Genomic DNA, 72,089 nt, shown 5'->3' with positions numbered 1-72,089 from the left:
GGCTGCGGAACTTCAAACTGGTCGTCGCCTTAAGAAGCTTCGTAGTGACAATGGAGGCGAATATGTTTCTCGAGAGTTTGTGAGTTACTGTGCTGACACTGGAATTCATCATGAACACACTATTCCATATTCACCTCAACAGAATGGTGTTGTTGAACGAAAGAATCGCACTATTCTCAATGCTGTAAGATGTATGCTGATTCATTCTGGCTTATCTCGTGTTTTCTGGGCTGAAGCTACTTTCACAGCAACATTTATTCAGAATCATCTTCCTACTACTGCACCCTCTGGTAAGATACCCATCACAGCATGGACAGGTGACATTCCTTCTGTATCTCATTTTCGAACCTTTGGATGTATTGCTTATATTCATGTTCCCAAAGAAACACGAACAAAGCTTGATGCTCCTGGTCTTAAAGTTATTTTTATTGGATATTCTGACACTTCCAAAGGCTACAAATTCTATGACCCTTCCTCCAAGAAAGTAACTGTGAATCGTGATGCTACTTTTAACGAACAGCTTATGGGAGGCTCATGGTCCATGGATGATTCTGATGATACTAAATCATTGCTTCATGCTTTTCCATTTCTTTCAGAAGATGAAACACTTCCTATAGAGCAACTTTCCTCCTCACAACCATCCATTCCAAATGTTGCCAATGATGATATTGATATTTTTATTGATCTGCCTATTGATTTTGAACATGGCTCATGTCATGTTTATGATGACGATATTGCTGATAATGCTTTTTCTACTTCTGCAGATCCCGTTACTTATGATGAAGCTATCTCTTCACCACAAAAGGATCAATGGCAAGAGGATATGGAAGCAGAGTACGATTCTCTTATCTCTAAAGGTACATGGATACTAACTGAATTACCTCCTGGTCGTACAGCTATTAAATGTAAGTGGGTGTATAAAACAAAAGTAAAAGCAGATGGATCTTTTGACAAGTTCAAGGCGCATTTAGTTGCAAAAGGTTACTCCCAAGTAGCTGGTGTTGATTATCAAGAGACTTTTTCAACAGTTGTTCGCATTACAAGTGTTCGAGTTTTATTGGCATTTGCTGTTCAATTTGATTTAGAAGCTCATCAAATGGATGTGCGAACTGCTTTTCTTAATGGTGACTTGGAAGAGGAAATTTATATGGAACAACCAGAAGGGTTTGTTATTCTAGGTAAAGAAGACCTTGTTGCTCAACTCCATAAGGCACTATATGGTCTCAAACAAGCTTCGCGAGCCTGGTATACAAAATTTGATCTTTTTCTCACCTCTAAAGGATTCATCTCTTGCTCGTCAGACCCCAACTTATACATAAAACGCCAAGGTAGGAGTTTTGTGATTCTTGCTCTTTATGTGGATGATACCATCCTTGTTTCCAATGATTTGGGATTTCTTCACCAAGTGAAAAATTTATTGTCTTCTACATTCGATATGGTGGATCTTGGAGAGATTCACTCTTGTCTTGGCATTCAAATCCAACGGAACCGTACAAAAGGTATTTTATTCCTTCGACAGTCAAAGTTTATTGCAGATACTATTCAAAAATTTGGTATGGAATCTGCACATTCAGCCAACACACCTTGTCTTGCGAGCTCTACGAAGAATACTTCTGACAATGGCGGTCAACTTGTCACAAATCAACCTTATGCTAACTTGATTGGATGTCTTCAGTTTGTTGGCATGAACACTCGTCCTGATATTCTGTTCGCTGCTAACTATCTTGGACAACATCTTGCATGTCCTTCTCTTAAGCATTGGTTTGCTGCAAAGCGTGTATTGAAATACTTGAAAGGCACTACAGATTTCGGTTTAGTCTATCGACGACAACTCACATCGGATTCTATGCAATCTCTTTCTCTTTTGGGTTACACAGATGTAGACTGGGCAAGCTCACATTTATCTATGCGATCTACTAGTGGAAATTGCTTCTTTATAAATGGTTGTCTTGTTTCTTGGACCAGTAAGAAACAACGTTGTGTTGCAGTTTCTATGACTAAGTCAGAATATGTTGCAGCATCACTTGCAGCTCGTGAGTTGATTTGGCTTCGACAAATGCTGGTTGATATTGGTCACTCTCCTCTTTCTAGCACACCCTTGCGGTGTGACAACCAAAGTGCTATTAGTCTTGCAAAAGACTATGTTCAACATAATAAGTCAAAGCACATTGCTGTCCATTATCATTATGTCAGGTATGAAGTACGCAACGGAACCATTATGGTTGAACACTGTCCAAGTGACCAGATGATTGCAGACATTTTGACCAAAGGCCTCAATGAGTCACGTTTCATCCTCTTGCGCTCGGAGCTTGGAGTTGCTTCGGCCTCACTCTTTCTAGATTAGCTTCTTTTCTATTGTAATAGCTTTGTACATATGACATTGTAATCTTTTAGGTACCATGCACTATGCACACTCCACATTTCACCTTGTGATATCTAAGTCACTTGAATATTTGTACATAGATGCACAATTCACTTTCACATCATCACCACTGGTTCATATTTCACATTGTATAGGGGCTTGGGTTTTTCCCTTGAACTCCCCAAGGGTTTTTTCATCCAAAGCTAGAGACCTTTGTTTGAGTGGGGGTGTTGGAGCTATATATGGCTCACTCTACTGAACTTGGTCTCACCTATATATTTGTATCTTGTCCTCAATATGAATCAGTCTTTGGGAGCGTATATGGTGTGTCTCTTGTCTCGTCTCTCTCTCTTTCTCTCTACATCTCAACAGATATGGCTATGAATATTCTTGTCAACAGCTTTCCTTCTGGCCAGCGTTTTGTTTCTCCTTTCCAAGGTCAAGGATTTCCAGGCTGGAAAGCAAAGATGTTGTTAATTCTTGAAGGCGATGAGCTCTCCGATGTTGTTCTTGGAAATCGTGTTTGTCCGTCTCAGCCTGTTGATACGGATAATGATAACATGATTATCACTGAAGGACCTATATTTGAACATTGAAATGTTGCCTATACGGATTGGCAACGACATGATAAAGCAGCTATCGGTATATTCTTTCTGCTCTTACTAATTCCCTTTTGCTTGATATGTATGAAGTGCCTACTTCCCACGACGTATGGAAGTACCTTATTGCAAACTTTCAGAAGAAATATGTTACAGAAATACTTTATTTGAGAGAGTTGCTCAACAAGTTACAATATGAAGTTGGTACTGCCATGACGGGACATATGGAATCCTTCAAATCTATTATTAATCAACTTGCTACTGCCGGTGATCCTGTTCCACAAAAGCAACTGATTACACTTCTCCTTGATACGGTGAAGGACTCTTCTTATGATAACATTGTTACTATTCTCTCTAATAAAGATGGTCTTGATTTTGACCAAGCTTGCATGTATTTAATTGAATCTCAACATCAAGAACGTCGGAATGCTGGTCACGATACAGCTATGATTTCACAAGAGGAGACTGAGTCACAACAAATGGAACGTGCTTTTTATGCTCGAAGGCGTCCATTTCAACGAGGAAACCGCAGAGGTGGTCGTCGCGGTAATATTTTCTCTTGTCTCAAATTTCCTAATAAGCAATGTTCTCACTGCAACAGAAATGGCCATACTGAAGATGATTGTTGGGCACGTCAATATGATGAAGAACACAATATTACCACAAAACAAACACGTTTATCTAGAGACTCTTGTTCTTCTTCTTGTGAATATTGTGGACGATCTGATCATCCCACTCATATGTGCTATAAGCGTCGATTCGACACATATCAGAATAGAGCATATGCTACTGAACATCAAAACAACATTGTACCAGAAACAAGCTGCGTCCTATGTTCAGTTTCTCCCGACAGAATACTTCACGTACGTGATGGATCACTTTCTATTGTCGATTCTAGTGCTACAAGAAATATGACATATCAGTCTAAGTGGCTCCATAACTATCATCCACTGCCAGTTCAACGTGTTGTTTATCTTGGTTATGATACTACTTGTCAAGTAAAGGGTATTGGAGACTTATATCTTGGTACCTTATCTTCTTCCACTCGAATTTTGCGAGGAGTATTACATGTACCAGATCTTCAACGTAATCTTCTTTCAGTTGCTAGACTTGTTGATCTTGGTCTCTTTGTTGGATTTGATCATACCAAATGTCGAATTGAGAAAGATGGACAAACTATAGCAACTGCTCCTCGAAATGGTAATTTGTTTGAACTCTCTCTCAACGATGCTGTAGCAAATATTGTCACTGCTCCAGGTGATCATGATTGCAAAGTATGGCATCACCGTTTTGTTCATGCTGGTTTCTCAAAACTCCTTGATCTTCAACGTCGTGATCTTGTTCATGGCATGGATCTTAAAGCCCATCCACATATGGGAAGTTGTGAATTTTGTGCTCTTGGGAAACGAAATCGTAAACCCTTTCCTCTTTCAAATACTACTCATTCTCATGACATATTGGATCTTGTTCATACTAATATATGTAGACCTCTAACTTCTTCGAGATCACAATATTGCTAGTTCATTACTTTCATTGATGATTTCTCAAAGTATACGACTATATTTCTACTTAGACAAAAATCTAAAGCCTTATCTGTTTTCAAACAATTCCACAAGGCTACGGAACTTCAAACTGGTCGTCGCCTTAAGAAGCTTCGTAATGACAGTGGAGGCGAATATGTTTCTCGAGAGTTTGTGAGTTACTATGCTGACAGTGGAATTCATCATGAACACACTATTCCGTATTCGCCTCAACAGAACGGTGTTGCTGAACGAAAGAATCGCACTATTCTCAATGCTGTAAGATGTATGTTGATTCATTCTGGCTTATCTCGTGTTTTCTGGGCTGAAGCTACTTTGAGAGAAATATTTATTCAGAATCATCTTCCTACTACTGCACCCTCTGGTAAGATACCCATCACAGCATGGAAAGGTGACATTCCTTTTGTATCTCATTTTCGAACCTTTGGGTGTATTGCTTATATTCATGTTCCCAAAGAAACACGAACAAAGCTTGATGCTCCTGGTATTAAAGTTATTTTTATTGGATACTCTGACACTTCCAAATGCTAAAAATTCTATGACCCTTCCTCCAAGAAAGTAATTGTGAATCGTGATGCTACTTTTAACGAACAGCTTATGGGAGGCTCATGGTCCATGGATGATTCTGATGATACTAAATCATTGCTTCAGGCTTTTTCATTTCTTTCAGAAGATGAAAATCTTCCTATAGAGAAACTTTCCTCTTCACAACCATCCATTCCAAATGTTGCCAATGATGATATTGATATTTTTGTTGATCTGCCTATTGATTTTGAACATGGCTCATGTTGTGTTTATGATGACGATATTGCTGATAATGATTTCTTTACTTCTGAAGATCCCGTTACTTATGATGAAGCTATCTCTTCACCACAAAAGGATCAATGGCAAGAGGCTATGAAAGCATAGTACGATTCTTTTATCTCTAAAGGTACATGGATACTAATTGAATTACCTCCTGGTCGTACAGCTATTAAATGTAAGTGAGTGTATAAGACAAAAGTAAAAGCAGATGGATCGTTTGACAAGTTCAAGGCGCGTTTAGTTGCAAAAGGTTACTCCCAAGTAGCTGGTGTTGATTATCAAGAGACTTTTTCACGAGTTGTTTTCATTACAAGTGTTCGAGTTTTATTGGCATTTGCTGTTTTGATTTAGAAGCTCATCAAATGGATGTGCGAATTGGTTTTCTTAATGGTGACTTGGAAGAGGAAATTTATATGGAACAACCAGAAGGGTTTGTTATTCCAGGTAAAGAAGACCTTGTTGCTCAACTCCATAAGGCACTATATGGTCTCAAACAAGCTTCACGAGCCTGGTATACAAAATTTGATCTTTTTCTCACCTCTAAAGGATTCATCTCTTGATCGTCAGACCCCAACTTATACATAAAACGCCAAGGTAGCAGTTTTGTGATTCTTGCTCTTTATGTGGATGATACCATCCTTGTTTCCAATGATTTGGGATTTCTTCACCAAGTGAAAAATTTATTGTCTTCTACATTTGATATGGTGGATCTTGGAGAGATTCACTCTTGTCTTGGCATTCAAATCCAACGGAACCATACAAAAGGTATTTTATTCCTTCGACAGTAAAAGTTTATTGCAGATACTAGCTATTCAAAAATTTGGTATGGAATATGCACATTCAGCCAACACACCTTGTCTTGCGAGCTCTACAAAGAACACTTCTGACAATGGCGGTCAACTTGTCACAAATCAACCTTATGCTAACTTGATTGGATGTCTTCTGTTTGTTGGCATGAACACTCATCCTGATATTCTGTTTGCTGCTAATTATCTTGGACAACATCTTGTATGTCCTTCTCTTAAGCATTGGTCTGCTGCAAAGCGTGTATTGAAATACTTGAAAGGCACTACAGATTTTGGTTTAGTCTATCGACGACAACTCACATCGGATTCTATGAAATCTCTTTCTCTTTTGGGTTACACAGATGCAGACTGGGCAAGCTCACATTTATCTATGCGATCTACTACTGGAAATTGCTTCTTTATAAATGGTTGTCTTGTTTCTTGGACCAACAAGAAACAACGTGTACGACTTTGTTTTTGGAAGTAAGGTCTTTACATAGTTCACCTTGGACCTTGGACATTGGATACTACAACTAAGCCCACCACTTGTCCAAGCTATCCTCTATATACAGCCAAAGGGTTTGGGTTTCAAGATTCACCACTTTTCCAACCTTTCTTCCATTAAAGAAAGGAGGGGCATTATAACTAGGTCCACCACTTGTCCAAGTTATGCTCTGATATAGAAAGGGTATTTTCGCTTCAAGGTCCACCACATGTTCAACCTTGCAAGACTCAAGGGATACTAGGACATTGGAAATCATATTCCTATAGTAGTTGATAGGTGGTAGTGGGTATTACAACTAGGTCCAACCTATGCTCTCATATAGCAAAGAGGCTTTGGTTTCAAGGTCCACCACTTGTCCAACCTTGCTTCCATTAAAGAAATGAGGGGCTGCATAAACATTGGCAAGCAAGGTAGCAAGGTCATAAGGTATTTCACCTTGGATATTGGGCATTATAACTAGGTCCACCACTTGTCCAAGCTATGATTTGATATAGAAAGGGGGTTTTTTTTTCAAGGTCCACCACGTGTTCAACCTTGCAAAACTCAAGGTATACTTGGACAGTGGAAAGCATAGTCCTATAGTAGTTGATAGGTGGCAGTGGGTAATACAACTAGGTCCACCACTTGTCCAACCTATGCTCTAATATAGCAAGGATGCTTTGGTTTCAAGATCCACCATAATTTCCAACCTTGCTTCCATTAATATAGCAAGGAGGATTTGGTCTCAAGGTTCACCACTTGTCCAACCTATGCAAACCTTTTTCATGTTGTAGCATGATTTTTTGTTTGAAGAGTATTTTTCTATAACTACGGATTTAATAATGCAATCTTTTTTACTTACAGGATGGACTTTGAATCTGGGGAGAAAGTACATATGATACTTGACAATGAAATTGTTGGTATTGGTTGTGTGTGTAGAACAGATCCAGATTCCACTTGTGGTGGTACAAAGATAGGGCAAGGAAATGTCTCCATACTAGTGGAGGAATGCTTGAAGGATGTGGTCCTACCTTTTCCTACAATGGATACTTCATCTCTCCAAGGCTCATTATGGAGTCCTATTCGATGGTCAAAGCTTCTTTTGCAATCTTTTGTATTAAATGGGAACTTAATTGATCCACAGGAAAGCTACAATGGTGATGAAGAACATGATCATTCTGATCCTCTCGTTACAGATGCAATACCTATGACAAGCCCAGAATGTGAAGCAGTGATTCGAGAGTCTTGGAGAAATCAGAGGGTCCTTTTAAAAGATGACACAATGATGCAAACCATGAATGAAGGGATCATCTTATATGTATTTCCACATGATTATGTCAACTTTCAGGAACTTGGTCATGATTGTGTGGGTGTGGGTATTGAAAGAGAAAATGCAAGAGCATTGATGATGTGGTTGAAGTGGGTAGCATCTCTTTGCTAAAGTGGCCCATCAAGCAAACAACAATGTTGAATGGGAGTCCATTACAACGCTTTGTTCCTGTTGATGGCATGCATGCCACATATGAGGATGTATCCAACGATGACAATGTTGGAAAAAAACTTGATGGGAGTAATGTTGTCCAGTTGTCAAGGAAGAGACGATACACTTTCATGAACAGGACTCAAAAATCAAAAGCAGCACCAGCTTTGACTTTTTACCTTTCAAAAAAATCAATTCAAAGGGTATCATGCATTGATTGTTGTGCACAAAAATATTGCCAGTTTGCAGATCGTGATATGGTGACAAGGTTACGACAACAATTTTGGGGAGAGTCTCAAAAATCACGCACTAATTATGTTTATGATGTTCTTTCTATATGTTATCAGAAAGATGAGAAGTCACGATACCAATTCAGGCTAAATGGCTCTATTGTTTGTTGTAGAGCATGGTATGAGCTACATGGAATACCAAAGACATCATTTTATCGATACAAGGAGAACTTTGAAAATGGTGTGCGCCAATATGTACATGGGAACACATGTACATTGAGAAGGGGACTTCAACATACTAGTTTAGCAAGAGCACTACTAAATGAGTTTGTGGAAAACAAGTCTGAGAAGATGCCACATAGATGTAGAACACTATTAGATGGCTCAAGAGAGACTCAATTGGTGATTCCATCAACATACAAAAAAGTGGATATTTTATGTGAAATCAACATGACACTTGACCAAATGGGCTATAAGAAGAAGCTATCCCAATCTTCTTTTGGTAGAATTTGTAACAAAGAGTACCCACATGTCACTTTAACAAAGAAGAGTGAGTTCTCTAAGTGCAATATTTGTAGCTCAATCAAGGCAAGGTTAGAAGCTAAACCTTCTCTTGAAGAGAGATCTCTTCTCTTGAGGGAGAGAGAAGTTCATATGGCACAACAAAAGAGTTGCAGAAGCCTATATTATGCATGGCACAAAAATATGAAACTCAACCACAAAAATATGTATGCATAATCCATGATAAGATGGATCAAAAGAAGACTACCATTCCTAGATTACGCATTGTTCCTAAGGGTGTGGATTCAGGATATAATCTGCAGGTGGCATTGATTGGGATGATCACTCATGGACATGGAGAAGGTCATTACGGACACTTTGTCTTGAGTGGTTTGTGGCCAGCTGATCCAAATTCTACAATTGGCTCAATTGCTAATTGTTTACATAACCTACAAAGGATAGATAAGCATCCTCTTGGTGATCTAGTAACGAATGGACTTCCAAGGAGCAATATTTCACTACTACATGCTTTGAACTCAAGGGATGTTTTGGACTACCATAACTTGAGTGATGGAAAAGAGCACATTGTGCAGTCCTCATAAATTGCAGAAGAGGAATTGGGGTCAACATTTCGCAGGTTGCCAGAGAACTTGTTGCTACAATTGGATAATTGTGCACGGGATAACAAAAATCGATACTTACTTGACTATTTGTCAATGCATGTTGCAAGGGGTGTTTTCAAAACCATCCAGTTGGGATTTTTAATGGTTGGGCATACACATGAGGACATAGACGCCATGTTTAGTAGGTTTTCAGAGAAGTTGAGAGTTACACAAACCTATACTTTGCCACATTTGATGGATACATTACGAAACAGCTCATCTTCATCTCCAGCTCCGTTTTTTCTCACAAAGATCCCCAATTTCAAGCAATATTGTTATGGCTATCTATGTGATGGACAAGACATACTTGTTGGACATTCCAAACCGCTTCAGTTCAGGTTCTTTATGCAGGATGAGACACCAATGATGCAATATAAGGCACATATAGGTGTATCAAGTTGGAGTGGAAGTATTCGCCTTTGGAAAACAGACACAGAAGGCAAGCCAATGTTACCACATGGAGATCCACCTTTAGTACAAATGGAAAAGTATGTCAAGGCCCACAAAGAAGTCATTTTGGGGCTAAAGAACTATATAAAATTTTGGAAAATTTTTGGGAATGGTTCAAGTATTCCGCGATATTATAAACCCGTGATAGATTATTGGAGTAATGTAATTGAAGAGATTGGAAAAGCAATCATATCAGAGGGAGTCTTGTATGAAATGTTTTGGCCAAAAACTCAAGAATATTCTCACCTACAAAGCACTACAATGAATTTGCAACAAGGAGCAAAAAGATTCCTAGGCCTTGAAGAGTTAAACGATCATTTTTGTGGGCCTCAACGAGATAGGCCAAGGGAAGAGTTTGACCCTATGTCTGATGTGCACCAAGGTGACTTTCTTATGCTTGTTCCGAGTGACACAGAAATCTATCCAGTGTGGCTTGCAATGGCTTTATCTGACATTGATAATGAGCCTACATCACCAAACTACAGAAAATTCTTGATTCAATATTGGGCACCTTGCACGAGAAAAAGTGGGATGACAGATACTCAAGCTTACAGTAATTGTTGGAAGGGTTATTGGGCTATCAACTATAAGGACCCACAAGTGTGGGAAACTGTAGATGCAATTGTTTGGTCCTAGAGAACCAACAAAGAAGGAACATTTTCTAGAATAAATATTCCATAAAGGCATGCTCTAAAAGCCAAAGAAGGCCTCACTCGTGCACATCAACCACACTTGGATCAAAGTTTAGATATGGTATCAAATGTGGAGTAGAATTATGTGGAGCTTCTATTGTGACTATTCTAGTCAATTTGTAAACAAAATCTTTTTTGTATCTTCCTTTGTTTTATGTAATTCGTAGTTATTATTCAAATCCATGTGTTGTACATCCTCTTGACTTTTGGTGTTTATCAACACCACAATCCTATGAGATTTTCACTTTATTTACTAACCACACACCTCAATTTTTCCCACTTTAAGTGGAAAATTCCCAAATTACATGAATTTAGTCAATTTGGAGATTCCCATAATGTGAGATTTTTACCAAAATACCTAGTATGGTCTTATATGAAACCTGCTTCACGGAGCTTGTCTACCTCTTCCTTTCAAGCATTAAGTTGTACCTGTCCCATTTTACTTAGCTTTTGGCGTACGGGCTTAGATACTTCCTTGATTGGAATGTTAATTTACTCTCCCTTAAAACCTCTAATTTACTCATAAAAAGTGATGAACAAATGGGGAAATTGTTGTATCATATGTAGGTACTCACCCTTCTCATGACTAGTCAAGTTAGGAGACAACATACCTTGTATCAGCTCTCGTTTGACATTATGTTGAACTTTGGGTTGCATCAGCTCTTCAATTTTCTCATAAGGACCAAAGATATCCTCATTCTCCATAAGGCCAAGAAACCTTTGTTTCTCATCATGCTCTTCTTCAAGAAACAAGGAGGAAACATCTAGATCACTATCACTACTATCTTCCACTTCACTGTCATCATCCCCATTGTCTTCTTCTTCACTTGAGTACTCTTCTTCATCACTTTTCTCATCAAAATCAGCGTCCAAATATTTCTTGCTAGCCATGTCAAACCTCTTCTTATCACCTCTTCTATTGTAGAGAGTGATGGTACCATGTCCTCAATCCTGTACAGCTTTGGTTGCCTGCAACCATGGTCTTCCAAGGATGAGAGGGAAAGCACCAATACATGCGGGCATAACATGGAAATTGACCAGCACTTTAACATCAAATACATACACCTCCAAGTTCTTTATAACTCCCAATCACCTCCCACTTAATTGGTTGGCAATCTTTATGCAAAACCCTGAATTCTTCACCATGTTGAGTCCCAATTTTGATACACAAGCTTGATTAACACATACCTGTTCACTCCATCGATATAATCCTCTCCAATGCACTTCCTCTTATCCCATGCATCCATAGTAGGGTATATATCAAGTGGCTCATTCAAAGATAGGACTCTCACTGGCCCCCTTGTAGGCTCCTTCTTCATGGGGTTGATACATGCTTCCATTTCTTCTTTAACATAGGACACATCTCCATGAGTTTCCCAAAGGTAACATCAGACTTTATACTCACAGAATCAGCCCATAGACTATAATTTGGTTTCCCTTCTCCCAAAGGAAAGTTGGATGCATTGTAATGTTTCCTGGGTTTTCTCTTCTTCTTCTCTTTACCTGTACCTGTTTCAACTTGTTTCCCTATTTTATGGATGGGACTTGCATCACTCATGTCATGATCTCTTGTAGCCCTCTTACCTACAGGCATGGAAATAGCTCCCAAATCATCCTCTTTCTTCTACAAATGGATTATGCTTACCACTCTTGTTTTTCACTTCTCTGTAGCTGTCAAACCACTTGGTCCTGCTTCCCCTTTAATCTCAATACCATAATCTTGAGCTCGAGAAGGAACTTGTGGAGGAAGAGTAAACATGTCACCACCCATTCTCTTTGGCTTGTCACATTGAGGGCTTTTATGACCCCATTCACCACAATCATAACACTAAAACATATCCCCTCTTCCAGCCATGCCTCTTCCTCTACCACCTATAAACCCCTCATTGCTTCCATATCCACATCCATATCCATAGTTTTCACCTCTTCCACCTTCCATCATATACACATTGAGATTCTTCATAATACCTACAACCTCTTGCATCTCCTTGCAAAAAGAATTCACATCATGAGAATCTTGTTGATCATAACCCGGCTCCCCGATGAGGACCCTTGGTTGCTCTACCGCTTTCATTTGAACCTTTGGCTCGACATTGATTCCAAGTTGATGGAGACGCTTTGCTTTCCACTCTTCATTATTTGCAATTTCAACTGCCTCCTCAAAGGTTCTTGTCTGCGTAATCTCTACCTTCAAGCGTAGGCTACTCTTCAAAATTGCAAGAAACATGTACTCCTTCAACATGGCTAGAGGAATTTCAGCCCCCAAAGATGCACACCACTTTTTCCATAATGCATTGAATGCCTTCACAAAGTCTTCTATGGTCTAACCTTCACCCTGTACCAAGCCTTGAATAGACTGCCATACCTTTTGTGGGCCTTCCAACCTGTTGAAAGTGTGTAAGAAAATCATGCTTTACCATTTCATAAGTCATAAATTGAGGAGTTTGGGCTGATTGAAGCTCCTTTTTGTAGCCTTCCAACCATTCCCTAGCATCTCCCTTCAAACAGAAGTAGAAGATTTGTAGCACCAACGCTGGGTCTTACTTGTCAGCAAGAAGGCAAGCAAACTCCATACGCTCAATGAAACCTTTGGAACTTTCATTTTAGTTTCCACTAAACTCAAAATATTTAAACGCCATGCCTTCCAAAACCTATAAACAGAAGGTAACTTAAAGAGATTTCTCGGTGGCGGGCACCAAAACACTGTTGGGAAACAAGCAAACTGGAACACCTCTATAGTGATGTCACCGAAGAGCGTTGAAAGAGAACTACAAGAACACAAAAAGATTTGGAAAATCCCTTTGAAACACCACAAGTCCAAAAAGAGTAGTCCCCTTGGGAATTTACTGGCCGTCGCCCACCCAAGAGACTATGTCACATAGGAGCAAAACCCTACCAAAGCATGGATTTACAGCACACGTCGACCAATGCATATGAAGACAAGGGACTCCCCTTTCACCATTGAGCATCACAAACCCACAAATTCAACATCAATTCCACAATTCATAGATACATGCCCTCCCAATCTGCCTTTATACAATTTGCCACTAGGCTGCCATAGCCATAACCCTGCAGAGAACTAGTCTAGGAGCAAGGAAAACCAACAAAATATGATAAACAAAAATTTGTGATAGGCTCGGATCAACGTAAAGTGATATTTGAGATCATAAAGGCGTGAATTCCATCCCACTTACTGAGAAAGATATTCACTACATGCTTATTGTGATCTCGGTCTTCTCCCTAAAAAGTCTATGGTTTGGTGTTTTTCAACAACTCATCCACCTCTTTTGCAGTGAGAGTGTGAAAAGCATTGGTAGATGGACCCTATCCATGATCAAAAGGGCCTTGCCCCTGCGTAGCAACGTGCTTATGCATGTGTGTGGCAATAGGGCTCTTGGCCTACTGCTGCGTAAGCTGGATCACTAACGTAGATAATCTAGTGACGTTTTTATTTAAAGATGCAAAATTTCCTTCCATGACTGATATGCGTCTCTGAAGTGCACAAAAATCTTGAATATCAAGCAGTTCATAAGCGTCGTCACGCACAGTAGCACTGCGGGCACTCTCCATGAGAGCATCAGACCGCGAGCCATTACGAGAAGGATCAGGCGTATGATGCTCAAAATCAAAAGTCATATTGATATCGGAATCCATGGCAACACCATGCACTGTAAGAAAGATAAAGAGGAAAACCTTGATTCCAAATTTTAATCCCGTAGTCATAGTTTGCACCGCAGCCGATAATTAGCCGTGCTAATTACGTTGGTCGTCAAAGCTTTAAGCAACTCATAAATCTGTGATGTTGGATACTTATTTGAAAAGTTACAAGTTGTCGTTGACAAAGCTTGACGTCCTGTCGAAAAAAAAATTGGCCCTTTGGCGAGGTTATGTTGACCTTGGTGGTCAAAGAAAAAAATATTATTGTATAGTAATTAAGTGCAAAAATCTGCAACCTAATCACTCTTGGATTGTTGAACGGTATGCCGAGAATCGAGGGCCGTGCCTCTCTTTGTATGATGCCAAAATTTGTTTGGCTTGTATGTCGTAATCCGTTCGACTTGTATGGGTGTATGCCGAGGTGGGCATGCACTCTATATCAATAATCAATTTGCCCAAAGGTTTTGACCTTAGGGCATCGTGTGAACAAGAAAACCACATCGCTATGGCATCTTGCTCAGGCGTGACCGAGAGCGAGAGAAGCTTGCTACGCCACGGGGGTTGGTTGGTTGGTTGCACCTACCACAAAGACGGATTGTCTCTAGCACGGGCTCGCACGTCTGTCAACGCCAAAAATGAGGCGTTTTTTGCAGGTGCCACAATTGGCCTCCCTCCTCGCAAGTGGGGTTGCCCACCCAAACCCTCATTGAGCTTTTTGTGTAGAGAAGCTCCACGGCTTCATGCCTCCATGCACATGCAAAAAACTCTCCACTCCTATTTTTGTCCTTTCAAAAAGTAGCTGGCTCTTGATACCAATGTAAGACTAGGGGAGACTAGTGCTTGGAATCCACCTCCAAACCTCCCACTATATAGGCCAAGCTCCTAGTTGGATTCCCTTTCCACATTGCTTAGTCCGGCTTTTCCCTTGTCCTGACAACTATCCTCTTCATATCACAGATCATGTGCTAGAACAAGTAGCTAGCAAAGAGGCTTATAGCTTTTTGAAAGGATTCTTGAGATACAAGCAATTGACTATAGATCCCAAAGGTCAACATAGAGTGGCTTTTGCCACCACGAAATGGGGAATTTTGGCTTATCAAGTCATACCTTTTGGTTTGACCAATGCTCTAGAAACATTCAAAGGCTAATGAACCATGATTTTAAGGAATATATGTGGATTTTACTTGAAGTATACATGGATGATCTTTGTGTGCACTCCACAAAATGAGAGAGTCACTTCAAACATTTATGATGTATCTTGAGAAATGCCGTCTATATAGGATTTGTTTAAATCCTAAAAAATGCATTTTTATGGTTAGACGAGGCAAAATTTCTTGGACATATTGTGTCCAAAAATGGTATAGCCACTGACATGGAAAAGGTGGTAGTGATTGCTGAAATTGCTAGCCCAAAATCACTCAAAGAAGTTCAGGCATGTATGGGACATTATGGATATTATTTCTGATTTACCTACATGTATGCAATAATTGATAAACCCATTTTGACTTACCACTCAATTTGAATGGACCAATGAATGTGAGGAATTATTCCAAAAGATTAATAAAACCTTGACCACAACACCAATACTGAAAGCTCTAGAATGAAACAAAGTGCTCCTTGTGCATGTAGATGCTTAGAGTTTGCTATTGGCTACATCTTAACTCAACCAAGAGAGAGGGAACCATGTACTTTACTATCTCCTATGCTATTCAACAATTAAATCTAGTAGAAAAGAACTACACAACCAATGAAAGAGAAGGTCTTGGTATGGTGTATTCAGTCAAGAAAATATGGCACTACTTGTTAGCTAACAAGTTGTTTTTTCGGTCGACCATCTAGATTTACTCTATTTGGTGAGAACAAACCATGCTATACAGGAAGGACAGTGAGACTTTTGACCCGTGGTTCAACATAACCCAACAAAGCCATATTTTCTTAGAGTTATGAAATGCTACAGATTATGGTTAAAAACATCATTTCTAATGAGTAGTTAGTCTAGTTGCAGAATCCGGGGTGTAATGGCACTTACAGATTGTACATGCAAATCCATTTTACCCCTTGAACTCTATTTTAGGTTTAACCTATGGTAGCCTTAGTATATAAGGTACCTAGGTCATTTTGTAAAGAGATTTTTTATCATAATCAAGTTTTAAGTTGCCATGGGCTGTGTGTGAGAGAGAATGAGAGTGAGCATGAGCTTCATCCTGGTGCTACTCCCCACTTGTTCATCACATTGAAGATATGATTTCACCATCATGATAGGCTTGACAAGATCTATGCAACAATGCCAAGTATTCCTTGCGGAATGGGGCGTACATGCCCATGCATCTACAACCTCTTTGTGGCCATAAGTATATCAAAAAATGGTTGTTTTATACGTGGAAGTATTCATTAGAATCATGGCAACATAAGCTATGCATAAGTACTCATAGATTTTAGTTTTGGGCACTTTAAAATATCAGCTCTATCTTTATACGCGTTGTGACGTGTTTTTACGGAATGATGCAAGCCACCCCAAAGACTTTGGAAAGGGTTTTTTAATGCTTTTGGGTCCCTTATATGTAAATAAAGCATGCTTGTACAAAGTGTACAAAGGCGGTGTGTGCCAGTTGTCTCTACGCATGCGGGCCAGTTGTGCGGGGTGCATAGTTTTGTTGTTTTTGTACATAGACGTGTTGAGACTTGAAAGAGTCACTTAGTACTTGAAAAATATGAACAAAACTGAGTTTTTATCAGCTTGAGGTCTTGAGTGAGTGGGGGATTTGAAAGAGGAAGATCTAGCAACAAGAAGCCCTGATTGCTGCGAGGGATAGAGGCGTTTGGGAGTAGAGCAGCATGTCTTGCTAGTCGAGGGCCCAATGTGGTGAGTTGAGAGTGTCTCTCTCCTCAATGGTCTGATGAAAGTGGGTGCTTAGCTTTGCATATTGACCTCTCTTCATCTTGTTTTGAGGTATGGTGGCTATGGTGTGTGCAGCTCCTTGTGGTGCAGCTAGTCGAGGGTAAACTATGTGCTGCAATGCCTTGCTTGTACATATATCAAAGGGCAAGGTTTCCCCCAATTTTTACATCACATTTTTTGAATTTTTTTGCTAAAATTTGTGTATTTTCAAATTTAGCTTTATTTGAGTGGGTTTTGGTCCAGCTGTGTGTATATATGGGAGCGCCTATGGAAGCCCTACTAGCACATGGAAGGGCGTTTGAAAAGAAGTGAAGCTCTTTGAGTTATGGTCAAAAGTTTAGAGATTTCCATGGTTTTTTTCTCACTTTTTTCCTTGATTTTATTGCTTCCTTGGTGTCTTTGAGTGCAGTGGGAGTTGTAGCGGTGTAGAGGGAAGCTAGTCGGAGCTAGTCGAGGTTGAGTGTGTGTGAAATTGAGAAAATTAGTGAGATAAGATCAGCCCATATTATCTTGAGAAAGCTATACTCTTCATCCTCTTTTATTGGTGTTGGTTTGAGGTGTTGTAGAGGCCAGCCCCCCAATCCTTCACAGCGTGTTTTGTGCATAGGTCTAGAGTGAGGATTTTGAGTGTACAGGCTTTGGGACAGGTGTATCCTAGTGAGGGGATGGAATTCCTTAATTTTTGTACAATTTTGGCATGGTTTGGTGAGTTTACTTTTGTTTGTATGTATATGGGTTGGGTGATGTAGTTGAGAGCAACGAGACTCTTGATTGCGGTTTAATTAGCCTTCCAAAGTGTTGTATGTGTGGGATGGTCTCATCTTGACAAGCTAAAGATATTACCTCTGTGTGCCTATCGTATCATATGTGTCCTTGATTGACACTATGTTGATCTATGTTGTGTTGCATGCACTTTATAGGTGTTGTGATTCGCTTCCACAACATTGACATCGTTGCTAGGGACACAATGACTTGAGTAGGTGATTCTACTCGCACTTGTGTGATGGTTGCTTGCTTTAGTTTCGGCTAAAGAAATCATTTTTCTTAAGTGAATCGGGAAGAGGCTATTCTGAGATCAAGTGGATAGCCAAGAAGCGTGTGTGTTGCCGAGGGTGTGCGACTAGGAAGATTTAGTTAGGATTTGTAGTACTAGTGGTAGATTAGAGTAGTTGTTGGTGGTTGAGTAGTTTGTGAGGTGAAAAAGTGTTTGCTTATCCATGTGTGGTGTTGAAGCGCTTTTCTACTCATAAATGCATAACCCCATATGATTTGTAGGAGTAGCTTTAGGTAAGTGATCTGATTTTGATCTAAAGCTATTCATTATTGATTTATTTGTTAAAGTGCTTGTTGCATTTAAAATCTTTGAAAAGTTTTCTTTTGAGGCAAAAAATGCAATAAACATCTTTCTGATGACATTTTACCCTAAGTACACATTGAGACCGGAGTTTTAACCAACTCATGACACTGAAAAGACAAAAGATGGAGTGTTTGAAACGGAAAATAGAAAAACTAGTGATTTTTAGCATATTTCTACATGAAAATTGGTAGAATTGCTTGTAAACCAGTGCTAGAGACGTGGGGATGCATGTGAATGAATTTTGAAAAAAAAAATCATCAGCAAACATTGTTCGGGTATGATGTTTGAGAGGCGATTCTGGCCAAAAATGTGTTAAGCACGTACACCAAATTTTAATTCATTTAAGCATATAGATTGAGAATAGAGGGGTTTTACTCTTTTTAGGAATCTCCTTGTCAAAAAGTGGTGATTTTGTCCAATTTTGATTTCCAAATTTTTTTGTGAGCACATATTCAGGCTCTACACATCAAGGGGCACCTTGGGTAGAAACAAAATTGATTTTTTACCATCTAGACATTATATGTGTATGATGTCTAAGGGACCAAAAATTTGGCAAAAAGATACATCTAAGTGCACCCTTGTAATCTACAGCATTTAGGAAGCATATATGCCAAATTTTTATTGAATTTGAAGCAGTTTTGGGCTTGTAAAGGCAATAAGATAGATCTAGGAAAACTGAATGCTTGCACTGACCATAACTTGCTCAAAAAGTGTTGGATTTCAATTCTATAAGTTGTTCTAGATTGCTAGTGTACTGAGGAACCTGTGGAGTGAGCTTCACTTCAGTTTGACCAGTTAGACATCATACACATATGATGTCTAGAGGGAAATTTTAGGGGCCAAAATTGAAATCTGAGCAACCAGGGTGTTAAGCACATCAAAACAAGCTTACATACCAAGTTTGGGCCAATTTCGAGCACATAGACATCATACGCGTATGATGTCTCAAGGCAAGATCTGAAGGTCCAATTACACTTTTGACCACTTAGGCGGTTTGGGAATGATGATTTAAGCTTTCTTGAAAAATTTCATCTCATTTGGACACATACTTTTGCATTTAAAGACATTTTTGCAGATACAAGAAGGTAAAGGTGAAAAAGTGATCATTTTGAGAAATTTTGACATCCAAAATGTATTGTGATCACATATTCTTGTTGTATGCATCAAGGAGCATCTTGTGTAGACATATAAGCAAAATCTAGGCCAAAAGACATCATACGTGTATGATGTCTCAAAGGCCAGACCTAGGTGAAACCAGACATCTGAGTATATCCTAGTGTCCTAGAGCATAAAAGAAGTACCTACCCAAAATTTCTTTGAATTTGGAGCACATTTAGGCTAAAAACTACCAAAAGACTAAATTGGGCAAGGTTCATGCTTAACCATGCTTAGCGGCCATTGCCCATATACATATGCACACCAACCAAAACAGAAACAATTTTTTGTTGACTAAAGTTTTCAAACCAGGGGATTTGGTTTTAGTATACTCCTTGAAACAACATATACCCAAGTTCAAGGAAAAGGACTTGGTCCTTTTGTCATTGAAAATGTTTCACTAAGTTGTGCAGTCAAACTAGCCACCTTAGATGGGGAAATCATGGAAAGTTGGATTAGTGGATGTCTATTCTGCAAATACAACCTTCCCTTGACTAATGATCTTTTGCAAAGAATGCATGCATCAAAGGAAAGAAAGATTAAACAACAACAGGTAATCGACGAAGCCTAGGAGGAAGTGCACATTTATGTTTTGAAGAGGAAAGCCGTAGGACAACGGATTCCTCCAGCTATACCACTCAATACTCTTCAAATTCAACCCCTAGCAGAGTATGAGTTCGAGAATGATGGTGAGTGGATGGATGGTTTTGATATGCAAATCACATGAATTTGAAAGAGGATTACAAAGTCAAAGCTTTAGCAAATACAAGAGCCCAAGTCAATGCAACCAGCTATTGTACTTATCGCATAGCAACTACTCAACCACTTGAGTATTGACAAACAATTGTCAAGGGCTGCAACAAAAAAGTCACTCCAACTCTAGGAAAAATCAACTTGAATGTTATAGTTTATGGATTCTCTTGCCCACATACTTTCATATGCATAGCGGATGAACTTATGAATGAAGACTTAATCTTGGGAGTTCCTTGGATGCAAATCTAGAAAGAAATCCAAGATTCGGATGCCAAAGTTTTGGAATCTACGCTTAAAGGATAATAGCTACAGTTACCATTTTCATATAACAAACAGGAATGGAAAGAAGCTCTCAGTGATTTCTAGTTAGCAAAGTAGGAGTCAAAGGACACAATTACAAGTGCCATTTCTCTGAAGAATTCTTCTCACCATTCTAATATGTAGGGAGTTAGGGAAGTTTGGATATCCAAAAGTCAACTCCTCAACCAACCTCAACAAATCTGGGTGCCTAAATAACTTCTGTACACCACCAAAAATCCTATTGTGAACCAATACTACCCACCTCAACAAAGGAAACCGCCACTATAAACAACAAAGTAGGTTTGGAAATTACCTAAGCACAAACCCAAAATCAAGACCTGAGAATGTTATAGAAAGGTTTTTAGGGCAAAGCCTGCAACAATCAAGTACAAATGGATACAAAAAGTTAAACCATCCGCCACAATGGTGACCATAGCTTTCATTCATCATGTAGCAGATAGTGCATATCACAGAATAAAAGAACGCTCGATTGCTATAGGATTTACCCTTCAAGAGAGTTTTGACATAGGATACACGGGGATTCACTCTATATACAAAACAAGATGCCACCTACGAGCGGAAAACTTTGATAAACCCCTATATACGACTCATATTAGAGAATATGCCCCCCCCCCTCTTCTACGCTTATACAACAATCAACGAAGAAAACTATCATACCCCTATCTTACATATAAAATCTAGATCTCACATGATCTAACTAAGTAAAACTAGAGTGTGTAGCATAGTGACTGGCAATTTACTAAGGAATCACTTCTGTTGATAACTAGATTTACCCTCAATGTTTCCTGGTTTGACTTTCAAACTACGTGCTTGATCATCTTGCACTCTCACTACTTGTCCAATTTTGACCCATTCAAATCTGGTGTAAATCAACCCTTGACTTGCTCCAAATCAGCCCTTATCAATGACCGGCTTGATGCAAACTTTGATGTGTGAATTGATAGAAAACTTCCCCAAATTCATTCATGTGCTAGTGCACACTAGTGAAAAATTGTTACAAGTAATCAACTCGGTCCGTCCTCCCCCCACCCCCCACCCCCGCCCTTATTTTTAATCTTGGGAGATAAATTATTGGGGGCTTGCCCCTAAATTTATGCTTATGTAACTTGTAAACCCCCCCCCCCCCCCCTCCCTTGGACTTATGTGGTGTGATAATTTTTCCATGGTGAATCCCTCGAGCATAGGATACCTCACCATAAAAAACCCTTGAGTGAGTTCCTCAAGACCCACCTCTTGCACAACATAGTGTGTTTACATGCATTGACATCAATGGCATGATAGGGCCAATTAGGGCCATGCATACACACGACATTGTATCCCATGCACTGCACAACACAGACGGTACTCTAGCAAGGAAGGGGGGAGACATTCTAAAAGTAGACCCAAGCGTGTAAATTTGGAAGAGAAAGAGAGGAATGTTTTGAAGTAACTGTGTGTTAATGCGTTTTTTGTTTTAAAAATTAGATGATATGTCCTAATAACTAGAAGAATGGGGGGACGTAATACCCCTAGGTATGCGTATATATTGTACATACATGTCAAAAAGCCAAAACATAATGCAAATTTCACTTGTATAGTGTGTTTTTAGGCCAAAATCATGATCAAAGTGGAGCTATGCACAAAAATATGGCCAAATAACAACATTAGAAGTGGTTTTGTATTTCTTAGTGTAGAATGGAATTTTTCTGAGTACTTTGAAGAATTTCCTTCAATTTTTGCTAATAAAATCTAGATAAATAAGCAAGAATGTTAAAATTCAATTTTGACAAATCTCGAAGTTCAATGGAAAAATCATAAATTTTTAGGGACAATTCTGATCAAAAAATGCAATGGCCACTCCGACTCACTAACCATCCGGGACAAATCGCTACAAAAAGGTCCGTGGACGTTGGTTTTCAAAAAAAATTGATTTGGGAGTACATTCTGAAGCCTACTGAGCTCAATGGGTCGGTATAGGATTGCTGGTCTCGAAAAAGTCCAAGTATGTATAGTCCCTTAGACCATTTTCGCTCTCATTTGCATTCTAGCCTTTCGAGAGAGAGCTCCAGTTTGTGGATCTTTGCAACCTTCCACGTGCTCCTATGCACCATTTACCAGTTCTTACTCACTCCATCCATGAGGGTTAAGTTTCTAGTTGCATGTCTATAAGTATTTTGAAAATCAATTTGGTCATTAGCAAGGTCTTAGGGGGCATGTCAACATAGGGCAATTTGGGAACTTTCGGAAACAAAGAAGAATACACTAGCCACACCCAACATCCAAATCATACAAAATTTGAACCAAGGGCTCATCTCAAGTAGGAGATAACATTGGTGGGCTCAAAGGTGTGAAATATGCCAAAACAGATGACCTAGCATCTTCGACGCGCCGAAGAAAAAAGGGCCAAATCTCGACCAAATTTAACATATGTGTTGAGGCCATCGTGTTGGAGAACTATGGAGAATTAGGGGTGCATTGGATTATTGATCATCAAAATAGAGCAAAATGACCACATCTCCACTGTAAAGGGACATTTTGTACCACAATGCAAACTATTGATCCATTTGACCTCAAAACCAAGGGGGGCACACTATACATTCCACTTGACCTTTACTAACCTTCGCTGGACACACATGTACTTGCTAGTGACTCCAAGTGAAGCTCGGCTCAAAAGAGCACCATCAACTTCATCGAGGGAAACACAAAGTACATGAAACACAACCAAGGGATTAAACCATCATAACTAACATAGTAGAAGCTAAATAGGGGAAGATTAGGACCTAGCTAACAATAAAATGTAAATTTAATCTTATGTGCGCCGAAGATGATCTTCTTGGCTGGAAGCACTTTTTGCACATATTTCACATCAGCACGAGTCCCTTACCCATCACAAAGCCTACATCACATTGGTAAATTTTTTTCATGCATAAATTACCCTAAGTTACAATTTACCACACCAAAGACACTAAAAGTAACCATAACTTACTTTTAATTTGTCAAATGAGCCCAAACTTCATCAAGAACCAAGACTCAGCCCTACAAAGACAATCAAGTCCACATGATCTTAAAATGACCCAAAATCAGCGAAATCTATCTTAGACATGCCTAAGATAGAAATGTAACCAGGAGAACCTGACTTGTAATATGGGAATACATAAATATTCTAGGGCTCAAATAGATTATCTTGCCAACTTTCATCAATTTTGGCACAAAATAACTGACCAAAAGCTCTAAAAGCTAAAAGAGCAGACACAAAATTGTCCATAACTCTCATCACAAGTGTCTAAAATACATCGAACTTCATGCACATCATATGCAACACATACACATCCTATGCATCCCATATGGCACCAATTTGCATGCATTTACACACATCTGCATCTTAGAAGCACCTAAGAAAAAGTTTGCCAAAATTACACTTTTTAGTGCTTTTCTTTGCTTTAGTAGCTTTTTTACTTGTTGGAAATTGTTGAAATTGATCTAGCAACCAATTTTGATGATAATCTGTCAAGTTCAATTTCATCCACTTTGAAGAAGAGGACCATGAAAGAAAAGGTGTGCAAAGCTTCCTCCATATCTTATAGATGAAGACTCACTAAAAAAAGCAAATGTCACATGGCTTGCCAAGTAATAGATGGAGAGTTAACATGTAACCGTCTACCATGACATTTTTAAAATTGCAGAAGGGTCCAGAGTAGAAGCCCAGGTGATGCAAAAGGAAGCTCAAGACCTTGGCAAAGAGAATGGAGTGAGGCCACTTAGGGAGAAAATCGGTCTCAAAAACTACATAGAGTTGGAGCCTTGTGGTGTGGATTACAAGAGGTCCATTGAGATGTTACCAACATCATAGAAGAAGGAAGGCCAACCATTTTAGATTTGAATGACTCCCCAATAGAAGTAAACATCATAGAGGATCAAGTTGTAGATGCCCTAAAGCTGCAAAAAGGAGGAAAACTGATGAGAGACCGCCAGCTATCCCATTATGAAGAGGACGAGGTCTAGGAGGGCCTCTTTATTGTCCATGAGATTATGGAGGTCATTAACATTTTGACAAATAGGTGCATGCCATGTGTGCAAGAGAGGTGTAAGAAGGGTCAAAGGATGGACTTTTTCTCCCCCAAAAAATGGGGGGACAAATTTATGATTTTCAGCTTTTCATAACTCCTATATATAATCTCCAATTTGAGTGGAGACTATAGATCTATAATCTACACACCGAGCTCTTTCTGTAGATATGTTGTATGATATAGTTTTTCTCGCTACATTTTAATTTCATTTTGGGGAAAAATTTTGAATTTAAATAAACTAGCCGTTTTGCCTATTTGAATTTAAAAGCTATCCTTTGATTGTTTTATTAATACAGAAAAGAGAGAAAGGAAAAGTTAAGGTAGATGATGAAGAACCCAAAAGAGGCTAAGACCTAAGGCACTGTTAGAGGAGCTATCCCAAAAAGAAAGAGGGGTTGAGAGTAAGCTACTGCTTTTGAGCTTGAAAGAGGGCTCAAAGGTGACTTTGCAAAAGGCTGAGACCTACGGCACTATTAGAGGATCTATCCCAGAAAGCAACAGGGATTGAGAGTAAGCTACTGCTTTTCAGCTTGAAAGAGGGCTCAAAGGTGACTTTGCAAAGAAATGGAAGCCCTCTCCAAGAAAGTTCAAAGTTCGACTGAAAAATCCCATGCACAATGAATGATGATCCTATGGCAAGATTAGAACATCTCTATTGACAAGAAGAATGTTAAAGAGAGCAGGCAAAGGTAGAAAACAAAGAGAAAACACCACCTAGAGAGGACTGGCCTACACCAGATTAAGTAAACACTGAAGAAGCTCCATACTTGACTCCTCCAAGAGAGCAACCACAACAAGAGGAAAGTGCTCCAAATATTGAAAATGTAGCAGCATCACAAATAGAGTCTGCCAAGCAACCTGAAAAGCAACAAGATGACAAGCCAGATGAAACCTTCCCCATAGAGGCTCAGGACACACAAAATCATCCTGAAGGAAGTCATTCAAGAAAGTTGGAAAATAAAAATGACATTGGTGAGTATGCCCAGTTGGTGCATGATGTGGTGGATAAAATGAAAGACGAGATTTGTGCTTGATACCACCATCAACTTCACAATTTGTATCAAGGGGCTGTAATATTCAAAACAAAATAACTTGACATTGCCACCACTTTCAATGAAGCATACAAAGAAGCAGTGTAAATCAAACACAAGGAACTCCCCAAACTAACTCCAAAGTCCATAGCGGACTTGGAATATCTCACAACAAAGAACCAAAAACTAGAGGAAGAGGTTAAAGAGGTCACCACCACTTTACAAGAATCAGCTTCCACTGTACAAAGGCGGTAGCTCCAGCTAAATATTTCCAATAGTCAACTGGCATAGTCGAAAGCTGTTAACTGAGTCAATGTCAGTTAACAGAAGCTGCTAAAGACCGAAGACGTATGGATGCACATCAAGGATGAATACAAAGAAGAAGTGAAGATTGGAGTTACACATTTTCCACTTTTTCCCAAAATCGTCACGTATTGTAAATTCTCGATTTATTTCAATCCATTGTAATAATTTAATGTGTTACAGGCTCAATGGGAGTTCCAAGCTGTAAAGAACAAGTCAATTAGTGTGCCTAGGTGGCATATTCAGTAAATGGTGGAGGCCTAAAGGCCTTGGGTACCCGGACATTGCATGTTTTTACCCTAGGTATATAAGGTAGTGTGAAAAAGAAATTAGGGTTCTAAAGCTCATTGGTTGAGAGCACTCTTTGGTGAGAGCTCTTGAGGTGTGTGGCTATGGAGTCCTTGAGCTTCTCCTTGCTCATGTGACTTGGTTACCACTAATAAATGCTTAATTCTCTTTCACTATGCCTCTCTCATGCTTCTTGTGATTGCCTGTGATGCTTAGATTAGTTAGATCTTAACTAATTAGTGGTTAATCCCTCTCTAATCTTGTGTGATTGCCCTCTCTTGAGTGTGTGTGCATGTAGTTTTGATTGGAGTGTGGTGCTCAATAGATCTATGTGTGTGCACGCTTGCAATTAGCGTGTTTCATGGTAGGATTAGTGTTGTGTGCATCTTGCAATTGTAGTGTGTGTGATTGGGTTGATTAGAGGTGAAGAGAAGTGGATATGGAGTTTACTCTTCATTGTGGCTTAGCTCCTCCATAGGCCGAGACGCTCACCTCATAGAGTTAACCATTCGTGTTGCCATGATTAGGTCACTAATCGTGTGAGTGTTTCCTTGCCCTAGCTGGGTAGCTCATCCCTTCAGATTGATAATTTTGTTGGTCATTGGAGCTATGCAATGATGGATACCCCCAAAATTTAGTGCCACTACTGGGGACGATGACCTATGCTAGTGTAGTTGTGGAATAATCGAATGTGTTCCCTCACTAATTTCACTACTAGTCTCCCTTGTGTGTTTATGTTTTTGTGGATTTTGTATGTGTCTCCATGAAGCAATGTGTCCGCAATTCCCTAACCGTATCTTGCCAATTGTGTGTTTACACACTCAAATTTCACACTAACCCCTTGCTTATTTGACTAATTTTTGCTAACTTACTAATTTGCTATGAAGAATTGGAGCATTCAACCATTCAATTGATCTTCAACAAAAAGGTAATTAAGGTGGTATTCTCAACCTCCCTAGAATTTAAAGATGTGTTAAATTGTGTAGAGATCCCACCATGATGCAATGTAATGTCGATGCTATGTTGATGCAATGCAATGTCGATGCTATGTTGGATTGAAAATTTTTTGATTGTTCATTTTCTTGCCGTCCTTATGCCGAAATTTTTAAGATTTGGTGGCATACGAATTTGACAAGTTTTAATTGCTAATTGGTGATTATAGGTTGCTAATTGGGTGCCTCATTGAGTTAATTGCATGCTTGGATGGTTAATTTCAAGTTTGTGTGCATTCTAATTGAGTGTGTGTATGCTTAATTTTAGGTGTGTGCACTATTTTGTCCATGTTTGTGCACCTAAAAATCAATGTGTGCTTAATGATTTTTCAATTGTAATGATTGATATATGTTGTGCTCATGCCCAACTAAGGATTTGTGAAGTCACATTACAAACTCGACAAGCTTAACCATTTTGTGTTGTAAGGTTTCCAGTTTCTGAAACCTTAGAAATTGTACAACGTCTGATCAAACTAACTTGGTTGTTAAGAAAACACTGTAGAATGATCCAACTATGGCAAATATTGGTATTTTTGGAACCGTTACCAGAGCTTTACTAGGGCTAGAATTTTTTGAGAACCGAATTCCGATAAAATCTGGAAAAGTTACGAGCTTTGAAAGGTTGCACTATGAATTTAATTAGTTAAGTAAAATTGAACGGTTTCAGTAATTATTATTAATAAAGACTTTCTTATCCTAAGGTTCTAGAAATTACTGATATTTCCAATTTTCATCATTAAAAATCATAGAAATTAGTAAAAATCGATTCTCGAAGCTGAGGGGGGACTGTGTGGAGCTGTGGGGAACCTGCCCGGGACAGATTTAGTAGCAAGGGCGCCATCGTGAGCCTGGGCTGCAAGCAACTGCCTTTTTCAGGCTGTGAGATCTTACGAGTGCCAGAAAACTATAAATAGGACCCCTTACTTCACAATTTTAGACAGACTCGGAGCCTTGGTACATTCTCTCTCATCTAGAGAGACCTCTATGCAGAAATCACTAGAGAGCAAAGCTCTAGTTGGTTAATCAGTGGTAATTAGCACTAACCTTTCTTAATTAGCAAAGCTAGGTTAACCTATTTACAAATTTCTTAATTAATTGAAGATTAAACCTATGTGTACTCCAAAATCCTCTCTTAATTCAAAATTCTCTATTGATTATTGTGATTAAGCTTAGGGATACTAAGCTAGTTAATTATTATATCATATTGGGACTGAAATTACTAATTTTAACCATAAATTAATGATTATTATACTAATTAAGTTTATATTAAGATGATATAATTATGAGAATTGTGTTAGAATGTCATTATGCAGGAAAATTATCTTGTAATTTTCTAAGTAATTCTCATATTTAATTAAGCAGAATTACACTGTTTTGGAGAGAAAAGTAAAGGGGAAAATGATCAAACTAATCCAAAATGATTTGAGATATTTATCAGAGCTAAGTCACATCTTAGGGAACCCGTGATAATTATCTTAATCTCAGATAATTAGTTTACCTCATTATCTTAGCAAAATTACACTATTGTTGAGAGAAAATAAGAGGAGAAAATAGTAAATTGATCCAAAATGCTTTGGGATAATTATCAGAGGTAAATCACATCTTATGGAACCCGTCAAATTATCTTAATCTCAAATAATTAGTTTAACTAATTATCTCAACAGAACTACACTATTTTTAGGAAAATTTAAAAGGGGGAAAATAGAAAATTGATACAAAATATCTTGAAATAATTATGACAGGTAAAGTATATCTTATGAAACCCATGATAATTATCTTAATCTCAAATAATTAATTTAACTAATTATCTCAATAAAATTATACTATTTTTCGGAGAAATAAAAAGAGTGAAAAAAGCAAATTGATCTAAAATGCTTTGAGATAATTATCAAAGGTAAATCACATCTTAAAAGATCTTTGATAATTATTGTAACCTCAAATAATTATTTTAACTAATTATCTCAGGATAATTATATTATTTTTAGGAGAAATTAAAAGGGAGAAAATAGCAAATTAATATAAAATTCTTTGAGATAATTATCAAAGGTAAATCACATTTTATAAAACATGTAATAATTATCTTAACCTCAAATAACTAGGTTAACTAATTATCTTAACATAATTACAGTGTTTTTAGTGAAAATTAAGAGAGAAAAAATAGAAAATTGATCCAAAATGCTTTGAGATAATTATCAGAGGAAAAACAAATTCTATGAAGCCCATGACAATTATCTTAATCTCAGATAATTAGTTTAACTAATTATCTCAGTAGAATTACACTGTTTTTAGAAAAAACTAAATAGAGGAAAATAGCAAACTGATCCAAAATACTTTGAGATAATTATAAGAAGAAAAACACATCTTAGGGAACTCTTGATAGTTATCTTAATCTTCGATAATTAGTTTAACTAATTATCTCAATAGAAAAACACAGTTTTTAAAGAAAAGGTAATAAGGGAAAGTAGTAAATTAAAATAAAAACCTTTGAGATAATTATCAGAGAAAAATCACATTTTAACAAACAGGTGATAATTATCTTAACCATAGATAATTAGTTTAGCTAATTATCTCAATCGAAAAACACTAATTTTGAGGGTAAAGTAAAGGGGAAAATTAGTAAATCATGTGATATGATTACATCCTATTTATGAGAGTTAGATCTCTGTTTAGAATACATGATAAAAAGGCCGTGATAGTTATGTCAAGGTTAGAAACTTAATTAGTAGAGATATTTATCTAAGTCAAATTATACTAATTTTAGCTGAAAACTAAAGAGGAAAATTAGTAAATCATGTTATATGAGTACATGCTATGAAAAGGGCGTGATAATTATGTCAAGGGTAGAAACTTGGTATAGATATTTAGTTTAGTCAAATTATACTAACTCTAGCTAGAAACTAAAGGGGAAAATTAATAAATCTTGTTATATGATTACATGCTATTTATGCGAGTTAGATTACATAATAAAGAGGCCGTGATAATTATATCAAGTTTAGAAAACTAGTATAGATATTTATCTAAGTCAAATTATACTAATTTTAGTTGAAAATTAAAGATGGAAATTAGATAATTGACTTGGAAAATTAAAAGATAATTACCAAAGGTTACAAATGTCCTTATCTCCTTGTGATAATTATACCATAGTTAATTAGTGAGTTTAGAAAATTATAATTGACCAAAAGTCCTATTTTTAACAAAAGATTAATTAAAATAAATAGATTTTGCGATCAATTTTTTTTAGGAAAATTATAGTAAGTGTAAACCTATGATATAAAGTGGAGGAAATGAACTCTTTGAGAGAAAATAAATAGAATAAATATTAGGCTCAAAATAAAGAGATTCCAAGATTAAAATTTGATGGAAAAATTAGGAAAAAGATATACAAAATTATAAGAAAGTTAAGATCGCTTAGAAAACCCTTAGGGAAGCTGTGGAAAAAGTTATGATGCCTATATAGGAAAATAAGAAATTACTAGATCAAGAATTCACCAATTAAGACTATAAATATAACTTAGATTTGGGTAAAATTGGATACAAATATTAAGTCTAGCTTTCGGATAATTTATCTAATGATTAGACGTCCTTTTTATAAGGATAAGAAGTTAGGGCACCTAAAAGGACCCGAACAAATTCTACATCTGATGATGAGGACCTATCTCCAAAATGAACTAGAGCGTCACATGACGATGAAGGCGGGCCTAGTAGTAGGCCTACGGAGGGGAGTCTTCAAGCGACAGCGTAGCAGCAGATGGCCAATCAATCCTAGGTGGGTTTTCCATTATTCAATTAAGTCTGTATATAGTTTAAGTTCTTTTATAAGTAAGCATTGCATACGTAAGGAGTGAGTAAGAATAAGTAAAGGAATAATTGATAAAAAACGGAGGGTAACTTCCAACGTGCATTGTTTATAATGTAGGAAAGAATTGTTTGGGTTAATACTGGTTGAATTAGGAAAGATATGATTGATCAACCTTAAGACATCTTGTCTCAAGACACCTCCAACTCCTTGGTATATTTTGATAATAATGATGACTTTCCAGCCATGGATAAGTTGGCTACCCCCATGAACGTTGAGTTTCTACTCTGTGTCATGTCTTGATGTTTCTACATAAGTTAGGATACCGTTGTTTATCCTAGGGGAGCCGCCCGGTTTTATGGGCAACTGGTTTGATGTATGGCCACCCGGAACCTTGTGTGGGTGTTTATCCACTCCGGATTATGAATAAGGAATGGGTGTCGTTTTTTCACCCTTAGGTGGTCTTGAGACAAGAAGAGTACTGGTCATGGTTATTATGGACAATTTCTTGATTGACAGTACCCTATCTTAAGTTTAAAGATGTCTGTTTGCTAAAAGAATGTTTTCAATACTGTTTTTAAGGGCTGTTTTAATAAAGTCCTGTTATGAAGGACAAAAGGAATCATTTTTTTAATTGTGACAAGAACGTGGTAGTAATTAAATAACAAAAGAATCATGTGTGAGTGCGGGGTGGTAAGTGGGGATTGACTAAGGTTGTCAATCATGGACGGGTGGACCTGATTAGTCAGGTAACTATCCATCCCCGCGCACTAAAAACGTTTTCAAAACTTCTTCACTTGGAAAAAGCGTTGGTTGAGGATACCTTAGCTAAATTTGTGGAAGTTATCACGCCAGATTAGTTTTTTAGACTTTTAATACGTTGTCCTGTTTCCGCTGCGAGACAGGACTAGGTCTTCTTCTAAGGCTATAGACTCCAGCCATTCTTAATGGTAAAGGTATATTCCTTGGATTTTTGTTGTTTAGAGACTCTGATTTTTATCAGACCTAGAGACCTGTCAAGGATCCCATCCCGATCTTGGTATTGGCGGGTTGGGGATTTCACAAGTGGTATCAGAGCATGTGTTAATTAAAGTCTTGGACCTAGGAAAAAGTTTAAGATGTTAGGTTGAAATAAGAGATCTTTGACAAATTCAATTTAAGAGGTAATTAATTGAAAAGAGAGAGAGAAAGAAAGAGAGATAATTATTCCCATCTTTGCAGATAGATTTCCATCAGGCCTACCGTAAATCCATGGATTTCAATATTAGGTTTATGAGAGCTTTCCTATCCCGACACTATTCAATGCAAAAAAGCGTAATGAAATGGCTAGATAAGAGATTTTCTCCTTCCACTTGGAGGATCAGCTGGTCAAGATCTGGTGGAATTTTCTTCACTGATTCGAGAGAGTTAGAAGGTTTAGAACTAAATATGAAGAGACTCGAATGGGCCGAAGATCTTCAAGTGATTCAAGTATACCTTTTCATTGGAACGAAGAATCCAGAGGAAACCCTTTTAATAGATGATGTCCAAGTATCACAAAATCAGTGGGTGTTTGATGAGGTGTCTAAAGTAATTTACCCAGGTAGAATTAGGTCCATAGGTGTAGGCCCTAGTTTTAATGGAGGAAAAGATGTTGTATATTTTGATCCACCCAATGTCCACAAGATTCTAGTATAGGATTTTCATCACCCTTGTGCATAATAGAACCTTCATGGATTGTATTAACTCGTGTACATACTACGATTCTCATGGGTATTCTATAAGCAGTTCTATTTATGACTGGGCAATTCTCTTCATCTTGTGTGCAAATAAGTTAAAAGCATAAGTAAGAGAGATTTCATTGGTACTAAATTCCACTAATTTAATCTTAGGGAAATACTCGTGTAAATAGCCTTTACAATGTTTCTCATGAGAAAAAATTACTACTAAAGCAAGTTCAACTCCCTACTTTCAAGGGAGAGGGACCCAATTTAGAGCGAGGTGTCGAAGCAAGGTTAGATGCTATGGACGACTATTTTAAAATTGAAGGAACTGCTCAGGAAAACCAAATAATGTTGGGTATGTTCCGTCTCAGCGGAGATACCAAACTTTGGTGGAAGCAACACTGCAGAGATAATCCCACGAGTAGTCCATCTTGGGAGAAAATGAAGCAGGAAATCAAAGAAATCTATTTCCTTCCTGCACATCAGGCTATCAAGATGAACAAATTCTTTGGTCTACGCCAGCTAGGACTTTCATTAGAGGAGTACTACACCAATTTTGTGTCTTTACAACGCTATGCTCCTCAGATGACCATGGAGCAACAAATTGCTCGTTTCTGTCAAGGCCTCAACAAACACCTGAGTACACGTCTCGAAGCCATGAGGCCTACATCTATACAGGATGCCCTTCTTAGGGCTAAGCCTCTTGCAGCCAAAGAAACCAACTCCATAAGGAACTACAATGGATTTAATAACTTTAGGGGAAGAGCCAAGGGAACTATCAACCAAAGATACCAACAACGTGGTCTAGCTGCAACAGTAAACTTGGAGCAGATATTTCCAAACGTTAGGTGCTATGGATGCAATCAAATGGGGCACTATAGAAATAACTGTCCTGAACAGAAAAACCCTCGAACTACTATTAGAGCCATTCCTCAAAATCAAGAGGATAATCTAAGAGGAGGTAGAATTGGAGGACGAGGTAGAGGAAGAGAAAGAGGAGCCAGAGCTCATGCAATCATGGGAGAACCAACCTTATGAATGAGGAAGATAAGAGAGCCACTCCCTTGGACACAATTAGCAATCCTAGAGCTTTGTAAACCACTATAAGTCAATAATGTAAAACTCGGAGTTACGTATATATCATAATGGTATACATTATTTCTTTTCCCAAAATTACTTAAGGAGTCTAAAGTTAAATTAGCATTAAAAAAAAAGGGTTGAACTCGCAAATGAGGCAGAGGTTCGCGATAGTAAGAAAAGAGTTTGAATCTTGAGAATGAGATAGTTATCAAGAAACCAGCTCACATTCTTTGTGCACACGATAGCCTTCCTTGGAAAATGACCTAGATATGAAAGTATTAAGGTATGAGACTAATAGGAAGCCCAAAAGATCTTTTTGTATGATACTTCGTAAAACCCTTTACATATTGTGGTCAACGAGGTTGGAGCACAGAGGGGGTACCTCTGGTGCAATGATGAAAGCTTGTGCCGAACGCAGATTTCTCAGAATGGCAATAACACGCCCAACGCGTTCAGATTGGCAAAGCTGAAATACATGATACTTATCGAACGCTCATTGCTCTGAATGGTCAGTTAAACCGAGCACGTTCATGTTGACAAGGTGGATATATGGATCTTCTATGGAATTGATTTAACTTGGGTTTTGAGATAATACAAATGGTTTGTAAAGGTTTTTAAGAGGGGCTCAACACTGAGAGTTTCTTAGGATAAAATTGAGTAGCAAGTAATCAGTAAGGAAGTGTAGAAACCCTCAGCAGAGTGTATCCTTAAAAAACTAGAAAGAACTCTTAGAATAATCGGTAACATTTAGTAACGTGGAAAGATTATCCCACCAAAGATGCCACTCGAGAGGATGACTTTATCTTCTCAAAGATTTCCCCAAATACGGTTGAGATGAGGACATCTCAATTCCTTAAGTTGGGGTGATTGTAAGGTTTTCACTTTTTGAAACCTTAGAAATTGTACAAAGTCTAATCAAACTAACTTGGTTGTTAAGAAAACATTGTAGAATGATCCAACTATGACAAATATTGGTATTTTTGGAACTGTAACCAGAGCTTTACTAGGGTTAGAATTTTTCAAAACTGAATTCCGATAAAATCTGGAAAAATTACGAGCTTTGAAAGGTTACACTATGAATTTAATTAGTTAAGTAAAATTGAATGGTTTCAGTAATTATTATTAATAAAGTCTTCCTTATCCTAAGGTTCTAGAAATTACTGATATTTCCAATTTTCATCATTAAAAATCAGAGAAATTAGTAAAAATCGACTCTGGAAGCTGGGGGGGCTGTGTGGAGCTGTGGGGAACGTGCCTGGGATAGATTTTGTAGTAGGGGGCATTAGGAAATTTTTGGACTAAAAAATGGGCCTTGTAAGAATTGTTGATGTGGCATAGCTTTCAAAAAGTGGGGACCGGTATTTTTTTTTGCAAATAAGATCCAAACTTGTCGGAGGTTGGATATTTACAATCTACTCTTCAAATGCTATCTATTGATATATAGCATGCATGTATCGGACATTGCCTTCATGTAGATCTAGAAAAAGGTGATTTTAGATTACCGTAACGATAACAAAACCTGGCTAATTGAAAAAAAATGACATAACTTTCATAGAAGTCATCCAAACTTTTCGGAGCTTGGCTCTTTAGAATCCATTTTTCAAGAACTTTCGAACGATAGGTCATATCATAGGGTTCTAAGCAATATTTAGAGGGGTCTATTGGGTTGCTTTCTTTTGTACAACTTTGATGATGTGTCACTCTTAAAAGGCCCAAAAATGAGTTCAAAATTTTCCTACTGCACCATCTTCAGCCTGGGGGCTGCTTGAGCTGAAAGCAACTGCCCTTTTCAGCCTGTGAGAGCTTATGAGTGCTACAAAACTATAAATAGGACCCCTTGCTTCACAATTTCAGACAGACTCGGAGCCTTGGTACATTCTCTCTCATCTAGAGAGACCTCTACGTAGAAACTAGAGAGCAAAGCTCTATTTGGTTAATCAACGATAATTAGCACTAACCTTTCTTGATTAGCAAAGCTAGGTTAATCTATTTACAAATTTCTTAATTATTTGAAGATTAAACCTATATATACTCCAAAATCCTCTCTTAATTTAAAATTCTCTGTTGATTATTGTGATTAAGCTTAGGGATACTAAGCTAATTAATTATTATATCATATAAGGACTGAAATTACTCATTTTAACCATAAATTAATGATAGTTATACTAATTAAGTTTAGATTAAAATGAGATAATTATCAGAGCTGTGTTAGACTATCATGATGCTAAGAAAATTATCTTGTAATTTTTTGAGTAATTTTCATAATTAATTAAGAAAAATTACATTGGTTTTGAGAGAAAAGTAAAGGGAAAATAATCACACCTTAGGTAATCCGTGATAATTATCTTGATCTTAGAAAATTAGTTTACCTAATTATCTTAGCAAAATTACACTGTTTTTATGAGAAATTAAAAGAGAGAAAATAGCAAATTGATCCAAAATTATTTGAGATAATTATCAGAGATAAATCAGATCTTAGGAAATTTGTGATAATCATCTTAGCCTCAAATAATTAGTTTAATTAATTATCTCAGCATAATTACATTGTTTTTAGAGGAAATTAAAAGACAAAAAATAACAAATTGATATAGAATGCTTTGAGATAATTATCAAAGGTAAATCATATCCTATGGAGCTCGTGATAATTATCTTAATCTCAGATAATTAGTTTAACTAATTAGCTCAGCATAATTACACTATTTTTAAGGGAAATTAAAAGGGGGAAAATAGAAATTTAATCCAAAATTCTTTGAGATAATTATCAGAGGCGTGATAAGTTTCTTAACCTCAAATAATTAGTTTAACTAATTATCTGAACATAATTATACTGTTTTTAGAGAAAATTAAAAGGGAGAAAATAGCAAATTGATTCAAAAATCTTTGAGATATTTAAAAGAGATAAATCACATCTTATAGAACCCTTGATAATTATCTTAACCTCAGATATTTAGTTTAACTAATTATCTCAGCATAACTACACTATTTTTAAGAGAAATTAAAAGGGGAAAAATAGAAAAATGATCCAAAATGCTTTGAAATAACTAGAAGAGGAAAAAAACATCCTATGAAACCCATGATAATTATCTTAACTTCAGATAATTAGTTGAGCTAATTATCTCAACAAAATTACACTGTTTTTTTAATTTAAAAAATAGAGAAAAAAAACAAACTAATCCAAAATGCTTTGAAATAATTATCAAAGGAAAAACATATTGTAGAAAACTCTTGTTAAGTATCTTAATCTCAGATAATTAGTTTAACTAATTATCTCAATAGAAAAACCTTGCTTTTTTTTAAAATTTAATAGAGAAAAAAGTAAATCAAACTAAAAACCTTTGAGATAATTATCAGAGGTAGATCACACCTAAATAAACCCGTGAAAATTATTTTAACCAGAGATAATTAGTTTAACTAATTATCTTAGTAGAAAAACTCTATTTTGGAGGATAAAGTAAAGGTGGAAATTAGTAAATCATGTGATATGATTACATACTATTTATGAGAGTTAGAATACATGATAAAAAGATTGTGATAAGGACGTCAAGGTTAGAAAATTAGTATAGATATTTATCTAAGTCAAACTATACTAATTCTAGCTGAAAACTAAAGAGAAAAATTAGTAAATCATGCTATATGAGTACATGCTATGAAAAGAGCATGATCATTATGTCAAGTTTAGAAACTTAGTATAGATATTTAGTTTAGTCAAATTATACTATTTCTAGTTAGAAACTAAAGTGAAAAATTAGTAAATCATGTTATATGATTACATGCTATTTACACGAGTTAGATTACATAATAAAGAGGCCAAGATAATTATGTCAGAGTTAGAAAATTAGTATAGATATTTATCTAAGTCAAATTATACTAATTTTAGTTGAAATTTAGAGATGGAAATTAGGTAATTGAGTTAGAAAATTAAAAGATAATTACGAGAGGTTACAAACATACTTATCTCCTTGTGATAATTATACCATAGTTAATTAGTGATTTTAAAAAATTATAATTGACCAAAAGTCATATTCTTTACAAAAGATTAATTAAAATAAATAGACTTTGCGATCAAAAGTTTTTAGGAAAACTATAGTAAGTGTAAACCTATGATATAAACTGGAGGAAATGAACTCTTTGAGAGAAAATAAATAGAATAAATAGTAAGGTCAAAATAAACAAATTCTAAGCTTAAAATTTGATGGAAAAACTAGGAAAAAGGTATACCAAATTATAAGAAAATTAAGATATCTTAGAAAACCTTTAGGGAAGCTGTGGAAAAAGTTATGATGCCTATATAAGAAAATAAGAAATTACTAGGTCAAGAATTCATCAATTAAGACTATAAATATAACTTAGATTTGGGTAAAATTGGATACAAATATTAAGTCTAGCTTTTGGATAATTTATATAATGATTAGACGTCCTTTTTATAAGGATAAGAAGTTATGGCACCTAAAAGGACCCGAACAAATCCTACATCTGGTGATGAGGACCTAGCTCCAAAACGAACTAGAGCGTCGCACGACGACGAAGCCGGGCCTAGTAGTAGGCCTATGGAGGAGAGTCTTCAGGCGCCAACGTAGCAGCAAATGGCAAATCAATCCTAGGTGGGTTTTCCATTATTCAATAAAGTCTATAAATAGTTTAAGTTCTTTTATAAGTTAGCATTGCATACATAAGGAGTGAGTAAGAATAAATAAAGGAATAATTGATAAAAAAACGGAGGGTAACATCCAAACGTGCATTGTTTATAATGTAGGAAAGAATTGTTTGGGTTAATATTGGTTGAATTAGGAAAGATAATAAAAGATCATCCTTAACACAGCTTGTCTCAAGACACCTGCAACTCATTGGTATATTTGATGATAATGATGACTTTCTAGCGACGGATAAGTCGGCTACCCCCATGAACGTTGAGTTTCTACTCCGTGTCATGTCTTGATGTTTCGACATAAGTTAGGATACCGTTTTTTATTCTAGGGGAGCCGCCCGGTTGTATTGGAAACTAGTTTGGTGTATGGGCACCTGGAACCTTGGGTGAGGGTTTATCCACTCCGGATTATGAATAAGGAATGGGTGTCGTTTTTTCACCTTTAGGTGGTCTTGAGACAAGAAGAGTATTGGTCATGGTTATTATCGACAATGTTTTGATTGACAATACCCTGGCTTAAGTTTAAAGATGTCTGTTTGCTAAAAGAATGTTTTCATGCTGTTTTAATAAAGTCCTGTTATGAAGGATAAAAGGAATCATTATTTTAATTGTGATAAGAACATGGTAGTAATTAAATAACAAAAGAATCATGTGTGAGTGTGGGGTGGTAAGTGGGGATTGACTAAGGTTGTCAATCATGGACGGGTGGACCTGATTAGTCAGGTAATTATCCATCCGCACGTGCTAAAAACGTTTGGAAAACTTATTCACTTGGAAGAGAAGTCCACCAGCGGCTGTGCCCTCACATATACTTGTGGGAAAAAAGCGTTGGTTGAGGATACCTTAGCCAAATTTGTGGAAGTTATAGGTCCGAAATAGTTTTTTTGGACTTTTAATACATTGTCCCGTCCGCTGCAAGACACGACTAGGTCTTCTTCTAAAGCTATAGACCCCATCCAAGTTTAGAGTTTCTTGTTTAGAGACTCTGATTTTTATCAAACTTAGAGACCTGTTAAGGATCCCATCCCGATCTTGGTATTGGCAGGTAGGGGATCTCACATATGTGCACACCTAAAGATTGGTAAAAACTGTCAATTTTATTAGTGTGTGTGTGCCTAAAAAGTGTGTAATTTGCATGATTATTTCAAAATTTTGATTGCATAATTGATGTGTATAATGGTTAATTGTTGTGATTTTGAGCTCAAAAGAGGGATTTATACACTCGGATTGTGTCAAATTTTGACCTAGTTTTGTATGTAATTTTGTCGGTTTAATTGCCTAGTTTTGATTTATTTGATGAAATTGTTTGGCAATTGAATTGAGGTGATTCTTGCAATTTTATTTGGCTACACTAATCCCCAATGCGTGGATAAATTTTTTGGTATTTTTCAGATAAATTTTGGTAAATTTTTGCTTATGGTTGCATTTATTTTTACTTAGTTCCATTTAAAAAAAAATATTTTGCAATCTTTACGAGCTACTTTTGTGTGCATATTTATGGCATCATTTTGTTCGCATTTCTGTCCTCCATGGTCGAGTTTTAAGCGTTTCGCTATTTTTGAAAATTGCATAAATTGCATAAATTTCATAAATTTCGATGATTGTGTCATAAATTGCATATTTGAAAAAAAATGTTATTTTTTGTGTGCTTTTGCGTATCGAAAATGTTCGGTTGTGAATGTCGGTGATTTTTTAAGATTCCTAGAATTTTCCAGGTGTTTTCTAGACTTTTCTGGTAATTTTTGGGATGTTTTACCTTTTTTTTAAGTTTCAACTAATTTTTGCATTTTTGGATATTTGGAAATTATATATAAAAAAAAAAGGATTTTCAGCCGCGACGCTTTGCCTTGCGGTGCATAAAAATTCTTTGCCAGTGGATATCTTTACAGTTAGTCGGCATTAAAAAAAGAAACTTCTTGTTCTTGTTCCTCTCGTACTCTCTCTCCTCTCTACTGTCGTTGACAAGCCCCCTGTCTGCACGTGCGCGAAGCCCTTCTCTCTCTCCTTGTCGGATAGATCTTTAATGTCTCGCGGGATAGCTTCCTTAGAGGTTAAACTACTCTTCGTCTTCTTCTACTTTTTATGTTGTCCTCTCGGCGCCCACTGTCAACACACACACACCTTCCCTTGTCGTGTAGTCCGTGCGGGATCCTCTGCCCCAGCTGTAGATCCCGCCACGTGCACCTCCTCTCTCTCACTAACCCCCTGACTCACTCACTAACTTCCTCTCTCTTCCCACTCTCCAACTCTCGCTGTCTGTCCACGCGTACCCTTGTCTTTTTCCCACAACACACACACACTCCTCGCTCAAACGCTCTCACTCCCACATGTAGCCACGTCCGCATCGTCCTGCTCAATTCCTGGCCCCGACTTGGCATGGTGCTCCTGCGGCCCGCCTCTCTCCCTGTCTTGGTTGACTAACACAATCTGCACTGACAGCACACGGGTGACAGACCAGCCAACCCGTGTTCGCGCCGCCTTGTCTCTCTCTCCATCTGACTCAAGCGAGTGGCCAAGCGCCCTGATCATTGCCGCAATCAACACTACTGTGCACCCTTTAGTCAACGCCACGTTAGCCCGCCATCGCCGCGACATCAACAGGTAAAAGTAGGTAAGTATTTTTTTGATTGTTTTTGTAAAATTCAATTTCAAAAAATAAAAAGGAACTTTAAAAACATAAAAACAATTTAAAAAACTCACAAGATCAATAAAAATTCATAAAAACAATTTCAAAAGAAAACCAAAAAATTTAAAAAATTATATAATAAATAAAAGAACAAAAATTCATTAAAAATAAGAAAAAAGGAGATTTAAATTCTTTATAAAAAAAAACAATAGAAAAACACTTAGAAATTTTATTAAAAAATAAAAAACATAGAAATTAAAAATTTCCAAAGATAAATCATAAAAAATATATAAAATTCATAAACAGTCAAGAAAAATTCATAGAAAATCCAAAATTGTCCAAAAAAATCAAAATAAATGAGAAAATCCATAAGACCTTCAAAAAATCGAAAGAAAAAACTAAAATTCTCAAACAAAAATCATAAAAAATCAAAACCTTTCCAAAACAATCGTAAAAAATCATAAGAATATCAAAAAATTTAGAAAATTAACAATTTCATAAAAAATTAAGAAAAAGAAAAAGAAAATCATCGAAAGAGTTAAAAAAAGTAAGAACGAGGCCAAAAAGCAAGAAGCATCGCATGAAAAAATCACACCTTAGGGAACCCGTGATAATTATCTTGATCTCAGAATATTAGTTTACCTAATTATCTTAGCACAATTACACTATTTTGAGGAGAAATTAAAGGGGATAAAATAGCAAATTGATCCAAAATTATTTGAGATAATTATCAGAGGTAAATCACATCTTAGGAAACTTGTGATAATTATCTTAGTCTCAAATAACTAGTTTAATTGATTATCTCAGCATAATTAGATTTCTTTTAGAGGAAATTAAAAGGCAAAAAAAAGAAAATTAATACAGAATGCTTTGAGATAATTATCAAAGGTAAATCATATCCTATTGAACTCATAATAATTATATTAATCTCAGATAATTAGTTTAACTAATTATCTCAGTATAAATACACTATTATTAAGGAGAATTAAAAGGGGGAAAATAGAAAATTAATCCAAAATTCTTTTAGATATTTATCAGAGATAAATCACAACTTATTAAATCCGTGAAAAGTTTCTTAATCTTAAATAATTAGTTTAATTAATTATCTGAACATAATTATACTGTTTTTAGAGAAAATTAAAAGGGAGAAAATAGCAAATTGGTTCAAAATTCTTTGACATATTTATCAGAGATAAATCACATCTTATAGAACGCTTGATAATTATCTTAACCTCAGATAATTAGTTTAACTAATTATCTCAGCATAATTACACTATTTTTAATAGAAATTAAAAGGGAGAAAATAGAAAAATGATCCAAAATGTTTTGAAATAACTAGGAGAGGAAAAAAACATCCTATGAAAGGTGTGATAATTATGTTATCCTCAAATAATTAGTTGAGCTAATTATCTCAGCAGAATTACACTGTTTTAAGAAAAACAAAAAAGAAAAAAACAACAAACTAATCCAAAATGCTTTGAGATAATTATCAAAGGAAAAAAATATTGTAGAAAACTCTTGTTAAGTATATTAATCTTAGATAATTAGTTTAACTAATGATTTCAATAGCAAAACCTTGTTTTTTTTAAAAAAATTAATAGAGAAAAATAGTAAATCAAACTTAAAACCTTTGAGATAATTATCAGAGGTAGATCACATCTAAATAAACCCGTAATAATTATCTTAGCCACAAATAATTAGTTTAACTAATTATCTTAGTAGAAAAACTCTATTTTGGAGAATAAAGTAAAGGTGGAAATTAGTAAATCATGTGATATGATTACATACTATTTATGAGAGTTAGAATACATGATAGAAAGATTGTGATAAGGATGTCAAGCTTAGTAAATCATGATATATGAGTACATGCTATGAAAAGAACATGATAATTATGTCAAGTTTAGAAACTTAGTATAGATATTTAGTTTAGTCAAATTATACTATTTCTAGTTAGAAACTAAAGCGAAAAATTATTAAATCATGTTATATGATTACATGCTATTTATACGAGTTGGATTACATAATCAAGAGGCCGTAATAATTATGTCAAAGTTAGAAAATTAGTATAGATATTTATCTAAGTGAATTTATACTAATTTTAGTTAAAATTTAAAGATAGAAATTAGATAATTGAGTTTGAAAATTAAAAGATAATTACCAACGGTTACAAACATCCTTATCTCCTTGTGATAAATATACCATTGTTAATTAGTGAGTTTAAAAAATTATAATTGACCAAAAGTCCTATTTTTAACAAAAGATTAATTAAAATAAATAGACTTTGCGATCAAAAGTTTTCAGGAAAACTATAGTAAGTGTAAACCTACGATATAAACTGGAGGAAATGAACTCTTTGAGAGAAAATAAATAGAATAAATATTAGGCTCAAAATAAAGAGATTCCAAGATTAAAATTTGATGGAAAAATTAGGAAAAAGATATACAAAATTATAAGAAAATTAAGATCGCTTAGAAAACCCTTAGGGAAGCTGTGGAAAAAGTTATGATGCCTATATAGGAAAATAAGAAATTACTAGGTCAAGAATTCACCAATTAAGACTATAAATATAACTTAGATTTGGGTGAAATTGGAAACAAATATTAAGTCTAGCTTTCGGATAATTTATCTAATGATTAGACGTCCTTTTTATAAGGATAAGAAGTTAGGGCACCTAAAAGGACCCGAACAAATTCTACATCTGATGATGAGGACCTATCTCCAAAATGAACTAGAGCGTCACATGACGATGAAGGCGGGCCTAGTAGTAGGCCTACGGAGGAGAGTCTTCAAGCGACAGCGTAGCAGCAGATGGCCAATCAATCCTAGGTGGGTTTTTCATTATTCAATTAAGTCTGTAAATAGTTTTAAGTTCTTTTATAAGTAAGCATTGCATACGTAAGGAGTGAGTAAGAATAAGTAAAGGAATAATTGATAAAAAACGGAGGGTAACTTCCAACGTGCATTGTTTATAATGTAGGAAAGAATTGTTTGGGTTAATACTGGTTGAATTAGGAAAGATATGATTGATCAACCTTAAGACATCTTGTCTCAAGACACCTCCAACTCCTTGGTATATTTTGATAATAATGATGACTTTCCAGCCACGGATAAGTTGGCTACCCCCATGAACGTTGAGTTTCTACTCTGTGTCATGTCTTGATGTTTCTACATAAGTTAGGATACCGTTGTTTATCCTAGGGGAGCCGCCTGGTTTTATGGGCAACTGGTTTGATGTATGGCCACCCGGAACCTTGTGTGGGTGTTTATCCACTCCGGATTATGAATAAGGAATGGGTGTCGTTTTTTCACCCTTAGGTGGTCTTGAGACAAGAAGAGTACTGGTCATGGTTATTATGGACAATTTCTTGATTGACAGTACCCTATCTTAAGTTTAAAGATGTCTGTTTGCTAAAAGAATGTTTTCAATACTGTTTTTAAGGGCTGTTTTAATAAAGTCCTGTTATGAAGGACAAAAGGAATCATTATTTTAATTGTGATAAGAACGTGGTAGTAATTAAATAACAAAAGAATCATGTGTGAGTGTGGGGTGGTAAGTGGGGATTGACTAAGGTTGTCAATCATGGACGGGTGGACCTGATTAGTCAGGTAACTATCCACCCCCACGCACTAAAAACATTTGGAAAACTTCTTCACTTGGAAGAGAATTCCACCAACGGCTGTGCCCTCACATATATTTGTGGGAAAAAAGCATTGGTTAAGGACACCTTAGCCAAATTTGTGGAATTTATAGGTCCGAAATAGTTCCGCCCGCTGCAAGACAGGACTAGGTCTTCTTCTAAAGCTATAGACCCCATCCATTGTTAATGGTAAAGGTATATTCCTTAGATTTTTCTTGTTTAGAGACTCTGATTTGTATCAAACCTAGAGACCTAATAAGGATCCCATCCTGATCTTGGTATTGGCGGGTTGGGGATCTCACATGTGTGCGCACCTAAAGATTGGTAAAACTGCCAATTTTATTAGAGTGTGTGTGTGCCTAAAAAGTGTGTAATTTGCATGATTAGTTCAAAATTTTGATTGCAAAATTGATGTGTGTAATGGTTAATTATTGTGATTTTGAGCTCAAAAGAGGGATTTACACACTCCGATTGCGTCAATTTTTGACCTAGTTTTGTAGGTAATTTTGCCGGTTTAATTGCCTAGTCTTGATTTATTTGATGAAACTGTTTGGCAATGGAATTGAGGTTATTTTTGCAATTTTATTTGGCTACACTAATCCCGAATGCGTGGATAAATTTTTTGGTATTTTTCAGATAAATTTTGCAAAATTTTGGTTAATTTTCAAAAAAAATTGCATTAATTTTTACTTAATTCCATTTTTTTATATATTTTGTGATCTTTACGAGCTATTTTTGTGTGCATATTTATGGCATCATTTTGTTTCGCATTTCTGTTCTCCATGGTCGAGTTTTGAGCGTTTCGCTATTTTCGAGGACCGGATTGATGATTGTGTCATAAATTGCATATTTGAAAAAAAATGACATTTTTGGTGTGCTTTTGTATATCGAAAATGTTCGGTTGTGAATGTTGGTGATTTTTTAAGATTCCTAGAATTTTTCAGGAGTTTTCTAGACTTTTCTGGTAATTTTTGTGAATTTCTGCCTTTTTTTAAAGTTTCAACTAATTTTTGCATTTTTGGATATTTGGAAATTATATAAAAAAAACGATTTTCAGCCTCGATGCTTTGCCTTGCGGTGCATAAAAATTCTTTGTCGGTGGATATCTTTACGGTTCGTCGGCATCAAAAAAGAAACTTGTTGTTCTTGTTCCTCTCATACTCTCTCTCCTCTCTACTGTCGCTAACAAGCCCCCTGCCTGCACGTGCGCGAAGCCCTTCTCTCTCTCCTTGTCGGATAGATCTTTAATGTCTCGCGGGATAGCTTCCTAAGAGGTTAAAATACTCTTCGTCTTCTTCTACTTTTTATGTTGTCCTCTCGGCGCCCACTGTCAACACATACACACACACACACCTTCCCTTGTCGTGTAGTCCGTGCGGGACCCTCTGCCCCAGCTGCCAATCCCGCCATGTGCACCTCCTCTCTCTCACTAACCCCCTGACTCACTCACTAACTTCCTCTCTCTTCCCACTCTCCCACTCTCGCTATCTGCCCACGCGTACCCTTGTCTTTTTCCCACAACACACACACCCCTCGCTCAGACGCTCTCACTCCCACATGTAGCCATGTCAGCATCGTCTTGCTCAATTCCCGGCCCCGACTTGGCATGGTGCTCCCGCGGCCCACCTCTCTCCCTGTCTTGGTTGACTAACACAATTTGCACTGATAGCACACCGGTGACAGATTAGCCAACTCTTGTTCGCACCGCCTTGTCTCTCTCTCCATCTGACTCACGCAAGTGGCGCCTAGCTGCCCTGATCATTGCCGCAATCAACACTACTGCGCACCCTTTAGTCAACGCCACGTTAGCCCGCCATCGTCGCGACATCAACAGGTAAAAGTAGGTAAGTATTTTTTGATTGTTTTTGTGAATTTCAATTTAAAAAAATAAAAAAATAAACTTTTAAAACATGAAAACAATTTAAAAAAATCACAAAATCAATAAAAATTCATAAAAACAATTTCAAAAGAAAATCAAAAAATTATATAAAAAATAAAAAAACAAAAATTCATAAAAAATAAAAAAAGGGGACTTAAATTCTTTATAAAAAAAACAATAGAAAAACACCTTGAAAGTTCATTAAAAAATAAAAATCATAAGAAATTAAAAAATTCAATAGATAAATCACACAAAATATAAAAAATTCATAAATAGTCACGAAAAATTCATAGAAAATCCAAAATTATCCAAAAAAATCAAAATAAATGAGAAAATTTATAAGACCTTCAAAAAATCCAAAGAAAAAACTAAAATTCTCAAACGAAAATCATAAAAAAACAAAATCTTTCCAAAACAATCGTAAAAAATCATAAGAATATCAAAAAAATAGAAAATTAACAATTTCATAAAAAATTAAGAAAAAGAAAAAGAAAATCATCGAAAGAGTTAGAAAAAGCAAGAACGAGGCCAAAAAGCAAAAGCATCGCATGAAAAATTCAAAAAGCAAAGCCGAGGAAATCACATTACTCAAAGTGAACGAAATCAACAGAAGAATAACTGAAACTGACCAACTCAAAGTGGTAAGCAGTAGAAACAAATTCCGTGCTCGGGTTTGGAAAGTGCATCCACAATTCAGTGAGAAGCTAGAAGTGAACGTCCATGCTAGAAATTGGCAAGTGCAAGCAATTGCACTAAAAATCGAGGTTCTAATTGGGCAAATAGGGACACTTATCACGATGGATTGCAAATTAGGCTATTCAGAGCCCATATTTTCATCATTTCAAAGGCTCAGATCAATTCTAAAACAATCGAGCTAGAGTTAAACACGTCGTGTGAGTCTAAAGAGCAGTCAACTGCAAAATTGCTTTTGTTGAAGAGTGTAATCAAAATGAAGCAGCAAAAGTTCTACCAATCGATACCAAAATGTGCTAGGAGACAGTTTTTACAAAACCGATCAACATGGACTCAAATTGAGTCGAGAACTCAAGTACAGCAGAGCAAGCCGATAGTAGTGGCAACACAAGTACAAGTGCAATGGAGCAGATTCTACAACTATATGTCTACAATGGGGGTATCTTATGAGTAGAAAAAGCGGTACAGGAGCTAAGATCCTATTGATAAGAGTAAATCCAAATTTAGAGAACCCCCAAATGTTAGACTTCAGTGGAGCCAAGTATTGCAAGCTCAAAGATGAAATGCAGATAGAAGTACAAAAGATCAACTCACGTGTTTATCCAGAAACCTCCACATGCCAGCAAAAGATAACGTTGGTGCATATGCAATCAGGATCATTGTATATGGATTATTGTGGTCAGATCTATAATCGAGAGCCAATAATGGAGGATCCAACAGATCAACGAGTATAATCTAATCTAAATGAAGAACCAAGCCAAAGAGAGTATAAAGGTTAAGACAAAGCAATCTAGAGCTTGATGCTTAGTGTTTTAAAATAAAATACAGATAACTTGGCCATCATAGAAGTTGAAACTTCTGAGGTAGATCTTGAGATGACAGAACCAAATGAATACCACCAGACATGGTGTATTGCTCAGATTGTGGACAAAAAGGTGGACATTTTTCTGAAGATTGTCCAAGAAATCTAGATGATAGGGACATATCAACTACCAAGCAAGGCAGAAAGAAAATTGGAAATGCAAATCTAGATGTAAGTGCATCTAACTCGTCACTTTTCATGCAATCATATGATTCTGCATTACCGTTAGAAGCACCAGTAAAAACACTGCAAGTTCAAAATCGGCATAAAGATGCACAGGCACTTGAAAAGCTTAAAATTGATTCTTTGAACAACAAATTATTGCAAACTCTCTAGATATCACCGAAGGTTGAAAAGACTGTTAGGTTTGCAAATGATTTTGCATCCACTGCCACAAGTGTGCAATCATTCACGAGTTTAAGGGACACATCAAACATAATGATGTTAGCTTTGTATGGTATAGATAATTCATATGCACACTATGTAGACCAAAAAGTGAAACTATACAAAAAAGATCAACCTGTGTTTGAACGGCCCACATACAGCCTCATAGAAGTGCGTCCACTGATAGATAAAAAAGGATGGTTCATTTCAAAGGAATGAATCTATTATAGCCCATCCTCTCTAGAGATGTACGATATTACCCAAGTGAACTCATAAATATGTTCAGATACAGACTCTCCTCCATCACAAATCAAGCTTTGAGTTTGTGACCAAACGAGCATATAGTTTGACCAAAATAGTCGTAGATATAGACGAAAGTCTAGCATCTATAATGCCTTGGGTCTTGAAACCACAGAATCTCATATAATAGGAGACCCATGGGATAGACAATATCAGGGCAAAGATAATGCTATTTATAGTTTGACTTGGAGAATAATTTGTCATGTTTCATGCAGAAACATAGGAAACTATGTAGAAGGTTTACAGATGCCAAATGCCAACATTGCTACCCAAAGTGTACCTTCAAAATCCCAAAAGGTGAGACTAAATCAGAGCCAAATAATTTTGAACTCGTACAATGAAGTAGGCTATATTGATCACCCTAGGAAGGGGGGAGCTGTAAATCCATCAAGCTCAGCTTATGTACCAGGAACCGCAATGTCAGTTAGAAGCCCTAGAGCCTCTAGCCAACAGACCCCTTCAAAGCAGAAACCATTGAAATATTATATGGTTCTTGGAAGTTTCCAAGTGATCCAGATTCCATCAAAATCTGCAGTCAATTGCTTCTATGAAGATCATCAACCCAAGGATAGAAGGTTCAGTTGATCTCCAAAAACCAAAGCCAAAAACCGACAAATCCAATAGTGTTCTCCATGTGACCAAGCTCACATATGCATATCAAGATGCACATGGTAACGAGTATTAGAAAGATCATGACCTTGTACAAACCCATGCAGATGGTAATACTAAAGTCAAAGAATATCTGAAGATGATGCACAGCCTCAAACTGCCAGAATAGGTGACACAAAAGTCAAAGTCAATGGGAGCTAGCGTCTAGAAAGCTACACGAAGTTCACCAGCAAAATCTCCATAGAAGAGACAGACTCTTCTAGAAAGTACAATAGATCTTCTAAGATCAAAGATTACTCAGATGTAGGTGAACAATGCTTATCAGCTGTAGAGAAAAAGTAAATATTACAGCCAATGGAGCCAACATCGAGTGTGAAGCAGGTGGTCAAAGCAAAGAAGTTGAAGAAAAAGCTCAACCAAAGGATGCCATAGCAAAAGCAGTCAATTCAGACATGAATCCTAAGACGATCAAGTGCAACATTGTTGGTGAAAATGAAGAAAAGTTGTCAAGCAAAGTAAAGCTAGATATTTAGTTAGACAAAAACCTCATGTCTTTTTGCATTTGGAAAAGATGTGGCCAACCACAGCTGGAAGATGCTCTTGAATTTGTGAGCATATCTAGAGACAAACGAGCAGAATGCTGGGGAATCATCTCCACCACCATTGAAGTAAGTTCACAGATCATAATAGCTCAATTTTATGTAATCTCAGCAAAAGATATGCTAGACAACGTCATAATGGGAATGCCAATGGCCCAGAAGATGTTAGAGATATAGAATGCAAACATGATAGAGTCATCATAGACAACAAAGAATGAAGACCAAGACTGGTCAGCCACGGACGATAGCACAAAGTCCTCAAGCACATTTAAAATGGAGACTGTTATCAAAGCATATCTTATTGAAGATGATTCATCTCCATCAGATAGAACTCCAGAAGAGATTAAAGCAAATCAAGAAATAGCAAGTGCAGATCAAATAAAGCAAAGAGAAACCACTAAAGCTATTGAGCAGAGAATGCCACCAAAGCCAGAAGTTAAGAAGTTCAAAATTGAAAAAAAGTAGGAAGCAATAGAAAGTCCAAAGATCCAGACATTTCCAGCTAAACCAATTGATAAAAGACACATGGAAAAACAAAATCTCAAGCCACCTTCCATAAAGACACAGCTAGATCAAGATGAGATAGTGACAAAAGCAGGACATAAATCTTCAATATAGCCAACAATGAGAATAGATGTAGCTCTTAGCATTACAAAAGGAGCGTAGATGCAATGCTCTACTGGATAAAGAAGCAAAGTGCAATATGATTGTAGACAACATCCAAAGTATTCTAGAAATTACTCAGGGCAAAAGACAAATAATAGAAAAATCATGTGTAAGGCTACAAGTCAAAAAGAAATGGTTGCTACCCTTAGCATCCAAAATCATGAAGAGCAGGTAAAGTTCCAAGTGAAGCCTTCAAAGGAAATGCTTGTAGATGTCATCCTTGGACATCAGTCGTTAGATCAACAAAAGGCCTACAAAGAAGATAAAATGCTAATACTCTCTTTTCCAATAGGTAACCAACAACATTTACAGATACTGCTAATGCTAGATTAAGAGTTGCAAAAGTCACATGAATCAAAGACAAATCTTGCTGACAAAGGTAAAGCTAAAGTGGACCTCCGATCGATTAGCACAAAAGGTGTTACATCGTATGCCTCTACATCAAAGAACCCTCATGGATCAGCTTCTTCAAGCAAGACAGGACTTCAAAACTTCAAGTCAAATGTTGCAATTTAGTCAAATTCAATGATCTGGTTTGGATTAAAGACATGAAATCAACACATAAACACAAACACATGGGATGGATAACATCACGATTGAGCTTAAAAGAATAGGAGTACTATGGAGGTAATAGACACATATGGGTGCCAAAATTGCAGGTTAGGGAATATGAAGTGAAGTCAGGACCCTCCTAAGAAGGAAGGCTCACAAGGTATCAACCCCGACAATATCCTAGGATACCTAAGAGGTAGGTATACAACAAAGCAACATCAAATGATGCTACAATCTACCAAAACTGTCAAGAGGATATAGAAAAGAGACGGATCTCAAAGAATCTTCCTCTTGGACAAGGATTCTACACAAGATATACAAAGATTTGGCTGCCAGTCAACCACGAGCCAACTACAACTACACCACACCTGCTTGAAGATCTCAAGAACTCAACAAGACCTAGAGCTCAAAAACATCAACAAAGGAGTTCCAAAGGTCCTCAAAAGATTGGGATTCCTAAGTCTTCCAATGCTCCTAGTCAAAAGCCAGATGATGATAGTCAACCAAGGCCTACAACAACATCAGAGACTACTCTCAACATGCCTAATTGGAGAATCAAACAGATAATGGAGTCTTTACCGCCGTCAAAGAAGGACAACCCAACCAACAAGAATGAAGATTCAAAGATGATAAAACAGGTATGGAAAAAGAAACCTTCAATGCCAACTTGGTCCTTTGCTAATCCTCTTTTTGAGGATTCAAGCTTACTTTTACCTGAAGAAATGTTTGTAGTAAGCACACGAATGTAAAAATTCAAGTCACCAGGGTGCAAAAAACACTCTTTGGCATAGTCAGAGTCGGCGGGCTGCTAAGCCATAAAATGAGCAAGGCATTAGTCCCAAATCTTCAAGTTATATTAAACTCTGTGCTAAGATTCATAGTTATTAGGCTTACACTCAAGCTGGAAGAGTTGAGCATACTAATGTCATGTTGCTCATGCTTGATGAGATGGGAATAAGAGTCGAGGTCTATTAACTTACAATTGGTGGAGTGTTGTAGAGTCCAACACTCACGCACAGTGCACAGTAAGATGAGAGTACATATCCTCGTCAATGAAAACCATTCTTAAAGGGGTGCCAGCTTGCAAAGCCATGTCCTACGATTTTATAGCTACACCATGTCTGAAGAATCCCTCAAAATATTTCTAACACAGCATATTGTTTTTCATGCATTTCTATGTATGCTTAAATAGGATGTCCCACCATTGGACATATGCATTAGACACTCTTCTTTGCTTCCACCTATGCACCTTGAGTGGACTACAAAAGGCAAACCAATGTTCCATCATACTAACCTCTCATATTTGCTACCTTTTTAATTCCATATCTATCAGCAAATAATCCCTTGAGTACTTTATTAATATTTTCCATGCTAATGAGCACTCCAATAATGCGCATATCCCAAAGGCACTTTTTCCCACTGGGTTTTTTCTCTTTGGTCATCCAGGTATTAGACCCTAATTTAGAACCTCATCATTCTACTTCCCTTGTACATACTTTTCATAAATAAATAGAAGCCTCCTCATTATGCTCTTACAACAGACAAATGCAACATCACCTCTCATATCAAACATATTCGGACCAATGAAGATGCTGCAATGATGAACCCCCAACATTGAACCTCATCAACAAATACAAACGAAACAACCAATCCAATTCTTCCACAACCTCCACTGACACTTTTCAACAGTGCTCGGACGGGTACTAAAATTGGAAGGAGGGAATGTTAACTCAGTCAATGTCAGTTAACAAGATCTACTAAAGGCCAAAGACGTACGGATGCACATCGAGGATGGATACAAAGAAGCAGTGAAGATTGGAGTTAAACATTTTCCACATTTTCCCAAAATGGTCACGTATTGTAAATTCCCGATTTATTCCAAGCCATTGTAATATTTTAATGTGTTACGGGCTCAATGGGATCTAGAATCTATAAAGAACAGGTCAATTAGTGTGCCTAGGTAGCAGATTCAGTAAATGGTTGAGCCCTAAAGGCCTTGGGCACCCATACATTGCATATTTTTACCCTGGGTATATAAGGCAGTGTGAAAAAGAAATTAGGGTTCTCAAGATCATTGGTTAAGAGCACTCTTTGGTGAGATTTCTTGAGGTGTGTGGCTATGGATTCCTTTGAGCTTCTCCTTGCTCATGTGTCCTGGTTAACACTAATCAATGCTTAATTCTCTTTCACTATGCCTATCTAATGCTTCTTATGACTGCCTATGATGCTTAGATTAGCTATATCTTAACTAGTTAGTGGTTAATCCCACTCTAATCTTGTGTGATTTCCCTCTCTTGCTTGTGTGTGTATGTAGGTTTGATTGGAGTGCGGTGCTCTAGATCTTTGTGTGTGTGTGCTTGCGATTAGTGTGTTGCATGATAGGATTAGTGTTGTGTGCATCTTGTAATCGTAATGTGTGTGATTGGGTTGATTAGAGGTGAAGAGAAGTGGATGTGGAGATTTCCCTTCATTGTGTCTTAGCTCCTCCATAATCCAATAAGCTCACCTCATATAGTTAACCATTCATGTTTCCATGATTATCTCACTATTGTGTGAGTGTTTCCATGCCCTAGCCGGGTAGCTCATCCCTCCAGATTGGTAATTTTGTTGTTCATTGGAGCTACACAATGATGGATACCCCCAAGAGAAAAATACACTCTTGAATTGGCTCAAGAACAACCCAAAAATGGCCACACTACATGGAACAGATGAGGCCTATAAAGTTGTGGAACAGAAGGTTTGACACCTAGAATGGAGATAAATCTAGAGCACATGCAAAGAAGAGAGATCTCCATTGGTTTTATACAGTGGGAGAAAAGGTTTCACAAAGAGATTGAACAACTTCAAGTCCAGTTCAACAAAGTTCAGGAGACTAGAAAAGCACATGCATCCAAATTAGGGGAAGAACAAAAAAACTCATCAATGGGAGACAAAGATGGCTTATAGTTCATGGACTTTGAGATAGACACCACTCAAGAAGGAAATCTCTCATAGCTAGAGATTCCTCGAGAAGAAGTTGGACCCTCAAATCAACCAAAAATCTTAAATGCAAAAGAGGAAGTTGAACCAAGCGGAAGAGGAGATAAAACAAACTTGGAAAGAGTTGATGCCATCGTGGAAAGAGGGCATCTTGCATTAAATCAATGTCGACCTTCTCACACTAGCTAATATCAATGAAGCATGGCATGAATAGTCTCTCCCCTTACCACCATCAAGTGTGTAGTTATATAGATCAAAGAAAAAGTGCTAAAGGAATTCTAAGCCAATACAACAATGACACATCCAAAATGACAGAAACTATCAATCAAGATCTTGTGCAATCTCAGGTACCAAGATTCAAAATCTGGCAACAACACTCAATCATCCAGCAAAAGAGGCCAACCTGGCTCAATTACCCAAGGTTCCCACCACCACGGAAAGGCCCACCCAAAGAGACTTATATGGTGGAGACACTCTCTTCTACCATCCAGATATTCAGAGGGATACTTGTCCTGCATCATGCAAGTCAAGATTTCCAAAATGCTCCTCACTGACTTAGAAAATTTCCACCACATGGAGCAAGTAGATGCAGAATGGATGTCCTTCCTTGAAGGTAACAAGGTGTTGGTCGGCCGTCTCAGACACTAGCATAGAAAGAACTAGAACAACATAATGTCAGCCAAGGATGGAGCAATGACCCGCAAGCGCATGGAAACAAGGAAGTGGTTGTCAATCACCTACAGGACCTTCTTAGACAATTACTACAAAGAAATATATCATAGCCCACTTTGTACATGACGGCTACCATATCTACAACACATTTACCTCTTGAAACATAACCTAACGATGTCCAATCGTCACAAAACTTGAGGGCTAGTCTCTATATACCTAGAGGACACTACCCTAAAATCTCTATCCCAATATACTACTATCTACACATATACGCAATCACAATCATGTCTGATGTCTGACAGTAAAAATTGGGTCACCAATTTTGAACATGATTAGGCCCTAAGGTGTAGCTTCTCTCGTCGTGAATGCGTGGATATATAATAGTAATGAAACAGACACACGGATAGGGAGAAAACTCACCTTGAAGCTCGATGAATAGCTCTTTGCAGGTAATCTAGAACCACATGTGCTTGGTGTCAATGCGTAGCTCTCGCCGTAGATAAAATGTTGATAGAGTCTCCTGAGCAATGTCGCTCATGTACCATGCGTAGAGAGAGAGGGAAGACCCATTCACACACGACACACCGTATGGAACATAGTTCAACCCAAGATTGATTAAAGAAAATTCTATCTCAAGGTTATAAGGGTTTGGCTTATATATCTCAGCCCTAAGTTGGGTAATTTAGGTAAGAGAGGTACTAATCACAATTATTGAGTGAATCTGACTCTCCATCCACTTTCATCATTACTGGGGTTTTCTTGAGATTTACAACATTAAAAGGACTTCCCGTTATCACTGCGCTACAATAACCAGCTTTAGGCAAAAATGATATAATTAATTAATGTGCCTCCATTGACCGCTTGGATTTGGAGTGTGTTGGTCAACCGATTCAACATTACCCCCTCCAGCATTCTTCTGGTTCTCAACAAGACTTGTTCTCTTTTGCTGGGGCATCCTTTTCTTTGTTTTGAAGGTCACTTCCAATTGTTGGAGATGAGCCTTCGCTTGTAATTTGTCACTCTCTTTAAAGGATTCTCTTCTGTACAAAGGGTAATGGATTTTGTTGACAAGGCTTTTCTACAACTTCTTATGAATGTCGCTTTTTTTATGATTGTTCACTACGCCTTTGTCTTTGAGTACTTTACTTCTTGTTAGACTTTTGTTGAAGCTTGTTCTTTAGTTTCTGTGACCATGATTTGTGTGGAGAAGTTTGCAAAGATTTGCTGTAGTCTTTCTTTATTGTCTTTGATGTATGTACATATATTATCGAAGTGTTTTCCTACATTAACGTCTAAAACCTGGATGACCAAAGGGAAAAACCCAATGGGAAAAAACGCCTTTCGTATGCATTCTTATTTGAGTTGATCTTGTTGAGATTTGTGTAGCTGTTCATGCAAGGTGAGTTCATGGGAGAATCAAGAAAAGGGTGCCTATTGCAAGTGCCAATTATGGGAAACGCTAAATGCATATGAGAATTGATAATTTTTCAATAAATCCATGCTATGTGAGAAGTGGAGTTGATGGGTATTTTTAGGGAAGAATGTAGAACTTGTGATATCCAAAGAACACCTCAATAGCTTTACTTTTCCTAGAGGGTTTTTTGATGTAGAAGCTTCTCCACTCAGTTGTCACTGTGCTCAGTGTGTGAGTGTATTTTAGTCATTCTCCTTATTCTTCTCCGGACTTAGATTATATAGATTTTGATTCTTATGCTCACCTATTTCACCATGAGCGACCTAACTTAAATATGATCAACTCTTCTAGCGCGAGTAGTACCTGTGGTAGCTAAGACTCGTAGACCACAAAAATGTTACATGAAGATTTGGGACTAATGCCTTTCTCATTTATTGGCTCAGCTGTCGAGCTCTTACTTTTTATGCCATTATTTTTAATGGTGACTTGGACTTACCTTTTTTTTTAAAGTCGTTCCATGCTGTAAGAAGGTTCTTGAGTTTGCAGACTTCATCATTGTGCTGGTCTTTGGATGCCATCGTTTGTTTCATAACTGGCTATACTCTAGATTGTTGTATTTTGAATTAGTGTTGATATTAACAATTCTCTCTCAAGTATGGTGATTCCGATTATTGTAGTTGCTATTTGGATTGTCAAAATCTTTGCCGCTCTTGAGTTGGTAAGCATTGATGTCTCTTTACCTTTGTCCACATTTTGCTGTGTTGATATGAGCTGATGAGCTCCTTCATTTCATGCTTGATTGTGGGTTAGTATTGGTTGGTTTTTTTTTTTGGTTGGCCGCATTATCTCGTCTGTATTTTTGTGTTGAAAATTGAAATTCCGGCTTGATCGGGTTGATCATTGTGTTTGGGTGATGCCATATGTCAATTTGATTCTTGATGGGATTTTTAACCCATTTCACCTTGTCGTCTATTTTGGTTTGGACCTTTGGTCTCCATTCTTGTTTGATGGGTAATTCCTTTACTGATATCTCCTTAGATTTTGTCATTGGGACCCAAATCTATTTGTAGTTCTTCTGGGCTTGATATATCTTCTTGGGTACCCAAATTTTCTTTGTCGTAAATGCTCGAGTCCTTCTTGATGCCCTTGATGGAGACTTCTTCTTTTGGTTGGTCCGTTGATCTTGGGGTTTTGTAGGGGCTTGTTTGGGTATCCAAATATATTCTTGATTCTTCTGTGCATGAAGTAATTTCTTTGGAATCCAAACCTGCTTTTAATAACCCTATGGATTTGAATATGTATGTTGATGCTTTGGAGACTTAGAGTTTTGCTTTGGTTGTCTCTTCTGTGATCTTTGTTGGTTGACACCTAGATGTTAAAGTTGAATTTGTCTCTTGTGAGAGTTTTTCTTTCTTGATCAAGATATATGGTCGGCCAAGCTTCTCTTTAGGTATCCAAAGTTGATGGTGTGTAACAGATTGGTTGATCTTGGGAATAATCTTCTTTGGTTGCGCTTTTGTCCCGGGGAGGTCACCTATTAAAAATGTAACCTATCACGTGAGTTCAACAGAAGGGTACTTAAAGTTCGTGAAACTTAGAGAAATATATATATAGAAGGGCATTATTTTTTCAAATGTTAAAAAACTTACAGATTTTCAAAGAAAAGGGTACATTATATTCTTAACAAAATTCACAAAAGGGGTTTTCCAAACATGGTTTGAACGCAAGTGATATGGTAGTTTTACACATAGTGAACCCTCTGAGGCTTTTGTAGGCACTGCCTTTTCCGTATTTGTTGCCAGTTTTGAATCTAGAGTTGGTCCTTCTTTGGGCAATTGTGAAGCTAACTCTTCTATAGTTTTTGCACTTTCATGAGTCTTGTGTTTACTAACAAGTGCAATTGTGTGATTTCATTTGAATGTTTGAATCTGTAGTGCACTTTGTGAGCACGAGATTTGGGCGTCATAATCCTTTTTCCATGGTTGTCCCAAAAGCAGTTGATATTGCATTTGTGTATCACAGACAATGTAGAACTCGTGTGTACACATGGTGTAACATTTAATGGTCTACTAACTTGTGTGTAGCACAAAATAGCATAGATATAGTGAGAATTTCATTAGAATAAATTCCTAATGAGCACAGCAAGAGTGCTTGGATGGAGAGAGCAAAAAAAAGCATAACACCTAGTTAGATAGTCATGAACAATACATCAAAAAGAGAGAGAAATTAAGATATTGAAAACATTTGAGGAACGAATTTTCATGGAGCCGGTCCCCCCTCCAAAAGGCTTTGTATTATAGGTTTCCCTCATCAAGGGAGACATTTTACAATACAATACTTTGTGTTCCTTCAATGTCTTGCTGGTGCACTAAAGATGGAAGCTTCAAGCACCAAGTTCAAACTTATAAAACACAACATCAATTCCCTCATGGTCTCAAACCCAAGACCTCACACACCTTCAAAGATGGTGAGAGCTAGCGGGGTATGAGATTAGATTGAGAGGAAGGAGTATCCTTACAAGAAAGAAGTATATCTCCTCAAATAATCACTCATAAAATCTTAGCATAGCTTAGTAATTAGCATGGTAGAGGAGATGAGCATGCATTGGAGCTTGGCTCTTGGTTGGATTTGCATCACAAAGCCAAGAGTTGTTGGTGTAGGCCTCCCTTATCATAAGCTTGGAGTAGATAATGAGCTTTCAACCATCAAAGCTTGAGAAGAAGAGAGAGTCTTATTTGCTTCACACATGAGATTGTGTGAGTGTGTGTTTTATAATGTCTTGCCAAAATCAGTCCCCCTCTCTCTCTTGGTCGACCCCTCTTGCATTTTACTCATGTTGGCATCCCATTGGACCCTGCAAATCTTAGTCAATGATAATTAAGAAGCATAAGTGATAGCCTTGTGGCATGTGTTCCCCTTTTCTCTTTTGTGAGAGCTTTAGGAAATTAAATAACTCAATTTAACTCTCATTCGACCCCTTAGTCTTCTAGCCAGTAGGAATCAGCCAAGCCATTGGGCTAATGAATGCTCATTGGACCCCTTGGGAGACTGTTCGACAGTCTTCTAAAGAGCTTAATTCTTATTGGTTCTTTTATCAAGTGTTTTTAAATGAATTAAATTAAATGTACTCTAACCTAATTCTCATTGGTCCACCTCTATGGCCATCCAACATGATTTGAATGCACCTTGGGGGCAACTGGGCTAGTGAGCTGACATGTGTCACCTATTCCCTTTGTAGAAAAGGATCTTGCTAGAGTGTGTGTGTGTGTTTCTCTCTCATCCCCTACAAGAAATTCTTGCCCCCTCTTATCTAGGGATATGTGAAGACCTTAGTGTCTTCACATAAGCATCCAATTTGCCTTAGGTTTTGATCGTTGGACCTAACCTTTGAATTTTGGAACCTTAGCGTTTTGGAAGTCTTAATGGGATGAACCTTAGGGTCTTTGAAGCCCATTGTTGCACATTGATCTTTTGTAGATGGCCCCGATTTGGATCCCTATGTTCCCTCCTTTGGATCCCTACTGTGATCGGTCTGCCAACTTAACCAATATTTCAGCTTTTTCTCCCCTGGTACTTCCCCATATTAAATGATCAATTTAACATGAGAAAATCATTTAGGAGAATTAGATATTAGTTATTATGACATTACCTCTCTCTTGAAATCATAGCCATCCTCGACTATGGGGTAGAGAAGATAAAGCCTATTCGTTAGTCCTTTTTAGCGGGTAGAGGATCCCTATTTTACCCTACGACATCGTTCAAGAATAAATGACTAATACATTTGGTGCTTGAGAGCCTAAGATTCCGCATTCATGTTTACTCATTAGTCCTATCAATCAACCATAATAGAGTGACAAGATCTATTTGGTATTTGGAAGACGTTGTCTCTGCAAACTTTATTCTAAGCATGCATACTTAGCGTTTGTGCACAATAAAGAGAAAGAGATTCTTATAAGACAAAAAACTTTGCTCATTTTAAACATGCGTACATTTGCTTACTCTAGGGAAGCATTGTAAGCATTGAAAAGGTTTAGGTTATTCTTTAATTTTATGCCTTGCATCCATTTAGCATCTTCAAAAGGATAGTTTTTAAATTTAATAAGATACCTTCGGATAATCTTACTGCCTCTCAATACCTTGTCTTCATGTCAGAAAATGGACTCGGCTGCAGTGCCTCTTCTTAGTCCTCGATCCCCGGTGGGTCTTCAATAGCTGGTTCTTGAGGTGGCTCTCCTTTGTAAGGCTTTAGTAGGCTCACATGAAAAGCATTGTGTATGAACCAATGATTGGGAAACTTGAGTTGATAGTCCATCTCATTGATTGGTCTAAGAACTTGGAAGGGAACATGGTACCTTTTTGCTAACTTAGCATAGTACTTTTGGTGTCCCGTAGGATTCTTGCCCGTTGTGTGCCTTAATCGAGCCTTGGGAAATTTAAGCAAGACCCAATTACCTTTTTTAAAGGCTTGGGCTCTTTTGTGATTATCAGCAACAGCCTTTTTCCTTTGTTGGGAGATATAGATATCATCCTTAATCTTTTGGAAAGATTCTTGTAGGTCTTGGCTATACTCATCTTCTGCAGCGAAGATTTTTCCATGTACCTTAAGTAGCACGGGACTTTTGGATCTTCCCTCAATTACCTTGAAAGGTGCTTTTCTCGTGGAAGTATGTACAATGTATTGTAGGAATACTCCCTAAGGGAAAGTATTTCTCCCATTTGGACCTTTGATCTAGTTTCTTTACGGAGGCTTTTAGTAGATAGGTTCGCTATTTCACTTTGGCCATCCGTTTGTGGGTGATAGGCCAAAGAGAAGTTTAGCCTTGTCCCTAAATTCTCGAAGAGACCCTTCCAGATATTAATGGTCATTCTAGGATCTCTGTCCAACACTATGGACATTGAAAAGCCATGGTACTTGAAAATTTGTGATATGAAGAGGGTTGCCATTTGATGGGCTCTGATAGTATTTTTGACAGGTATAAAATGAGCTTGTTCGCTGAAGCTGTCTACTATCGTCCATATTCCCGTACTCCCATGGATAGACTTGGGAAATCCAAAGATAAAGTCCATGGATATGCTCTCCCATGGTGAATTAGGGATTGGCAAAGGTTGAAGAAATCTAGGTTGCTTCCCTCTATCAAACTTTGTCTTTTGGCATACCATACACTTAGAAACATACTCTTGTGTGTTTGCAGGCCAATAGAAATATGTTTCAATCCCTTTTAGGGTAGACTAAATTCCTCTATGCCCCGCATAAGGAGGAGCATGAGATTCATACACTACCTTCTCACGTAGTGAGTTAGTAACGTATAGTTTAAAATTGGGATCAATAGCAAAATCATCTAACATAAAAAATAGATCATTGTGATTTGCTATTAAAAACGCATTCACTCTCGGCCGTCTTGAGAGTGCATCGGCTACTTTATTATGCTTTCCAGCAATGTGAGCAAGATGAAAATGGAATTGTGAAAGGAAATTTTCCCACCTCATTTGTCTATCGAAGAGCTTGTTCTGCGTCATGAAGTATATAAGGCTTTGGTGATCCGTCCATAGAATGAAAGGAGTCCCCAATAAATAGTGCCTTCACGATTATAAGGCATGTAGAACTACAAGAAGTTCCTTTTTATATATGCCTAGATCTTGCTCAATAGGTTCGATCCTTCGACTTTCATAGGATATGGCGTGCCCTTCTTGGAGCAAAACAGCTCCAAAGCAATCACCACAAGAGTCACATTGGACCTCAAATGGCTTTGAGAGATCCGATAGTGTAAGCACAAGTTGAGAGATAAGATTTTCTTTAAGATTTTCAAAAGCATTGTTCTCCTTGGCAGACCATGAATACCCAATGTTTTTCTTTGTTAGGTCATGTAATGGTCCCGTGATTTGTGAGAACTTTTCTATAAAGCGTCTATAGTATGCACACATACCTGTAAAGCTTCTTAGTTCATGTAGATTCCTTGGATTAGGCCATCCTTTTATTACCTCTAGCTTTGATGGATCAATTTGGATGCCATCTTGAGAGATAATGTGACCTAAATATTGAATCTCTTGTATGAAAAATTTACTTTTCTTTCGATTAATATAAAGTTTGTTCTCTTGTAAAACTTGAAATATTACCTAGAGGTGTTCCTTGTGTTCGTCTATTGAATCAGAGTAGATGATAATATCATCAAAGAACACTCCAGTAAAGGTTCAGTGAGGCCTGAATAGCTTCTCCATCAAGTGGTTAAATGTGGTTGGTGCATTGGTCAAGCCAAAAGGCATGACAATGTATTCGTAAAGACCAAACATAGTGCAAAATGCGGTCTTTACAATGTCTTGATCGACTATCCTTATTTGATAGTAGCCACTTTTTAGGTCAATTCTACTGAAGTAGGTCGACCCTTGTAGCTTATCAAATAGGTCTTCTACCCATGGAATGGGAAACCTATTCTTGATAGTGCTCCTATTTAGTGCTCTATAATTGACACACATACAATATGTGTGGTCTTTCTTTTGCACTAGTAACACGGGCGAAAAAAATGGAGATGAGATAGGACTAAACATGCTCTTCTCAACTCACTTGCCGCATAATCTCCTCTTGTTGAGTTTGAGAAAGTCTATAAGGAGGTTTATTAGGCGGTGAACTTCTTGGAAGAAGTTCAACTGCATGGTCATCATTGCCTCGTTTAGGAGGTAGTTCACAAGGGATTTTGTCAATAAAAAAATTCTTGAAATCCCCTGAGAAAATTGGATAACTCTAATTCCTTGTGATTGTTTATATTTTCTTTTGCTTTAAGCATTAGGTTCATTTTGATAATCTTTAACAAAAATCACGTACACGGAAATAGAGCTCTTTATTGACTTATTGAAAGCTTGCGTATGTACAATGGGTATGGTGTTACTCAACTCCTTAGCATCTATGTACATATCTTTCTCCCTGAACCTAAAGTACATTTGCCATTTAGGGAATTTAACTTTGGCAGCCATGCGATCAAACCATGGTGTCCCTAGGATTACATCCTCGTTTTTGAGAGGAGAGATAAAGAAGTCCTGTTTGTCCACATAGCTTTGGACATGGAGCCTCAATTTCCCAATTAAGAGAGTGACTAAAGATTCTTGCCCCTTGAAAGCACCATTGGTGGGTAGGACATCTCCCATCTCATATGCTTGGATGCCTGGCTTGTTGGCCAACTCTATGGATATGAAATTGTGAGTAGAACCAGGGTCAAAGAGAATAAAAGAATCATGTTCTCTTACCTTGCCCCAAGCATGGCAAAGAGGAGATCCTTTGTGGTGACCTTCTTTTCTTTTTGGATTTTCACCAAGGTATCTCTAGGAGGCTCATTTCTTGTATTCCGGGAATTTCAAACTCCGAGTAAACCTTTCCGAGCAATCATAAAAGCGAGCAAAAACCAACAAGATACATATAGACTTAAATCATAAAAGGAAACATTTAGCATCAAATTACATATTATATGTCTATCATTGTTCCTCCTCTAGCATTCTTCATGGAAACTTCAATCATCCACCCTTACATTAACTCCTTGATTATCCAAAGTTATGCTCCCTTCCCGGAAGCATGACTGGTGGTCATAGGTTGTCAAGCCATGGTAGTTTCTTGGGAAAGAGAGAGAGAGAGTGAGAGAGTGAGAGACAGAGAGAGAGAGAGTGTGTGTGTGTGTGTGTGTGCATGCATGCATGCATGTGTACGCTTTGTTGTGGAGGGGGGAGGGTATTTCAATACATAATATTATGGCAAGTGCTTGATGTGAGAGAGGATTGTTTCAAAAAGAAAGTGTTGTGAACGAATACCTAATTTAGGGAAGTGTTAAAAAAAGAAGAAGTAGATTTGGTAGAACTTATTTGCAAGTTGGAGGCAATATGAGCAATGTGTGTTTGTAGTGTTTGGTTCTAGATTGTATCTTATTGAAACTATAGATAAAATTTTTTCATAGGTGACTCCATTTTTTCCACCTCCCAAAAAGGATGTTTCAACTTACAATCATGATACTTGAGAAAAAAAGAGGAAAAGAAAAATTTCCTCCACATATTTGAGAAGAATAGTGTGAAAACATTAAAGAAATCATGAAATTTTCAAGACTTTTATAAATGTCATTGAAAGTAACTTTGTATTTTCAAGAAATATTTTTCTATTGGTCACTTAGTTGTAGTCAAACCCCTTTTCAATAGATGTAATAGTAGCCAAAAGGCATATACAATTTGCAGAGAACCTCACAAATCTAAGTGCACATAGGTAAAGCAATTGTTTCCTATATAGCCAAAATGGAATGTACTAGTGAAGTGTCACAGTGTTGGTTAAATTTTTGAGTTCTCCTTGGCTTGTTCTTACAACATTTAAACTTTTCATCTTCTCCCCTTGTCTCCCTCTCTCTCTCTCTCTCTCTCTCTCTCTCTCTCTCTCTCTGTCTCTCTCACACACACACACACACACACACACACATACACATTGGAGAGGGGGAATGGGGACGACACCCGGCACGACCAGAAATGCCTCTCTATAGATCAGGGTCAACACAGCACCCCAATCCACTCGAAAACACCTTCAAAATGACAATCTACACCTAATCCGCTTCACCCGCTTAGTTCTCAAGCGCACACACGCTATCCAAGACCGCAAAAGGAGCCGACACCTCACTGCACCTACTCTGCCTCCCTCCACACATACACTTACTCTCTCTCTCTCTCTCTCTCTCTCTCTCTCTCTCTCTCTCTCTCTCTCTCTCTCTCTCTCTCTCTCTTTGCAAAGCACCAACAATCCGGGTGTACACACGCTTCACCGGCACCGCGGCTGGCAACAGACAAGACGACAAAGAGGAAGGGGGATGGGGGATGTGACACAGCACCATAAACCAAAAGGGTTGTGCATTAATGGCTTCCAAGCTCCATTACAATCCTCCTCTGAGCTTCTCTCTCTTCTCCTTTCATGTACAATGAGAAAACGAAGAAGTCTTTAGTTACAAAAAGTTTTGCCCCTATATTGGGCTCATTTTTTGTTTTTTTAGGCATTTTTCATGGTAGGCCGACATGTGGCACTCCCCTTGGGAGGCTCAGCTTGACTTTGACTAGCTTGGTGCTCATCCTGAGGCTTCACACTTTACTCTATACACAAGCACCCTCTAGGGAGCAACGACGGCGCCATCGTTGCCCCCCTAAGGCTCACATTGCCTTCCAAAAAGGTTTGGACCGCATTTAGTCCGCGGGAAATTGCCCCCCCATGAGCGAGTGCCACATCATCACCTTCCTCGCGAGGGTGGAGCCGCCCAAAACCGCCGCAAACTGCCACCCACCGCCTTCCGCCATATCCCACATCGCACGGAGCTCCAAGAGCTCCTCACTTCCCTTTGTGATACCAATGGGGCCTCACGGACCTGCCCAAATAGCCCGTGGTCGGCCGCTTTGGCACTGCATGTGGGTTCTTCCTCAAGCCACGTGGCGGCTCCTGCTTGAATGGCCTCCAAGGCTTAAAAGTTTTTTTAAAAAAAACTCTCTATAGAAAACTCCCTTCTCCCCTCTTTTCTCTTCCCTGTCAACTGGCAGCTGCTAAACCAATCACCGAGTTGTAAAGTGGTGCCGAGTCTCCACTTTGCCGGTCCCTGGCCGTGCTAACCCCACTGCATTTCGGATTCTCTGAGCTAGCTATTTGAGGCCGCCAAAAACTGGGAAATGCATCTGCAGGCCTCTCACCACCAAATGATCCCAACCTCGTCTAGTTGTACCTGACTAACGAGCATCCGATTGATGTGCGGTCGATTCTGACTAGCTCCTCATGGCTCACTCTATCATTGAGAACCTTAGCAAAGCTCAAAAACTACCAGATGGCACATCTTCCAATGTGGCCAAGTGGGCTCAGACCCGGTCCCCGAAAAATCTTCAAGTGGTCATAACTTGCTATCCAGAGCTCCTATTCACAATCCGAGAAGACATGCATGCTCCACAACTCGAGCACTACACACATATGCATTGACATCAACCCGGGCGACCTCTCCCCAGCTGCCCTGTCCGTCGGGGATATGCTACACACTTTACCTTTAAACTGCAATATCTTGAGCACCGGGACTCCGTTTGACGAGCCATCTGGACCGGCTTCTAGAGCACACTAAGCACTACCTTTCAGGACACGGTTTTGGCATTTTGGACATCTTGACCTTTCATCTCATCTGGACCATTGCATAGAACTTTTGGCGTAAAAAGCCGCTTCAAGCATGCATTCTCGCTATCCTTTGGCTGCCTAGGGACTTGGCACCTGCCCTAGCCTTTTGCACCACACTTGATTGCACCCTTTTCCTGGCATAGACCACTACTTAGCTCCGACCAACTTTAGCTGCACCAACGTTTTGTCTAATTTAGAAAAAAAACTATCCTATTGTAGGTGACTGCCTTATCATTCCATCTACAATCTTCAACGGCCCAACCTAAAGATATGAAAGAGAACCATATTTGCTATGAATTCCACACAAAGGTTTTGATATACTGCAAAAGTGAATAATGAGTTGGGTGAAATAGCATCAACAATAATTTGATCGACAGATTCACCCTTCTTAGCAGCTCTACCTTCTCGGCCGGAGGATAATGTACCATGCCCAGAGGGATTCAACATATTTCTCTTCTTTTAAGACTCTTACAATATCACGCCACCTAGGATATGCAACATCTTGGCTCCACTCATGTGGCTCCCTTTGACGTGTCCTTCGTCCTCATGTTAGAGCCTCCTCACTTCCTTATCCTATGTCCCACCTACCCTAATATGTTGGAGCTGGCTCAACAAAAGTGGCCATGGTAGGCTAGTGGCTAGTAGGACGAGAAGCTAATCCGACACTGCATGAAGTTTGATGACGATCCTAGCTACGTCAACTTACTAACCAAGAACTAATGACAAATCAAGTGAGAGATAGAGTGAGTATAGAATAGACACACTGGCCCTTCACTCCGTCTTGCCTTTTTGATAGCTAAAAATTAGCTGCTACTCCCCTCCATTCATGAGTTGTTGAGCTAGTGACTGCAGGCTTTAGTGTCCATCCTCTCTCTCTCTCTCTCTCTCTCTCTCTCTCTCTCTCTCTCTCTCTCTCTCTCTCTCTCTCTCTCTCTCCATACTATCTCTTCTGACAGAAGCCCTCCGAGGACACGAGGTGAGTTCTAAGGGCCAGCAAATATATAGCAACCACCCGAGCTTGAGCCTCTAGTACTCAATTATGGACTTTACAAAATTCTCTCTTTGGGGAGTGCACATCCTTCCAAGTGCATGCTATGTGGGTTTGTATTGAAAACAGATTTGATGTGCGAGAGAGCCATCCCTCGTGACTGCAGACCCCCGCCTATTTCTCACCTTGGCACCCCCAATTCTTTGTAGCATGTGGCCACCCCTCTAGAGGATAACGTGCGCAATGCGCAGAAACGCATGATTATCTGTGGACATTAGAGAAGCAGGCAAGAAGAAGAAGAAGAAGAAGAAGCAGAGAGTTTTAACATCGTAGGAAACTAGAGAGAGAGAGAGAGAGAGAGAGAGAGAGAGAGAGAGAGAGAGAGAGAGAGAGAGAGAGAGAGACCCTTAGGGAGGCAATTGTGGGATGACGTTGTGGTTCGTAGATTCGATGCCCTTTTGAATGGCATTCCCACTTGTGGGAGCCCAGCAAGGCATACCTACGCTCTCAAGCGGAAAGCAGCTCTAGCCTCCAGGTTTCCCTCTTATTGCTTGCTTCACCCCACATCATCTTACCCCTCAATCCTCCTCAGCTATGGCCCTTCTCTGACAGTCATCGGTGATGATAACAATTGTCATTCTCATACGCTCTTTGATGCAATGATGAAGATGATGGTCACGGACTCTCAATGCATCTTTTGCCTGATGCTTGTCAATGAGAAAATGTAATTTGAGCTACTCACATGACATCTTCTCAGAGGATGCTTTAGAGAGAGACCTATTGTAACATTTCAGTCTTCAGCAGGGTGGTTGGCTTCTTCTCTTCCTATTCATGTAGATTTTTGTGCTGTTTGGTTTCCTCCATGCATGTTGATTTGGAAAGTCTGGAAATCAGGTGCATTTAGTGTGATTTTGTATTGTCGTCAATCTAAAATGTAGTTAGGGCTCATTTCTCCACCATAGAGATAGTTCTTTGAGATAAAGGTAGTTAAGGTTTCAAACGCACTTATGTTCTTGATTAATCATAGGTGGTGAAATTCTTCAACTGTGTTAACATTGCAGGACAATGTAAGCTTGTAATGTGATCATCCTATTGTGGCATATATACCAAAGTGGGTCAAGATTGACATATCGTGATTCATCACCCCACAACAGCACGGTGCTAATGTCACACTTATCAACATCCTCTCTCTCATTCGCACTTCTATATCATCATCATGACTGCCTTATTATCATCGAGATCATGAAGCCCACATCATCAACCATCACGGCTGTTATCGGCTCCATCATCCTGCATACCACGATGTCATGAGCAGAGCTATTGTTCTGATGATAAATAGGTGTTTGGATAAATCACAATCAAGGGCAGTGTCTGTTCCTTAACACCGAAGTGCGAAAACCCATTTAGTCGCCAATTGGGAAAGGGGGAAACCAGTACTTCGTCAATTCTACAACTCACTCCGCCAATCCAGGGCCCATCGCCCCCCTTGTGCGTCAGAGACACAGAGCCTTCAAGACAGAGCCTTCGAAACCAGAGATCCCTTTCTGCATTGATACCCCGGATTTATCGATCAAATGGTGGCAGGTGCCCTCCAAACTACAACGCTCTCTTTCTTTCCTCTGTTCTGCTCCAGGCCAGTCCCCCTTGCGGCCTCTCTCCCATGCACAGATTCCCAAGGCCGGCGCCCCAGCTTGTACAGTAGAAATCTCTAAAAAAACTCTTTGGAAGAGCGCGCGCCAGCACGCGCTCTTCCAGAGAGTTTTCTAGGGAAAATTACCAAAATACCCTCTAATTTGTGGAAATTCTTAAAATACCGACGCGCGCTCTTCTAGAGAATTTTGTTTTAGGAAAAATTACCAAAATACCCTGTAATTTGTGGAAATTCTTAAAATACCCTCCATATATTTTGTCAAAAATTACCAAAATGCCCTTCAAACTTTCAAAAATTCCCAAAATAACCGTGGTTGTGAGATTAAATTTCTCCAAAATAAAAAAAGTTGTAGCTTTTCATAAGAAGATTGATTGTTTATCAATGAGAGATGCTAAAACTACAATTTGTGCTGGTTATGTACGCTTTGGAGATGAATTGCTTCATTATTTTTAAACATAATTGTCTTTTTTTGCGAGGTTATTTACATGCTAAGCACTCAAAACTGGATCTCAATTTTCAAAATAGAATAAATATTAAAATATCAACAATCCAACCAAAATAGATACAAGGGTATTTTGAAATTTTTTGAAATTTGAGGGGTATTTTGAGAATTTTCACAAATTAGAGGGGTATTCTGGTGATTTTCCCTTTGTCATATAAGAAAGAAAATCCCATGGCCCTCCTTTTCTCGTCGGTTGCATGTTATTCGCTCATTGATAACAACATGAAAATATCTCTCGCACAACATTACATATAAAGATGTTGATGATGTCCTGCATACTTGTCTCTACATGCTCTGAGAGCCACTAACGTTATGCAATCTTCTCAATGCCCATCATTCACTCTATTGGCGTGGGACAGATGCAAGTAATGTAAAATAAAAGAGGAGGCAGTAGGACATGGGGTAGTGCACGACGACGATGGAAATACAAGAGAAGCGTGTCGGTTGGAGTGGGCACGAACGGGCTTGCAACCGGGCTCCATCGATGGTGGTTGCCACTGACAACACATCAGTGCAATTTTTAAGGCCAATAGGGTAGATAAATTTTTAGATTTGGTGCAGTCAAGTGAACAAGCTGATCCTGACAGTTAGACATGTGGCTGTTGGATTATTTCTTTCCCACCCACTATGGTTCAAGGCGGGCATTGAGGATGAAGGAGTATAAAATCTAAGAGAGAGAGAGAGAGAGAGAGAGAGAGAGAGAGAGAGAGAGAGGTTACTCCATAATATGTGTGTTGGTGTTCACGCTTTGGTTTTGTTATCATGAGAGCTAAGTGGCAGAAAAAACAAACATGGTGGTTGAAGACTAGAAAGCGAAGAGATATGACGGCACGCATCGAAGTAGTCAGTTGCGGTCTCTCGGAGTGCAAATAATTTTTTGAATACTTGCAAATTTTCATAAACATTCTCAAGGCTCAATATTTGATTCATGCTCAACATTTTGCTGTACACATTTTTTGTATCTAATGCAGTGTTAGGGATTCAAAGATGATTTTTTTTTAATAACTGGTATTTTACTCTAATTTCATAAACTTATTAAGCGGATTTTTTCCTTTCCTCTCCAATCAACCGATTATTTTGATTTTTCAACCAGCCCAAGGACAAGTTGAGGCACACTTTTCCCAAATACTGATCTATTGAAAACAGATCGATTACTGTCTCGATGATAGTGATATTGTTTGTCGGTTGTTTTAGGGGCGAGGGGGGAGGGGGGAGAGAGAGAGAGAGAGAGAGAGAGATTTGAGAGAGATCTAAGCATCTTCTCTCACTTAGTAGAGTTCTTCCTGGTGGGTGGACATGATCGTCCAGGTAGCAAGATTTTCATACCACCTTATCTTGAGCAGACACAAGCTCAAAATAGACTAATTATGCCGAAAACAAATAGTATGGAAAGTCCATCTTGTTGAAACTTTCGTTCCAAGTGTGAATAAGGCTCTTGTACTACCTTTTAGAGTAGGGCTTGGTTTTGGTCTTCACAGATTGGAGTCAAATTTTCCGCTTATAATTGCCAACACCATGAATTGCAAAATGACCAAGGATGTGAAGCATATTCCAACATTGTCTGCTTGTCCATTGTGTGGTAGATGCTATGTCCTTCTGACATCTGCCAAATTTTTTTGAACAATGATTCAAAATGGAAAGAAACCACATCTTCAATTTTTGTGAAAGAAGCTATTCAATATTTGATGCATGAAGCGAGGTATACTATGGGCAATTTAGATGTCACCCTCATATTACGAAGATCAAAGTGGAGTCCCCATAAGGAGGCCATAAAATCGAACCTCTGTGAGCTTCTTGGCATACATCCTTTAGTAGTTGATGTTAAGGTCAAAACCCATGAAAAGGTTGATAGCTTGGGAGAGAATCGTAGCATTGTTGCCCACACTGCTATGTTATTGATGAAGAAATAAGAAAATAATATATAGTAAAGATTTGTAGGCTTTAATTGCTATTGGTGTTTCTACCAATTACTTATCCGCGATTAAGCAATGATTCAAAGAGAGGGAAAGAGAGAGAAGAGAGAGAGGGGCAGAAAATGAAGAGGAAGAGACATTCTAACGTCATAGGAACATTCCACAAGATACTGATAGCCGTTTTTTGGCTTTTCATAATTGCCATAGTAAGCTACCTCACCCTACCAAAATCATCCAAACATTGTGGCTATCCCTACCATTTCACTGTACATAGGCGTGTGTGAGTTAGGGACTTTCTTCATATTTTCTTAAAAACCCTTAATTAGCTAGTCACTGGGCTAGTTGAGCCAATATATATATATATATATATATATATATATATATATATATATATAT

This window comes from Adiantum capillus-veneris, chromosome 5 (genome assembly GCF_014529385.1).
Source record: "Adiantum capillus-veneris isolate H3 chromosome 5, ASM1452938v2, whole genome shotgun sequence".
NCBI classification, from domain to species: Eukaryota; Viridiplantae; Streptophyta; class Polypodiopsida; order Polypodiales; family Pteridaceae; genus Adiantum; species Adiantum capillus-veneris.
The sequence above is the reverse complement of the archived record's forward strand: the minus strand, read 5'-3'. Positions refer to the sequence as shown.